Source organism: Lynx canadensis, chromosome D2 (genome assembly GCF_007474595.2).
Source record: "Lynx canadensis isolate LIC74 chromosome D2, mLynCan4.pri.v2, whole genome shotgun sequence".
Classification (NCBI taxonomy): Eukaryota; Metazoa; Chordata; class Mammalia; order Carnivora; family Felidae; genus Lynx; species Lynx canadensis.
The window spans coordinates 82,127,743-82,199,831 of NC_044313.2; positions in this window are offsets into that span (position 1 = coordinate 82,127,743).

Genomic DNA, 72,089 nt, shown 5'->3' on the forward strand with positions numbered 1-72,089 from the left:
CACCATACAACGTTGTTAACGTTATTACTGATTATATTCCCTATGCTGTATGTTACATCCCCGTGTCTTATTGATTTGATAGCCGGAAGATTATACCTCTTAATCCCTTTCACCTGCTTCCCCTGACCCCCCTACCCCCTTCCTGTCTGGTAACCCATCAGTTTGTTTTTTGTATTTATGAGTCTGATTTTGCTTTGTTCTGTGTGTTCATATGTTTTGTTTTTTAGATTCTACATGTAAATAATATGGTGTCTGTCTTTGATGTATTTTGTGTAACCTGATACCTCCTAGGTCCACCCATGTTGTCACAGATAATAAGATCTCATTTTCTTTATAGCTAAGCAATTCTATTATATATATTATATATGCCACGTCTTCTTTCTTCCTTCATCTAGTGATGGACAGTTAATTTCCTGCTGTATCTTAGCTATCGTAAAGCAGTGAACATAGGGGCATATACGTCTTTTCGAATTAGTGTCTTTGTTTTCTTCTCATAAATACCTAGAAGTAGAACTGTGGGACCGTATGGCAGTTCTGTTTTTAACTTTTGTGGACCCTTCATATTGTTTGCCATAGTGGCTGTACCAGTGTACATTCCCACTAACAGTGCGTGAGAGTTCCCTTTTCTCTGAGTTGTGGACATTTCTAGGGAGTAAATACTGTATTTTCTCTCCACTCTAATTTCTTAGAAGATGGCCATTATTATGAGATGCAAAATAGTATACATCTGGTCAATATAAAGCTCAGTGTTTCAAAATCCTATGGAATTTTACTTTGAAGAAAGAAATGTAAACATTTAAATAACTAACAATGGAGTTCCCCCTAAATGAGCAAGTATACTTAGTCACAGTATCACATTCAGCAAGACATATTTACCGTGTACCCACAGAGATTTATTTGGAAAGGTAAGGATACAAAGATTTCATTATGAACATGCCCAGAGGAAGAGTCTTTAGTTTGTACATTTGGTTTACTTTTTAATTTATGTTCTCATCCAAGGAAATTCTGTGCAGAGAAAATACCTGTAATCAAGTCCGAGCTCTGCCATGTACCAGCCATGCGAACTTGAGTAAATTACTTGTCTACTCAGAGCCTCAGTTTTCTCATCTATAATTTGGGAAACATAACATCTCTCTCAAAAAGTAGACGTGAGGATTAAATCCTGTAACTTACAAAGGGACCGCCTGCATTTCTTGAAACCCACTGCATGAATGGAGAATTTACACATGTGTGTATATTGGCGTGTAGGTCCCTTTCTCTGTGCCACCTCGGTAGGGGACTTTGTTCTGTCCCACTGAACATCCCTCCTTTCTCTGGCTCTAAGAAATTTCAAGGAAATCCTGTGCTCAGCCTTCCAATCATCTTTCTCCTGAGACTGAAGTTTGTTTCAGTTTTGTTTTAGAAAGAGCAGAGATCGCGAGGACGGATGGGGCACAATCCCGGATCTCATGTTTCCTGAACTATGAAAATATTCTAGGACTGTGCTTGCTGTTTTCTCAGGCATAGCGCCTTGCTTCATTTAAGGGGCAAAAAATTAGAATTAATCCCAGCTAAACAGGAACTGCTTAATAAGCTCCCATTAGGGGGTGCCATGTGGCTCACAGGACTATTATTAAGCATTTATATAGCACTTTGTATTGACAAAGTAGTTTATAATTACTTTTATAAGTAATTTGTAATTCACAGAGACTCTCTGAGCCAAATTGGTATTGTTAGGTGACACAGAGGTAGTTACCTAAGTCATAGAATTTGCCTAAGGCTTCAAAGAGGAACCTCAGAGCCCTCTCCCTTCCAGAAACAAATACGGGCTCACCCTCTTTCTCCTAAGGAAAAACAAAAAAAGAGGTAAAACGGAATAGCAGTGCCTTACTTATCAGTCACATTACAGGGTCACTTTAATTTGTGTGCATGTCTTTAGAGTGACTACCTACTGTTCGAACTCTGCTTTTTGGACTAGATGCTTAAAGCCTTTGGCTCCTTGGCCCGCATCAGAAACATCTTTCACAAGAACCTAAGTGAAATAAGGAAGTTTCTTTCCAAAAACAAACCTTTTCATCATGCATCCCAACCCTTACCACTCTGCAATTAGTAGTGCATTCCCTGTAGGCAGTAGTTTAAGGGGTGCGGTAAGAAGCGAGGTTCTTCCTGTGGAAGTCTGGAAGCCCTCACACTGGGCTACAAGTGGGACGCCCCTCCCCCACCCTCACAAATGAGTCTTTCTTCCCTGCGTCAAGAAGTCTAATGCATAAAAGGGCATTTTCTTTCTTTGCAAGTCAACTCAGTTGCCCGTGAAGAGGTTCCCTCCTGTGAACTAGCTCCATGCCCTTCCTCGTGCTTATCCACACTGGGTCCCAGCACCTGACTGCTGTGTGCCCGGAGCCGGTCAGAACCCAGCATGCAACCTGCTTTCAAATGGTTTAGCAAAAAATAAGTAAACACATTTCAGAAAATAACACATTTGCATAATCTGCATGGTGATGTTTTGTATGTGTTTGCATTCTATATTTACTGATATATTTGTGCAAACAGATGGTCTGGTTAAAAAAACTATATATTTAGATATTCATACGTTTGTTATATATAATATATACATATATCTAAGGTAATAACATGTGTATTATACGTAAATATATATATACTCTATAATATAGGTATTGCTTTACATATGACAAACATTTTAGTACATATATTTTATACTAATATTGATGTGGAAACTTCTATATAGATAACGTATAAATGTTATACCTATGATATCTATAACACGTGTTTACACATTATATATAAATATATAACAAGCATTTTTTCCTGACCATATATGGTTAGTAAATATGCTAGTTTTAGATTAAAAGGATAAATTTATTTCTGTTGTTGAAACCACTTGAGAGCAAATTTCAGACATCAGGACACTCGAGATACTTCACCTTTTCACATGGCACGTGTCCCTGAGGAACAAGGGCATTTGTCTATCGCTGTGTTACGATGATCATACCTGAAAAACTAACAATGATTCCTGATGTGATCTAACACCCAGCGTGTACTAAAATCTCCCAGTTGTGGCAAGAATCTCTCCGACAGCTGTTTTGACTCTGGAGTCAGATGGTTCAGCTCCTACATTTGATTTCAAGCTTATTTGACCACGAAACCTCTCGTCCTCCGACAAGCATTCCTTGCAGGGAGTGCTTGTTGGAACACACCCAGAGAGTCACGAATGCAGAGCACAGTAAACGTTCTTGAAGAACACAGATCCGGCACAGAACAGGCACAGAGCGTGGCTGGAATAACAAGTTAGGGAAGGAGCCGTGAGTGGGAGAGCTGAAGTCAGACCAGCCGAGGAGGCTTGAGCAAGGCATTCGTTGCTTATCGGGCAGATGCAGCGGCCGGAGCTAAAAATAAGTGCAACAAGACGAGATGGCGGCCCCAGGCACACGGTTTCTTTCTGTACAAGTTATTCTCTGGATTTGTGTGCGCGCTAACCACAGATACCTATCCGGACAATCCCGTCACCCAAAGAGATGTCCACAGGCGCGCACACACCCACGCACGCACTTTAAGTGGGGAGGGAGAGAGAGAAGGAAAGAAAGAAGGAAGGAAGGGTGGAGGGAAGATACTGCCATTAATGGATTGGTCATCTCAGGAGAAAATCTGCAAAATATGGAAAGGGAGAGAAGAAGAAAAAACAGTGGGTAGATGAATTGTTGACTTGTGATGAATATTCTATCTCGAGGATAACTTAAGGTGAAAGTTCATTCTTGGAGACTTTGGAACTCAGGGCAGGGAAAGCCAGGAAGAGGGAAGAGGAAGCGAATATGACAGCAATTCCAGGAGATAAGTGGCCTACGTAGGAATGAGAGCTTTGCCGTTGCGTGTTGTTCTTTACTCGAAATACTCTTGCTATTCAAGATCTGGGCCTTGCTTGGACATAATCTGTCACTCTTGCCAAATATGTGTGGTATTTTGGGGATGTGGACAAATCTCCACAGGAACTTGGCTGAGAGCTGCAGGTCTATTTTTACCTCCAAAGGCAAACAACAGGGCATTAACTTGTTCTGCCACTTAGCACTTAACATGTGAACCACAGCGCACCAGTCTGGTGTGGTCCTTTACGAACAGAAGTTAGACTGACGCCATCTGTTTCATAGGCTTTGGTTTCTAAGGTTTACAAAGAAGGAGATCATAGGTTGTAAGGCTGGATAAACCCTCAGGGATACAACTCCTTTGTTTAATAAATGAGGAAGACTTGATTCAGAGGAAAGAGCACAGGGTGGAAAGCCCGGGAATTAATTAGCTATGGAGTTGTGGGCAAATCACATCACCTAGTCTGCAGATTGATGCAGTTGACTGTGTTAAGTTCCAAGGGTCATCTTGAATTCCTCTTCCAAGATCCAACAATGTATGATTTTGTTTGTATGAAATGGGACAATTTAAGTAGTTTTTGCTATTATTCTTCATATGGAATTGCGGAGTTTGGAATTTTTTCTTTCTTTTTTCTCTGGTAAAAGGTGTCAGGCCACCTTGGAAGTGGCTATGCTAAATCAAGGGGAAAGGTCCGATGATCCGCCCTCTGTCATGTCTGATTTGATGAGCCATTGGTACAGGTAATATGGAAAACAGGATATTGCGTGTATAATTCAATACGGCTGCTCTCCATGCTCATTTTCTTCAGAAATTGAAGGATGCAGGATGGGGGGTGATGGTAGCAACAGATATATCACCTTCAAGCAAGGATTGATTCCTCACATGTTGATAGAGAGTAGGAATGGTCTAAAAGTACCTGCATGTATCGGAAATATTCCCTTGACAATTGTCTGGGCCACTGCTATCGAAATCACTGAGTTCATGAAAGCAAGGAGAGGAAAGAGAGAGAGGAAGGGAAGACACGTGTTCTTCTACTTACTACATAGAATTTGGGGAGGTGTGTGATAACCAGTCCATCCTTAGAGATGAAGTCGCAGTTCCCAGTGGGTAGAGGGAGTTGCTTATTTTTCCACGACTAGTTTAAAATGAGGGTTCAGGTCCCAAACGGGTCCTGCCTACCTGTGGATGATTCACTTTCCAGGAGCACCTGCTCAGCAGTTGGCACCAGTCATTTCCCAACTCTTGGCTTGCTCTGGTCAGTCGGGCCCGAGACCTGCCCTTAGGCACTTTTAGCTCTGAAACTCTGCGCACAGTTCCCAGTGTCTGGAACCTGTCCCACCTGACGAAACCTACTTCCTGTGAGGTTCTTCTCCTGACGACCCGGCCCTCAAGGGCTCTCTTCCTTTTCTACACTCCAGTGGTACTTTCCGGTGTGCCTGCGTTCGACACTAGTATTTAGTTGTTTAGGTTGTTCATCCCCCTCCTCTCCCTCCCTCCCTCCTCCCTCCCTCCCTCCCTTCCTTCCTTCCTTCCTTCCTTCCTTCCTTCCTTCCTTCCTCCTTCCTTTTTCTTTCTTTTTTCTTTCTCTCTCTCTGTCTCTTTCTTTCTTTCTTTCTTTTGTATCTTCTTCGTTTTCTTCTCAGTGGTAGGCTTCTTACCTGCCCGAGCACAACTGCCTCTTGAGAGGGGACGCATTCGTGTTTATAAGAGGTATCACATGTCATAGTTTCGTCACCAGACCTGCTGCAGACCCATCCCTCGCCATTCTCACCTGAGATTACAGGGACTTGTGCTCTGGTTTATACAGGTTTGGGGTGGGGTAGGTGGGTCTGCTGCTTCCATTGCGCCGTCCTCCTATACTCTCTGGAAAGTGACCCACATTTTCAAAGAGGAAGAAGGGCGCACCGTTTCTGCACTCCTGGCTAACGTTGACTTCACCGAGAACCTAGCTGAAAATTGGAAGGCCTTTTTCTTCCTTCTGTCTTTTGAAGACATACACACCAAATGGGTGAAGACACAGGTCATGCATATTCACCTATTCTAGTCAATGATTTAAATATAAACAGCGAACAAAGAAGTAAAAATGAGGGGAAGCATTGATTAGTCAACCTTGTACATCCTGTTCAGAGATCAAAGGGGCCAGTGAGGAGGGATCAAAGTGCTGGGAAATACAGAATGTAGCACCCTTGTGAAGCGACGTTTCTCACGATATGGTATGACTTAATCAGAACCACTCTGTTCAACAGCTGCAGAGAAGGGAAAAAAACAACCCTGAAAATTATGACTTAGGCTAAGCCTACGCTCCGTGTGCCTTTCATGACAGAGAGTCTGTGTGACTTGTGTCAGCTCTCAGTGCAGAGGTGTTTTTGGACAAGGCTAACTTGGGTTGCAGGTAGGTTCCTTTTAGAAATGGGCACAAAAGTACATTGTTGCAGCAGCCATACAACCACACCTAGCCTGACTCAGGTCTGCGGAACTCCAGCGTTAAGTGTGTGGGGCTTGTTCACATCACAGGAACGTGTTACTCAGCTGCTCATCTGTGAAAGGCACACACACACATACACACACTCAGAAAACCCCTCAGAGCAATAGATGTTCAACTCAGAAAGTTACATCTGGATAGCGCTTTACGGTTTGCAGAATATTTTCACACACACCCTTTCTCTTGTTCCTCACAACCTTAAGCGAAGCTAAGTGATTTGCCATCAGACCACAGAGCCGGTAATTAAGCAGAATCGGGACTTTCATCCTGGTCTGCTGAGTGCAGTGACGCTTCTACATATGTCGGGTCATAAAATACATTTCAGAGAGAGTTCGTTGGGTTTTGAACACAAACAGTAAGGAGCTCGGAAGAGAGCCATAAATGAATGAAGGAGGTAGAATGATTGGATCTGAGCAAGGTATGGTGACAGGACTGTATTGCAAACCACTTGGTATCTAAGGTCATAAGTTTTAGGCTCTTGGCTGACCGGTCACCACTTTCTATTAATGCACTCAGTTCTCCAGATGCGTAGAGTTGGTTAGGTTTAAGCTTCTGTTACGTGAGATTGCATTCCGGACATGCGTTCCTGAAGGGCACACAAGTCAGCAATTTCGTGTACAGATTGTCAATTAGAGTGAGCTCTTCCTGCAATTGGCTTATCTCATTCATTATTCTACCTTTGTTTTAGTTTTATTCTTAATTTCAGGTTTGGATAACATCTTGCCGTTACTCCCGAGGTCCATGGCTTCTGTGACTCTGTTATGAAAGCCGTGAGAATTTTCTTAAATTTATCTTTGTTTTTGCTTTTATTTTCTTTCTGAACTTACTATTATTTTTAAGATTCTGTTATTCTTCTCTTTCTTTCTCTTATGGATAATTTTATCTTTGTGTTATAAAGAGTCCACCTGACTCTTTATAGGTCAAGTAGAGACCTATGAAGAGAAAAAAATTCTACCTGAGTTGCCTTTCATTTTAGAATCTCAAGGCAGAGAATTCTGTTTATTTTTAACCAAAGGTTTTATTTACTTATTTTGAATCCAAAGGTACTGAACAGTCAACACTCCCCACTTCTGCCCTATTCCTGTGCTACTGTGGCCACTCAATCTCATTCAGCTTTAACACAAACTCTGACTTGTGCAGCAGTGTTTTGTATCCTTACTACTTCTTGTACTTTCCTCACGAATGAAGTGCAGACAAAAAGAACGTGTTTGAGACCCTGGTTTTAGCTGACTGCCTTGAGTTGGATTCCTCCGTGGCTGCTGGATCTTTCCGCCATGCCGGTTTTGGTGTTCTATAGAAATACAGATTCGTTTCCTTCATGTGGTCAGATTGTATCACTCCCGTTCCCATTTTTAGACGATGGCCTCCAATATGCTTCCACTTCCCTGATCTTAAATTTCTACGTGGTGTGTATTAATTTTCTTAGGGATCCAAGAGCCTGGAGACATTTCCTGAGGACGTGCTATTATGACTGTGGTGACAATGACCGTGGTGGGCTCGGGGTCCTGGTGTGCATCAGTATAAGCACTGGCCCCTCTGCAGTGGTTCCTACAGTGATGAAATTACCAGAGATACAGTGGATGAGATGGGAGGTTCTCTGCTCCAACATAAAGGTGAAGGGCATACGGATAGCACATGCCTCGCTCCCCCTTTGTTCCCTGCCCTGGAAGAATGCTCACCAGCTGCCTCGGCTGGAAACTATTAATCCAGGAAGTCTGACTGTCCCCAGAAATTCCCTGTGGACCCCTATGGCTTTTCTGTGGCTATGTTTCTCCCTTTCCTTTTTAAAATTCTTCATTTCAATTATCCTCTATTTTTGCACTTTATTTTCATTTGGATGACTTAGTATATCTCAAGATCATATCTCATATGGTCCCTGTTTTCTCTCTAATATCCAATGACATTGGCTTTCAATACTTTGTCACTTTTTTGTCAGAAATGTTCTCTCATTTATGTTTGAACTTTTGAAATGAGCATTTTTAAATTTTCATTCATCTTGGTGTATTTTTCTCTAGCTGGCTTTTTGTATTTGTTGAAAAAAATCCCTTTTGTCTTATTGATTTTTTTCTCTTTTCTCGTTTATCCATTTAGCAGATATGTATTAATCACCTACAATGTGTCAGATTATTTATCCCTATACATCTTATCAGGAATAAGAAGATATATTTTAGACATGTAGCACCAATCTATCCCTCCCCCCCCCCCAATCTATTCCTGTTCAATAATGCCCACATTTTTATCTTATAAATTTTAAGTTTTATCTTAAAGACTTAGGAGTCAGTATTTCTTACCTTGTAATCCTAAATTCACTTTATTTTTCCATGCTGTGTCCATTAATCTATGGAGATCTGAGTTCATAAGCATCTGTATTGTTTTTGGTCCCCTTCTAAATTCATTATTTCTTACGTGTATTACTGGGTACGTTTTTGTTTTGTTTTCTTTTGTTTTCACTTAAATCCAAGTCAGTTAACATACAGTGTAGTATTGGTTTCAGGAGTAGAATTTAGTGATTCATCTCTTACATACAACACCCAGTGCTCATCCCAACAAGTGTCCTCCTTAATGCCCATCACCCGTTTAGCCCACCCCCATCAACCCTCAGTTTGTTCTCTGTATTTAAGAGTCTCTTATGGTTTGCCTCCCACTGGATACTTTTAAATATTTCTTAGGTGTTCTTCCTGACCTCTTCTGGCGGTCGTGTTGATTCTCAGTGCAGTCCGGAGTGGACAGTGGTCGCTGCGAGCTGCTGTTTCGTGGGTATTTGCTTCAGGAAAGTAGCACGCTTCAGCAATGGTCCTTTAGTCCACAACACCATCAGTCACCCTCCATATACCTATTCTTCTCAGATAAATCACATTTCCCAGAATTTAGGAGTGGTTCCTCCTTATTAACCTGGCGTTTACTCATGCAACATACGGGACTTCAGTATGTAGATTCCGTAGGAGAGAGCCCTTCTCTTAAATACCAGATTTATTTCTTAGAGATGTGCTCTATTTTCCAGTGCGTCTTCAGTGGGGCCGCTTCCTTATTCTCTCTGCCTCTTCTCTGCACACTTAGAGGGGCTACAGGAAAACTGGCTTTTTATTTCTCTTTGTATTTTATACTGTGTCCTTTTACTGGGTGATCTTTGTAATAATGGGTCTGCATCTTGACTCGGTAATCAGAATCATGGTTTCCTGATTTCCTTTCTGAATTGTTACTACCTCCATTCTACTTAGGAACTCCTCCTTTCTGATAAGCCAGAATGTCAGGAGGCCTGTCTATTCAAGCAATGTGGTTACCTAGCTGGTACTTGCCACAGAAGGAAGACAAATGTAACACATTCCCTTAAACTCTTTGGAAATAGGCCCCTCGGTTTCTATATTTTTTTTCTTGGTTAGTGTTGAATCTCAAATGGAATTAGCAAGCTTTGTAACGCCCCTTGATAACTCTCCCTTAGATGACCCTCTAAGTGAACAATTCTCACCTATTTGGTTCAGGCTTTGATCTTCTGGAGTTATAAGAGTTTGCTTTATATATAAGCCACTCCCTTCTCCCACTGTCTTGAACTGTTTTCCTCCACAAGGCAATGCACAGTTGGTTGGCAACTGCCAGCAAATGACACCAATTGCCACCAAATTTCTAGCTCCTCAGAGCAGCTACCAGATTGCAAGAAAATTGTTCACATTTTCCAACCGTGTAGCTTCTGCTGCAAGCACGATCTTCACTGGTTCATGACCAGGCTCACTACTTTAAAATGGCAGCCTGTGGGGCACCTGGGTGGCCCAGTCAGTTAAGCGTCCCACTTCAGCTCAGGTCGTGAGCTCATGGTTCGTGTGTTCAAGCCCCGGGTCGGGCTCTGTGCTGACAGCTCAGAGCCTGGAGCCTGCTTCAGACTGTGTGTCTCCCTTGCTTTCTGCCCCTCCCCCACTGGTGCTCTGTCACCCCTCTCTCTCAAATATAAATAAAAAATTAAAAATAAATAAAAATAAAATGGCAGCCTGTAGAATGAAGGGAGTTGATCCTAGGCTCTGGATGATTTGAGATCAGGTGATGTCAGCAGTGGAGGTAGATCTCCATCTAGGGTTTCAGGAAAATAAGGAAAATGGCTGACACCTGACTACTTCATCATCAACCTTTTAAAGTTTTATCTGGGGAATTTATTTTCTTTTTTTTAAATAAAACATTGCCTTATGTTTAATTTTTTTTTTTTTATGATTTTCTTTATTTTTGAGACAGAGACAGAGCACGAGCAGGGGAGGGGCAGAGAGAGAGACACAGAATCCCAAGCAGGCTCCAGGCTCTGAGCTGTCAGCACAGAGCCCGACACGGGGCTCGAACTCACGGACTGTGAGATCATAACCTGAGCCGAAGTCGGACGCTTAACCGACTGAGCCACCCAGGCGCCCCAAAACATTGCCTTATGTTTAAATGGACACATGACTTGTTTTATAGAAACATTTTGCATTTAGTAAGAACCGAATAACACCTTGTTGAAGGTTTGCTTAGATGAACACTCAACATGCAATATTTTTGAGGGATTTTGTCAAAATAGAGTAAATTTAAACATAGTTTTAGAAATTCAAGTGCAGTAGAATCATCAAGAGACACTGCTAACTAATGTACATAGGTGTCTTTGTCCACTCAGTGATTATTATTGACAATACCTGAAATAATAAGATTTTAATTATGGTGCTAATTATGCTTTCTGGCTTACTGTCTTATTAGCATCAATCTGGATGTCAATATTAAAGACGTGTTTCATTTAAGTTCATAATGTCAGATTATTATGGGTTGTCCCAAAGTTAAAAACACTTCACCTGTGATAGTATTTCCTTAGTAATTATTTTAAGAAGATATTTGTTTTTACTTTTGGGGAGTGAGAGAGCAGTTATTCACATATCCTGATCCTGCTGGGTAGTTTGTGGAAAAGAGTTATGTGGACAGGTAAGTTTGGGGGTGTATGCGTCTTTATTTTGGAAATACATCTGGTTTAACTTAGCAGATCAGTCACAGAACTAAGTCTTAAAACATGTATCAGGTAGTTTCCCTGGATTATTCTCCCCGGTTTTTAAGATATTTGTCCTCCCCTGTCCTCCAGGAACTCCCATGTTTTAGGTATATTTTAAGGATAGAATCCAATCTCGTTCATCTTTTTCTTTTAATTAGTACCTGGTAGAAGGACCTAGTAAAAATTCCTGTGCATAAATCCTGTTTTGTAAATTAATATCTATTTAGCATCTTTATGAAAACATCTCTTCTTTGTTACAATCTAATTTGCTCTCAAGTATACATTTAATCCAATGAATACTGAATCATTTAGATGTCAGTTCACTAGAAATGATTCGAAGTATCTAGTGGTAAAATTAAGAACTAATATAATTAGAGAGGGTGGAAAATGCCGGATCAGGAATCAGGATCTGGGTCCCGGCTCCCTGGGTTACTCACTCGGGGTAAGTGGCTTAACTTTCCAAAACAACAATTTCTTCATTCTGCCTCTAAGAATATGTGCATCGGGTTTGAATTTTAATATACAATATGGGTGTAAGGAATGGCACCTTCTTTTGTTTCACTAAATAAAATTTAATTTGTTCCAAGACCCCTTCCCACAAGACAAGCAGGGAATTAAACCACCACCATTACAGGGGGATCCCCACCTCCCAGTCCTTCAAGCTGTACAAAAGCCTGGAGTTCTTATGCAATCCATAAGAGTAGCAGGGAGAAGGCTCCGTCTGTGCCCACAGTGGTCGGTGATGAAATGGTCATTGTCCAAGCTGGCTAATCCTTTGAAGGCTTCTTTGTGGTAGGAGTAGAGCATAGGAGTTTTTGCCCTGGCTGGACACCCTCCTACTTCAGGTCTGGCTTCCCTCAAGGCACAGCACCGCCTTATCCCCTGAGAATGTGCCATATCCGGGAGCTTGGCAATCAGAGAGTTGAATGGATACAGTTGCCCTGAGCTGTTCGTGTCACACAGACCACAGTGGGCTATACTGATGGAGGCTAGGCGTGGATGTCGGGAAGGATGTAGATGGTTCCCCGCTCCCTGCTTTCCACGCCCCACACAACCAGAGGGAGGGAGAGGAGATGTAAGCATTATTGGTTGGGCGCTGGGTAGCTTCCATGTGCCTCCCGATGCCCTATTCCATTCCCTGGTGGCCTGGAGCATAAGATCAGGGAGCAAAGTAGTTTTTATGGGAGGCTCGGTCTCTGTTGGCATTCTCTGCCTTCAATGTGACATTTAGTTGTTTTGCTGTACTTGAAAGTAGCCCTGACTGTCAGACTCGGGCCAAGTAAAACCGCAGGCAAACACACTCCCACCTGGTATTTGTAAAAGGGACTAGAGTCTTCTGAAGAGAAAGTTGGGCATGTGTTGAATATTCAGTATTGACACGTCAAGGTCCTGCAGCGTCGCGAGAAGTACTCGTGGTCTCTTCGTTCCTCTGACATGCCTTCAGGAAGTTCCCCGGGGACACACGGCCTTAGGTTTGGGACAGCCCTCGCCTCTCCTTGCAGAAGCCGGGGGAGGAGCCCTCCAATGGTTTACTGGAGATTTGCTCTTGGGCTTTTAGGTCTGAAAGTTAGGCTTGTTATATTCACCACTTCGTTAAAAATGATTGTAATTTCCTGTCAGTTTGCATTTACTTACTCTTTACCTAGTGTCAAATTATCTTCCGTGTCTTTAATGTTACTCATTTAAATACCCTTTAGAAGGCATGGTTGAGTGACAGGGACATATGATTTAATTTCATATCCCACTGTTAAAAAAAATCAACTATGTTACCATATACACACGTTTTATTCAAATGTCACCTTTTTACTGTGATAGTTTATGATACGAGACACTTTCCTTGAATGTGAAGGACCATCGTGGTAAGAATTTATATAATTGTATATAGGGGTATATATCTCACGTACATGCTGATATTTCATACTTTCACAGTTCTTTCCTTAAAAATAAAAAAAATATATATTTATAATTATATAAATATAAGTTATTATATGAATGTAAATTAAATTAAATTTTATTTTAGGGGTACCTGGGTGGGTCAGTCAAGCACCTGACTCTTGATTTAGACTCAGGTCACGTTCTCACGGTTCATGAGTTTGAGCCCTGGGTTGGCGTTGCCCTCTGCTCTGAGAGCACAGAGCCTGCTTGGGATTCTCTCTCTCTCGTCTCTGTCCCACCCCTGCTCACTCACTCACTCTCTCTCTCTCTCTCAAAATAAATAAACTTTAAATATACGTATGTATATTAAAGTTATATTTCATAATTTTACAGTTCTTAAAAATGTATTTCCGATTACGTAATTATAAGTTATGTAAACTTTTTCATCTGTAGAAAGAACTGTGTAGTCCGACAGCTCCCAGCATGATCCCCGCCTCTTGGTATTCATGGTCTAGGGTGATCCCCTCCAAATGAGTGTGGACTGGACCCACTGACTTGCCCCTGAATGAAAAGAATAAGGCAAAAGTGAGATGTTCCTTCTATACTTCAGTCATAAAAGACAGTGGCTTCTATTTTGCTGGTAGATTCTCTTCCTTGCTAGCTTGGATGAAGCAGGCTGGCACGTTCAAGAGGCCCATCTAAGGGCGACCTCCGTCCAACAGCCTACAAGGAACTGGATCCTGTCGACGACCGATAGATGAGCCTGCAAGCAGGTCCTTTCTCTGTTGACGCCTGAGTCGACTGTGAACTTACACCAAACACTTGACTGCAGCCTTGTGAAAGCTGCTGAGCTGGAGAACGAGTCCAGACTCCTAGAAACTGTGAGATACTAAGGCTGTGCTGTTTTATGCTGCTAAACTTTAGCATGATTTGTTACACACCGGTTGATAACTGATACAGACTGTATCTTCACCATCTGCTTACTCAGTTATAGTTTGCTGTGGACTTCCTGGAAGTGGTGGGACTAAGAGATACAATCCTCCCAAACCCAGAGTCTTAACCCACAGACAGGGGCGTATGTCACTTGGGGGTATACTCGTACTGTCTTCGCACTGATGTTCATACTGATAACACTGAATTATAGAAGTAAATACCGAAATCAGTGATGAGTGTAATTGAGAAGTAAGATCCATTTGAACTGCTTGAAATTCTGCTTAAAGGAGGAACGTTTTATTTTTTTAATTTTAATTATTGTTTATGTAGATGCCAACAGAAAAATACTGTATTAATGAAATTTCAAAAATTATCTTTGTCTTAAACTTTCTTAAATACATCTTTGTCTTTACTATCACCCTTATTAGAATTTTTTGTTTGTTTTTAAGTTGTTAGTTAAATTCCAGTACAGTTAACACAACAGAGTCATATTCTGGTGTATAATCTAGTGATTCAACACTTCCATACGTCACCTGGTGCTCATCTCGACAAGAACACTTCTTAATCCCCATCGCCTGTTTCCCCCACCCCCCCCTGGTGACCATCAGTGTGTTCTCTATAGTTAAGAATGTGTTTCTTAGTTTGCCTCTCTCTCTCTCTCTCTCTCTCTCTCCCCACCCACCTCCCCTCTCCCCCAACCCTTCTGCTCATTTGTTTTATTTCACAAATTCTACATATGAGTGAAATCACATGGACTTGTCTTTCTTTGACGGACTTATTTCCCTTAGCATAATACGCCTCTAGCTCCATCCACAGTTCCGTTTTGCAAATGGCGAGATTTCATTCTTTTTCGTGGCTGAGTAATATTCCATTGTATATATCCACCATATCTTCATCCATCAGTCGGTGGACACTTGGGCTGCTTCCATACACTGGCTATTGTATGTAATGCTGCGGTAAACATCAGGGTAAGTGTATACCTTCAAATCAGTAGTTTTCAATCCTTTGGGTAAATGCCTAGCAGTGTACTGGATCTAGGGTAGTTATATTTTTAACTTTTTGAGGAACCTCCGTACTGTTTCCAGAGTGGCTGACCAGTTGGCAAAAGGGGGAGCATTTTGTCAATTATATTCACATAAGTGGAATATTTATATCCTGCCAGGTCCGCTGATATATTTTGTTTTCATAATTAATCCTTAAATGAGAAATTCCTGAGAATATTCTTGCCAGTAGCAATATCGTGAGACGATACCAGAGGCAGTGAGAATGACATTCTTTTGTGACATGTCTAGTTATTTCTGGAAATCATTCAGTATTTGTGGCCTCATAAACCTGAAATTATGATACTTGGCAACTCCAGTATGATCTTAACCTATTAGCCCATGATATTTGGTTAAACTGAATTAAATAACTGCCAGGTATGGAGAATGTCTGACAAAACTGAACATGAATACGTAGGCACAAGAATATATAGGTCCGAAGAAAGAGTTACTTGCAGTGTCTCTTTACCTTTTAGAACAGATGTAAAGTTAACCTTGCATTTGGTGAAAAAAAAAAAAACCGCAGTAAGAGTAAAGTGTTACAGAGAAGGCAGGGTTATTTACAAGAGACAAAAACTAATTAGCAAGGAATAAAAATACATTAGGGTCATGGGGGATCAATTCAGAAGCAAATTTACCATTTGTGTGAATGTCTCTTTGGTGGCCAGCATTCCATAAATGCCGCACATAAACACATTCATTTTTAATGTTAAACAGTTCCAGAGTTATTTTAAAAAGATACTTTCTCAACACATGAAGAAGTTTAAAGTTACAGCGCTATGAAAATATCCCTTGGTAGATTCATGTGTTTATCATTTACTTTAAGGATGTTTGTGCCTACAGTTCTGTCTTTGTGAGCAGTATTTAGGTGGTCCAGACTGAGCATTCCATATCTATGGGAAATTCTCATGTGCTGAGGAAAATGCTCAAAAACGTTGACGTTAACCCAATCTTGGCATTTCTCCTTTCTGTGTAATTGAGCCGTTTTAGGGAATGAGTAGTCAGAATATCTTCTACTATAATAAATGACATATCGTACGATTATAGCTATAAATGGCAAGTAACATTAATAAAACTGCCTTCTTTTTCTCTGAAAAGATTTGAGTTTATAGCAGTTCAGATTTTCTGTTTTCACACCACCCTCCTTTTCCTATTATTCTCTTACCATGTATGTTAGAAGTAACTTCTGTAATTTTTTGTTTAATTTGAATAATTTCAATTTACCCGAAAGTTCTAAGAATTTTCAAAAAATTAAATTTTTTTTTAACGTTTGCTTTTCGAGAGAGAAAGAGAGACAGAGACAGCGCATGAGTGGGGGAGGGGCAGAGAGAGAGAGAGACACACAGAATCTGAAGCAGGCTCCAGGCTCCGAGCTGTCAGCACAGAGCCCGGTGCGGGGCTCCAACCCAGGAACTGTGAGATCATGACCTGAGCTGAAGTTGGACGCTTAACTGACTGAGCCACCTAAGCGCCCCCGAAGAATTGAAAAAGTTCTTTTAATTGAGTATTAACATACTCAATTAACATATGTTAATACGATTAACATACGGTGTTATATTAGTTTCTGTGGATGGGATAGTAATTCACAATTGTGTACATTTCTCAGAGCTCATCAAGTCACAAGAATTTTGAGAGCAAATTGTAGCTGTGATACCAAATCACATCTGAAAACTTCAGTGTTTTCGCTAAATCATTTCACTAAGTCAACGACACTCTTCAACATAGCACAGCGTCACTATCCAAATCGAGATCAACACTGATCCAGTACCATTGTCTAATCCACAGACCTCACTCGAATTTTTCCAACTATACCAACGATCTCTCCTTTCTGTTTTGGTGTATAATCTAGTTCAGGGACTCACTGTGCATTTAATTGTCATACCGCTTTAGTACCCTTCAGTCTGGAACGATTTCTCTCTTTCCCTGTTTTTCATGACCTGGCAGTTTTAAAGAGTGCAGGCCTTTCATTCTGGAGGAGCGTCTTCAGAGTGGCCCAGCCAATGTTTCTCTCATACCGGACTTGAGCTGTCCTGTTTTGGCAGTAAAACAGCATTAGTTACTTCTGCTCGTTAGTGGCTTGTATCAGGGGGCACACACTGGTAACCCTTCACTCCACTAGTCGTCATTAACCTTGATTCGCTGGTCAAGTTGGTGTTAGCCATGTTTCCCCACCCAAGGTCATCATTCAGTTCCTTTGTAACTAGTAAGTATTTTGTAAGGATATGCTCTGAAATGGTAACAATATCCATTGTCACCAACGTGCTGCATCAAAATCTGCCCGCCAGCCTTGGCATCCATGGATGAGACCTGCCTGAATTAGCCACAATTTAATAGGTTCCAAATGGGCACCTTTCTATTTCTACTGTTCCTTCCACATTAATTACTTGGCATTCTACTCTAAGGAAGAACTTTCTTTTCTTTCCCACTTTTTTTTTCCTCATTTGCTTATATTTGATGCTCAGATAATCTCAGATCCCTTTAGTGGAAATCTCTGCAAGCTGATTCTTGGGTTCTCTTGACCTATTCCCATCCTTCTTTGAGCATTAAAAAAAAAATCTGGGTGAAGATATCCCAGGATCATCCTTTATGTTCCCTACTCCAGCTTTGGGATCAGCCATTTCTCCAAGGTGTTTAGAAATAAAGGTCTGGGGGAAAAATGTGCTCACTGCTACTGAGATATTCTTGCTTTTAATATTCTCAGTGGAGAGAGTGAAGGTATGAATGTGTACACACACACACACACTCATATTTCTACTGTCGTATATATTGGAAAAAAACGCAAGCTCACATGGATACCTTCAGTTGCACTTGAGAACCTTGGGGTTCTTTCTAGTCTTATCCTCTTCCATATTTATAAACCCTGTGTCTAACAGTGAGAAAGGTGATTGCCCCACATAGCTGTTTATGTGCTCACTTGCTTTCACAGTAACCAGTCTCCCTAATCTGCCACTCACTGCTTCCTAGTCTGTCATCCCTGGGCTCTCGTGGTTTGTCCTCGATGACATCACCATGTCTGCGGCCACCACAGCTCTATAGCTTTCTAACTGATATGATTTAATGTGTATTATTTAAAAATAGAGTGTTGGGGCACCTGGGTGGCTCAGTTAAGTGTCCAACTCTTGATTTTGGCTCAAGTCATGATCTCACAGTTTGTGGGTTCAAGCCCCTCATCGGGTTCCATGCTGTCAGTGCAGATTCTCTCTCTCCCTCTCTGTGTCTCCGCACCTCCCGTGCTCTCTCGCATGTACTCTCTCAGAATAAATAAATACACTTAAAAAAAAAAAAAGAGAGTATTGGAAAATCACTGTAGATTTCCAAAGAATGATAAAACTGTCTTGGTTGGATGCCTGGCTAAATACCAAAGAAGCATTTGATGATATTGTATTCAACATCAACTTTCATAATCTCCCTAACAGATTTACTCTTATGAGCCAGAAAATATTCTACCTTGCTAATCAGATATTCTCTCATCCCCCCCCCATTTTTCTGTTTTGGGCTCTCAGGAGATAGATAGATAGATAGAATAGATAGATAGATAGATAGATAGATAGAGATAGAGATATAAATGGCTTAGAGTACTTCTATCAGTCCTTCGAAATTCTTAAGGCTCCAAGACACCTTTGACTTCCATTCTTTATGTCAAATGAATCCTAATTTCTACCATGTTTCCTCATGGGAAGTATTTATACCATTCATGTTGTTTGAAGGACTGTAAAACCCAAAAGAAAACCTAGAAATCAATTGGTCCAAACTATTAATGTATATAATACATAAATAATATATATAAACTACCAACTCCAGACACTTCATAGTTACTGGAAATATAGTGAGGAGGAAAAGATAAAATCATTCTGAAGCGTGAATGTTTGGCCCCATGTTTCATAACAGGGTATGTCCAGTGGCCCTGGATTTTCCAATTAACTCAATTCTCCCTCGGTCCACTGTACCATTTGCTTTTATGCTTTTCTTGGATTCTCTCTGGTTTCTTAACCAGAGGTCATAAGCGAGTAGCCTGTGGCCATGTCAGGGCAGTAGACTTGTTTTGTTTGGTCTACACATGCTCAGAATTGTGCTTTGAATCATTTGCCGAAATCCGTAGATTTTACATGAAACTCAGAATGCGAGCTCCCCAAAATTAGATCAAGCAACGCTGGTCCTCCTTCGGTGCATGACCACACCCAGCTGGAATCAATAACTGCTCACCACCTTCAGGTAGGTTGTAAAGTCTGCGTTTAATTGCAGGCCCCACCACCACCTACAGCTTTGTGGCCAGTCTGCTTTACTAACCTGGTGCCCCCTGCCCAGCCTTCTCTGGGGGGCATCCGTTTGCAACCTCTGCTTTATACTCTTAAATCATCGTGTTCCACACATTAGCTGCCGAACGGACTGCCAATACTTATGTGCTGTACAGCTTATGAGAAATCTGTGAACTAATGTGTAACAACTTTTTACGTGTGAATCTTCCATAATAATCTGTATAGTGATGGCAAAAATTGGATGGCAGTACTTGTAATAGTAAATTAAGTTATTAGTAGCAAGGCAGGTGTGATTCATAATAACTTTGGTCCCTGGGAATTCCATGTTTTGACAATGCATGCTTTTCTCCCGTGTTTTCATGGGATTTGATTTTGCCACTCAAACTGTGTAATATTCGTGCATTTTGATTCCATCCGTGTTCTCAGTCACATTTTCTGCCGGCCATTGGACTTCCTTTTGTATTAAATTTTGCACAGCGTGTGAGATTCTCTGCTCAAACAAACCTAGTCAGAGTGCTTCAGTATGCTCCAAAGTGGTCTTTGTCTTTAAGGAGCTTTGAGTCCACTAGTTAACATTCAGTCCATCATTGCATTTTTTTTTTTTTTTTTTTTTTTGGATAAGGGTCTCAAGGCTTCCTCTTGAAAGTTAGTTGTTTTCCAGACATCACAGGTAAATAGGTTTTAAGAGGGGCTCTCAGGTGATCTCTAGGATAACCTTAAATTAATGGTGCACAGCCCAGATATTTTGTTACCTGCATTTATGTATGAATGAGCATGATACTCTGGAAGTTCGCTTAAAATGAATCATGATATGAGCTGTTATTGAAGATTCTATCTGGAAGAACTGAGTATATAGCTCTCATCTACATTATCCATCCATTTTTTTCTAAGCAAAAGGGGTTTTGGTAGATAAACCTCCACTGGACGGAATTTATTTGCGTGTCTGCAGACAAGAATTAATTTTGTATTGCATCCAGTTTGCTACAATATGTAGAGTTGTAAAATAGCGCCCATGGATAATGCATAGCTTTCCAGGGAATCACAAAATTTTCATTACCGTACTTACATTAACAAAGTACTATCTGCATTTTTCCCAGTCTGTCCCTTTGCTTTCTTTCTAGGGATATTCAGAAAGTAACATTAACTTAATCAGTATCCTTTCCAAACTTTTACTAAAAATGCGACTTTTCGAATGATAAGAATACATGTGGAGATAGAGACATTTCAGTTTTGAAATGTGGTGTTTCACTTGGTTTTACTTCATGAGGTTTTATCTAAACTCAAAACAAAATTTTTTTAAAAAGTGTTTATGAGTGATTTCTTATTATTTGGGTATGGATAATGCCAATGAAGGAAAAAAGAGCAAGATACATTTGCTTATTAGAGATCTAATTAAAAAAGAATTAACCACCTCTTACAAAGTTGAAACAATATGGAAATCCCCTTCTGCCAAAATATACTTGGCTCTTGCTAGTGGGGAATGCCTAAATATTTGAGTTTAAATATTTAAATTCCCTTTGGGCTTTGTCTTATGATAAAATCATATTGTCTGTTCATTGTGTTTCTCTATCTGTTGGTTTCTTCTCCTTCCAAACCCAAAGGGCATGTCTGTAAGGGTCTTGCCTCGTCCCTGAATGAATAACACATTTGTAATAAAAGGTTCTTTGTTAGAGGGTGGAGTCATTTCACAATGAAGGCATTGACATTAAGATGGTAAAATTTGTGAGCTTTTACATGAATAGAGACTTGCGGTGATTTTTAAAATCTCTGTAAAAATCTCTATAAAGTCCATGTAATGCATTAGGGAATTTGACCAGACAGTCTTATTGAAATGTGATACCCGCTGAAATTACCTGGGAAACTTTCTAGTTTTGAGGCTTTCCCTCCCTTAAAGCATTCATTTTATTTACAGCCTCGTCCATGGGCCAACTGTATTTGAGCTCTGTTACTAGAATTCATACTCCAGGGCCTGTTTTTTGGGGTGCGAGCCCTCCGCTTTTCCGTTATCTCCAAGAGCGTACCCTCTCCTTCGTTATTCCACCCATTACACACGGTAAATTTGTCGCGTCTACGTTTTACCTCTTCAGAGTCAGATTCTTCCACTCTGGGCCTTCAGTAGCATCGACTAGGTAAATCTTCCTTGCTTTTGTTTCTTGCTAAGATCAGTATTGTATTCTCTAGCTTAACAGGCTGTTTGTTTTTGTGGCATTCTGTCTGTGCTGCTTATAATTCTGTCCTGCTTTATTTTACAAATCCCTAAAAAATAAGAGAAAGGACTCCCTATCTCTCTGCCCCTCCCCCGTTCATGCTCTGTCTCTCTCTGTCCCAAAAATAAATAAACGTTGAAAAAATAAATAAGCGTCCGACTTCAGCCAGGTCACGATCTCGCGGTCCGTGAGTTCGAGCCCCGCGTCAGGCTCTGGGCTGATGGCTCGGAGCCTGGAGCCTGTTTTCTGATTCTGTGTCTCCCTCTCTCTCTGCCCCTCCCCCGTTCATGCTCTGTCTCTCTCTGTCCCAAAAATAATAAACGTTGAAAAAAAAAAATTAAAAAAATAAAAATAAAAATAAGAGAACTAACTGGTAACCACATCATGTTAATACACTAAGACTAGAGGATTACTTTTCTTATTTCATAAGTGGATAAAATATATATATTATAGAAATAAATATACATGTATCTTAAAGTCTGTATATCCATCCATCCATCTAGTACATACATGTGAGTGTGTGTATACAAGTATTCATACATATAGTCATTTTACATGCCCTTTTGGAGATCGCATCTTTGGCTATTTTCTTTTTCTAAAAATTGCTTTTTCTTACTATTACAATCCTCGAATCGACATTCTTGCAGGTGTACATTTACTAACATCATTAAACTAGTTTTTTGTTACAAGATTATCTCATGGGCTCTGATTAAAGTCAATAATTTTATAGCTGCTGTGAATGATTAAAAATGATGCTGCTTTGTAGTTGTAATTTGTAAGCATCAATGACAGTCGTATTCCGTAGCTCCTTTCCCAGAAAGAATTGATGAAGCACCTCTTTCTTTTGTCCTTTGCATCATGCTAGCGTTGAGGTTTCAGACAGCTCTTTAAATTGTGATCTAAATAATCCATAGGCTCTGAAAAGACTTTTGTTGGCTTTCACCACTGCCCTGAGCCTTAGATGGCCCCCATGACCACTGTATAACTCAGCGATGAATCGTGGAGAAAAGACAAGAAATCACAAAGTGTGATTTTAAGAGGAATCACCTTAAATTTCAACCTTAAACCTGAGCAGCCAGTGGATGGTGTTGGCTGCTTTCTTGTTCCTCAAATGTGCGTGGAACACTTGTGCCTCAGGGCCTTTGCACTTTCTTCCCTTTCTCATATCTCATTTCCTCATGTTGTTCAGTCTTCAGCAAAATGTCAGAGTTTCCGTAGAGCCTTTCCTTGAACAATGGGTTTAAAATTACGTTCGCTCCTAATCACCTCTTATCACCATCCAACGTGTACTTTTTTTATTGGTTGGTCCTGTTTGTTTTCTGGCTCCCCTACTTGACTACAGGCTTCACAAGGCCAAGGACTGTTTGTATTTGGTTCATTTCTGGTTCTTCAGGGTCCAGAACAGAGCGTGGCATATAGTAAGCACTCAATAAATACTTGTTAAGTAATGAATCCGTCTTGAACTTTGTAGCTGTCAATCCGCACAAAAATCACACCCAACTAAAAAGGACTAGACCAGTTCTTATGCCCATTTGGGGAATCTTTCTTCCTTCCATAAGAGAAACAAACCCCAGTTCAACCTCAGGTTCTCAGTGGTGATCAAGAGAGTGAACTCTTCCCGGTGTTTCAAAAACCTGGTAGGAGATAGTTTGTAAACCATTGCAAAGATTAAATCTTCCCTCTCGCCCTACAGATCAGTATGAGTTTGAGGGGGAAGGTGTGGAATGGGATGTTGCAGGAAAGGTTTGTCAGACATAAATAGCTTTGGTTAATTAAAAATGGGAAAACAAATTGTATAACAGATGCGATTTATTTGACTTGAAATCACGTCTTTCAAACATTTGTCTGTGGCAAACACATTAAAAGCGTTTTTAGTGGTAAATATCTGAGAACTCTCATTTTATCTGTTCAATTCAAAATTTACATAGCAAGTATCTAACATGCCCCTCATGCAGTCTTAAAGTGCCATGGATCAATGATTCATTGATTGGTTCTAGATTTCAAGTGGTTTACGATCTATTTAGAACAATAGAAGATATATAATGATAACATATGATAAATACAAATACTACATCATAATTTCTTAAGTTTATTTATTTATCGTGAGAGAGAGTGAGTGGGGGAGGGACAGGGGAGAGGGAGAGAGAATCCCAAGCAAGCTCTGTACTGTCAGCACAAAGCCTGACATGGGGCTCGATCTCACAAGCCAGGAGATCATGACCTGAGCCGAAGTCAAGAGTCAGACGCTTAACTGATTGAACTACCCAGGTGCCCCGCTACCTCATAAATTTTACTTATTTTTTTATGTTGCATAAATATACATATATTTCATGTTGAGGTCATGTATAAATATGTAAATTGTATATGTAAGAAAATGCATCTCTGAACTATGATAGTAAATAAAACCATGCACAGCAAATAGGGATGGATGAACAAGCATTTGGTTAATTTAAGTTTCTACCAGAGCATTCATCAACCAAACCAGTTTTCAAAGACTTTGCATATAATTTATTCTCTCTTTTGATCGTTCAGAATAGCCTCAGAACATTTTGACGCGCAGATTTGTATTTGTGAAGATAAACATCTAGTACGGTGAGTAAAGACCATTCTAGCGATTCTCACCTTGTGGTGACTTCAGTTCTGATAAGTAGAAGAGCACTGTAGAAACACACTGCTAATCCTTCAGGTGAACCCCCTTTCTCCAAGTCAGCCAGGAATGTGTATCATCGTGAGCAGATCTCTCAAAATCAGGCTCCCTGCCAAATTCCTACTCAGATAATTACATTTTATCTGTCTAAATCCCCTATGTTACTGCATTGGGATAAAGGCTTAATTTCCCATCCATTAATTTTCTTTCATTTTGTCTAAGAGGTGTTTGCATTTTTGTCATTCAGAAAACAATTCCAAGGAGTCCTTCTGAACTTCCGGTGTGATCTTACAGACGGAAGCTTATGCAGATGGACATCTGTTCCCCTCAGGCCTTCCAGCATCCATAGCCCCCTTTCCTGGTGACGGCCCGAGAGCCCTAGAGAAACCTGCCATCCCCTCTCTCAGCCTGCGCTCGCAGGGGAGCCCGATCTGGGTGGTCATATGCACTGCTCGGCATTTTCCATCCCCCTGGCCTCAGTGATCGGCTCGGGGGACACAAGTGGCCTGATTCGGCTGGGTCTGACCTCAGCCATTCATTCAATCCACCTTGAGCAATGGTGTGACAGTCACACAGGCTCTGGGGATGCAGTGGTGAACACAGAGTTGTCGCCCTCGTGGATCTCACAGCCTAGTGGGAAACGTTTTCTTTGGTGCAAAAGGTATTTCTCTGGGGTGAGAGGCGTTCTTTCCTTCTGCCTGACTTGGGGTGTGGGAAGCCAAGTCTGGAGTGGCTGGGACCAAACAGAGGGCGGCACAAGGCAGAGGGGACAGAGAGACTTGAGTTCTGGACGCGTCACGTCCCCACGTCTGTTGTCATCTTTTGGGCCCTTGGAAGCCACAAGCCAGCTAACGCCTGGATTTTCAGTGAGAGGATCTACTCAGTCCTCCTTTGAGGTTAACTAGGTTGTGACAGAATTTCTGCCGCTTGTAGCTGAAAACGTGCTCCTTGGCCACCTTCGGTGATGTGATCAGGTACCCAGTTGTGGCAAGTGCAGCTCCCTGGGTCTCCGTGTGACAACAGTGAGGCAGACGCGAAAAGTCCATTCGTGGCTCCCAAACGGACTCTTGATGAGCGTGCCTGGCCTGAAAAAGAAAAGTTCCAGAGGACTTGTTTTAGGGTTGGCACCAGTTAATTTTGCTAGAATGAGTCAGGGACGCTCTGGGGTAGGTTACAACCCTTTAACGACAGTTTTTGTTTGCCCATTTTGTTTTAAATTTCAAGCTACTTTTATTTTGGAGTTTTTGTTACGAGGCAATAGATAATACATATCTAGATAGGAGTCATGTAAACTGCAATCTATATGTTCAACATTTTTTTTAACGTTTATTCAGTTTTGAGAGACAGAGAACTAGTGGGGGAGGGGCAGAGAGAGACGGAGACACAGAATCGGAAGCAGGCTCCAGGCTCCGAGCTGTCAGCACAGAGCCTGACGCGGGGCTCGAACTCACGAACCGTGAGAGCATGACCTGAGCCGAAGTGGGACAGTCAACCGACTGAGCCACCGAGGCGCCCCCCTCAACATTTTGAAACAGGTTGGCTCATGAAATCCAAATGAAACCTGAAGGTACGCTGCTACAGATGAAAAAGGCAAGTTGCAGTTGCAGAACAATACAAGTAGACAGAGGTGGGTTTCAGTATTTTTTAAATAATTCATGACCAGTTTGAGCGTGTGACCAAAGCTGCAGCTGTCCGGTATTTAAACACCAATGCTGTCACGTGTTTCTATAAATTTGTAAGAATTCCAAAGTCTTCTCAAAGCGGTCACGGCAGAGGGAAGAGAGAGACTGAGTTCTGGATGCCTCAGTAGCTGTAGGTGTTGTTCTTGTATCCTCTGTCTTTCCGTGTAGTTTTCTGTTCTGAACCGTGTCCACCATTCGCTCAACGTCCAGATACTTTGAAGAGACGGCACAGCTTTCCTGTACCTGCCGCCGTCTCTCACATCTTCACTCTCACTGCCCTTCACATCTGTGCGGTCCTGCGTCTCTTGCTCGCGTCCCCCGTCCCCCGTCTCTTGCTCGCGTCCATACTGCTTCTGTCTCGTGTCAAACAGTAGCTAATAAGCGAGCTGTAGGACCATCTCCTTCCATCGTCCCAGCAGCCCTAACAGGCACGTGGTGCTGTTGCCCCCGTTTGACATCTAAGGAAACTGACCCTCAGGCGTCAGGTTACCCGTCAAAGCTCGGTTCATTAGGAAGCAGAAAAACTGAGTCTGGAATCCAGATCAGTCTGTCAGTGTACTTAACGTTTCTGCCCACTCCCGGGGTTTATCCTTACGTGGTTTTTGGATTCCAGCTTGGGCACTCTTCCTCCATTCCGTCCGTGGGCTTCTCAGTTCCCCGCTGGTGTCTGCTTCCATCCCCACTCGGACTCTTGGCCGTCGTGTCACCCTGCTTCTGAACGTGCCCCCTGTGTCGTCGGCCTCCCCGGGAGAGGCTGCACACGCGCCACGGTCAGTTATGCGACTGATTGTTGACTTGTGCCGCTTGACCGTGGAAAACACTCCTGCCCATGGGAAACTCTGCTGTGGAGGTCAGAGAGCACTGCCTTCCTGGGAGCGTCCAGGAGAAGAACATGCTGATGAGGAATGAAATCAGCTTTCCTGTCGTAAGGCTTTCTGTTCTCTAATGTGGCCACAAATACAGCAAGATGGGCAGATTTTAAAGAGTGGCAGGGAGTGCTACCAGCTTTTGAAGCTCTTTTCCCCTGCTTACTGCGGGCTTACACATAAGTGGTTGCACTGGTTATCAGCAGACTGGCCGTCACTTGAAAAGAATTACTGCAAGGTCATAGAATTTTGAAGTTCAAAAATATGTTACGGATCAGCGATTCACTACTTAATGAGCACTCTCTTAACGACCGTGACTGACTCTTTTGCGTTAAACAGCCCACCATTTGAGTATTCAGAATATTCTATTACCATAAAGGAAAGAAGGACAACACTGTTACTAGGTCGTCAACTCTTCCTTCAATGCAGAACGATTCACAAAACTGTAGGATCTTAGGGGCAGTTTCTTCCCAGGGTCCCTGGGCTTGTAATCCATGTGCTCACACCATGGCCACGGTTAGGCCTAAAAGTAGGTATGAAGTGAGGTATCTCCTAAAGTCTTACGTCCTCTCAAACACCTCCCTCTCCAGTGGTTAGTTAGACCCGGTCTCTTTTCAGTCTCGCCCCAAATTAACTGCATTGTTCTTTTCTGTCCTAAATCCTGGCTTTAGTCCTTTCTCATTAATAAAGGATCAATACATTCCTCAAATAAAAGTAGATAAGTTGTGGAGAGAGTGGGGAACATGATGAATGGGGTGTTAGGGATTATGGAACACCTGTGCATCAAAGAAAGGTACCAAGTACCCAAAAAAGAAAAAGTCAAACACAACATTCTCCTACCTTTCAGTATGGCTTACTGTCCAGTCCTGGGCTTTTACTACACAGAAGAGGTGGTGGCCCATGCTGTCTCATTTGGCAAACCCTAATTTTTTTCTAGAGCTATGCTGTCCAATATGGTAGCCACTTGCCATATGCGGCTATTTATACGTAATCAAAATAAAACATTAATTCCCTCTGTTGCACTAGCCACGTTTCAAGTGCTCAGTAGCCACATATGATTGGTGGCTACCGTATTGGACAGCATGAGTCTGGGATATTACCAGCATCTCCGAAATTTCCATTCTACGATGCTGTTCCAGTGTTTCTTTAGACCAGTGCTTCCCAGCTTTTAACATGCATAAAAATCACTTGGGGATCTTGTGAGAAGGAAGATTCCAGTTCAGTAGGTCTGCGGCATGGTTTGAGGTTTTTTATTTCTGACGAGGTCCGCATGTTATAATGCTTTCGGTTCAGAGATCATAATTTGAGGAGCAGCTTTTTACATTACACTGTAAGGTCATCGTTCTTACACTCCTGCACATTAAAATCACCAGAAGCTTTGGGGCGCCTGGGTGGCGCAGTCGGTTAAGCGTCCGACTTCAGCCAGGTCACGATCTCGCGGTCCGGGAGTTCGAGCCCCGCGTCAGGCTCTGGGCTGATGGCTCGGAGCCTGGAGCCTGTTTCCGATTCTGTGTCTCCCTCTCTCTCTGCCCCTCCCCCGTTCATGCTCTGTCTCTCTCTGTCCCAAAATAAATAAACGTTGAAAAAAAAAAATAATAAAAAAAAAATCACCAGAAGCTTTAAAATCCTAATGGTCAGGGGCTCCTGGGTGGCTCAGTCAGTTATGTGTCTGACTTTGGCTCAGGTCATGATCTCGTGGTTCACAAGTTCAAGCCCTACGTCAGGCTGTGTGCTGACAGCTCGGAACCTGGAGCCTGGTTCAGATTCTGTGTCTGCCTCTCTCTCTGCCCCTCCCCCACAAGCACTGTGTCTCTCTCTCTCAAAAACAAATAAACATTTAAAAATTAAAAAAAAAACTAATGATCAGGCAGCATCTGAGATGAGTTAAATCAATCCCTGTGGATGGGAACCAGGCATCTGCACTTTTGATGAGAACTCCCCAGATGAATCTGATGTGCAGCCCAGATTGAGAAGCAGGGTACTCAGCCTGCATCAGAATTACTGGAAGGGCTTGTTGAAACAAAGTTCCTACTTCCCGTCCCAAGTCCCTTTCAGTAGGTCCAGGAGGGAGCCAGATAATTTGCATTTCTAATAAATGCCCAGGTGATACGGGTGCCGCTGGTCTGGGGCCACTCTGGAGCCACAGCCTTGGTAACCGCAGCGTGGGCATTTCCTGGGAAGTCCTCAGAGGCACCGGATCTGGAGTCCCACCCCAGACCTATTCACGTAGAATCTGCATTTCAGCCAAATTCTCCGGGTGATCTGAACGCACGTTACTATTTGGGAGGCGCCGCTGTGAGGCACTAGGGAATGTCTTTAATTGCTAACTCAACTGATCAAGGCGTTTTGTACTTGCGGTAGAAGTCCTTAGCGAAGAGGCTGGATATAACGTAGTTCACCTGGCACGAGGCTGCCTTGTGTGGTAGTTCCTAAAGTGCGCAGCGTCGCATGCCCGAGGTGCTTGGGAGAAACGTAAATCCTCAGGCCTCGTCACAGACGGTCTGGATCGGATCCACTGGGGCTGTGTGTCTTCCGAGCCCTCCAGATGTTTCTTACGTATGCTCGAGGATAAGGACCCCTGGTGTAGCCACAAGGGTGGGCTTTGGAGCCAGATGGCCCTGGTTCAGATCCCAGAAACACTGCTGAAAAGTGGTGCCCTCGGATATGTTAATTATCTCCGGTTTCTCTTATGAATGAGGATGAGGATAATGGGAGTACGTACCTTGCAAGGTTATTATATGCATTAAATGAGAAAATACATGAAAAGCTCCCTCTAGTGACTAGAAAACGTTAGCAATTGTGGTGGCACATGACTGGCAGTACATATGTTTACGAGAGCCCCCAGACTGCCTTCAGAGGGAGGTGTTTGCGATTTTGATGCTGGCTCATGCCTGGAATGGTCATCAGCAACTACGACCTTAGCTCAGGAGAACGAAGCCAACCTGACGGCTGTTGACATTTTCTGGGCTCTACTGCAAGGATGTGACATGGCAGCGAAGACAGAATCTTGTAGGACCCGGGACCTGCACACTGCCCTTCTCCACCTGCAGGACCGGCCCCCCACCTCAGGCTGGCCTAGCTCTGCGTCATGGGCGGAGCTGTGTTGGGCTCCCAGGACATGCCTGTTAGGTGCAGGGGTTGGGTTGTCCTTGCCTAACCTGAAGAACCAATGCTCTCTTTCCTCTAAGCCCACCCACCCAGGCAGTCTTGAAGTCGTGTACCATGAGCCGGCATTGGAGGACTGGTGTGTGTGTGTGTGTGTGTGTGTGTGTGTGTGTGTGTGTGTGTGATTCCTCCTCTTCCCACAACCGCCTTCTGTAAGGACAGGAAATACATTTGAGCTGAAAGAACGTCTCCCTTCCTCTACCTGTCTTCCTCTTCCAGCTGTTCACTAAAGATGTTCACTTTTTCCGGCTAGCTGCATAGCTGACTGAAAGCCTCCTGACAAAACTATTAAAATAATCCGCTCCTCTCTTTAGAGCATTTCTGTGGCCTGTTGCTCACTCCAGTTTTGGCTAAAAACCTTAAACTTGAGTGAACTAAGTACACTGTCTTCTATTGTTTCTAGCTACTCAGTTTGACAGAAATATGTCCTCCCCGCTGCCCCCCCCCTCAATAAAAGAACCATGGTAATATGCTTTTCTTTTCAGGCTATTAAGCAAGTAAATCAAATGACCTCTACTCTTCTGAGTCTTTGTCAGTTGCATAACCTTCCCCATCTTTGATGTTATGTTTCTTTCTGTAGGGGTTTGAGTGATATTGTCCATTCGAGCATTTGAGCAGTGTCTCAAGAGCTCAAGAATGCATCTCATAAACTAAGTTAAACACTCCCAAGAAAGACTCACCACCACATGATAGATTAGAATTATGGAACTAAAAAAAAAAAGAATTATGGAATTTAGTTGGAATGTCAGAGCTTGGGATCCCAGGAAACCTTGTAAAATTGTCTAGTTCGTTAGTTCTCAAACTTTGGTGTGAGTCACCTAGGAGGTTTGTAAAAACACATGTTGCTAGATCACACTTCGGAATTCTTGATTTGGTAGGTCTGAGCTGATGGTTGAGAATTTGCATTTCTACCAGATTCCCAGGGCTGCTGCTGGTGGTTCTGGGACCCCGCTTCAAGAACACTGACCTAGTTCAGTCTTCTTTCTTTAAGGAAAATACTTCTAGCCCCATTTTGCATATAAGACTGTGGAAGTAGAGAAAACGCTACATACGCAATTTAACCAGAATGTAGAAGAAAAGGGGAATTTTTAGGTCTTGATTATCTCTTTGGGTTAGCTAGACAAACATCTGTAATGTCAGGGTCCTAGATTAAGTGTCTGGGGAAAATGAACCACTGTGAAAATTTCGACTTAACCTCAGCTGTGACTTAACCACTGGGAGGCATGCATTTGTTACTGAATTTCCTGAAAAAAACTCATTTGATGGTTTTGCTTTAAGTTGTCTCCAAAATGCTTTCGTTGATACTATTTTTTGTTAGATGGCACTAAAATCCTGTTCACAGGACCTGTATAAGGAAACCAACGATCAGAGATGTTAAGTGATACTCTTCTAAACCACACAGTATGTAACGTCCTGAGGCAGAAAGAATACACAGGCTTCTTGACTGCGTTAAACAGCACTATTCAAGATATATCTTGTAAACCAAATATGTCATTTTAAATTTCTAGGAGTGACTTTAAAAAGTAAAAAGAAACAAGTGAAACGAATTTAGCAGTATATCTTATTTTAACCTGACATATGCAAAATATGATACCTCAAGTACGTAGCTCTATATGTGATTAGTAGGTCCTGTATCATACAGAATAGCTTGAGCAGGCTTGTTGGGAGACTCAGGTCAGGGAGGTTATTGCTCAAGGTCAAGATTGTAAGGGTCAGTGGCAGGTCTCGTTTCTTTAAAAATGTCCATGACTATTATGGTCTGTGGAGTATGTTTCTAACTCCCTTGTCAGATGGCCCGTGGTCTAGAGCTGGACTCTCCCGTACGTGCGACAGCTTGAAATCAAGTTAACTAAAATTAAATAAAATTAAAAATGCGTGTCTTCGGGGCGCCTGGGTGGCTCATTCAGTTAGTGTTCAACTTCAGCTCAGGTCACGATCTCACAGTTCGTGGGTTCAAGCCCCGCGTCGGGCTCTGTGCTGACAGCTCGGAGCCTGGAGCCTGCTTCGGATTCTGTGTCTCCCTCTCTGTCTGCCCCTCCCTTGCTCATGCTCTGTATGTCTCTCTCTGTCTTGCAAAAATAAATAAAATGTTAATTTTTTTTTTTAAGGAAGTGTTTCTTCAATCACACTAGCCACTTTGCATGAGCTGCATAGCTCCGCATAGCTAGGGCCTACACACTGGACAGCCCAACTGTGGACTTCGTCTCACTGTTCTCTTTGAACATTCAAACAATTTGGAGATACATGGTTTTTCTTCCACTGACAGTCTCCATTTACAGCCCCGGTTCAGTCTTCCCTCTACTTTCTATAGAGAAGCCCTGTCAACAATTTGATATATATTCTTCCAGTTTTTGTCTGTGTACTTTGTACATATGAATGTTCATACATACTACTCTCTGGCTGTTTATATGGATGGCATCATTCATTTGTATTTAGAAATTTGCTCTTATTCACGTGGTATTTCCTGAGAGATTTCATCTTTATACATATATGCCTCTACCTGTTATTTCAATTGTGTCACGGTACTCTGTTATGCTTACAGTATACCTATTTTTAAGACCTCTCCCTTTGTGCGTATCGTCTGTTGTGGGTATTCTGCTGTTGCAAACAAGGAAACAACGAATCACATTTTGCATATCTTTTTTGTGCATTTGTATAAATTTTCTTTTGAACAATTTTCTACAGGTACATTCATTTCATCCAAGTATATCCGTGTTTTAAATTCTTGTAGGTATGTCCAGTCTGCCTTTCCAACCCCCCCCCCCCCCCCACCATTTGAAATGCCACCTTTATCTCAAACTACATTTCCAATATAAAGGATGAGTTTCTTATGTGTTTTTCAATGGTCAATTTTTCTGGGCCTGCGTAAATATTTTCTTGGTTACCAAGCGTCGTGGTATGTTTTAATACCTGCAAGAGAAGTCTGATTATATTTTTCATTCGTTCATCCAATGGCTTTGTTACTCCTGAACGTTCTCTCTTTCATATGAACTTCAGGGTCAGTAACTTCGTCAGCCGAGACTCCAAGGCCAAGTCCGCCTGAAGTACGATAATATATTTAGAAGCATTTGGATATACTTCTTTTGAATTTGTCATAACTCAAAAGTACAATCTGCATTGGGCAGTACATGTATTTACTAGATATAACAGACCTGTTTCACCTAGAAATGACAAGTTATTACCCAGTAATACACTTGCATATTTTAGGCAGTTGTAAAGTCTTTATTGAATGTGTAAGATCAGACCTTACTATTAGCTCTTAAATCATGTACGGACAAATGGCCTCCTGGCAATTAGCAGTAGCATTAGAATTTTGATTTATTATGTTTCTGTGCTGATTCACCTGCAAAATCATTTAACTCCAAAGTTCTTTAACACAACTAAATCTATGTTTTAGGAGTTCCTTTCTGAAATAAGGGAAAGTGCATATTTTAATCATCTTTTTATGTCGTGGTTGCCTTCCACTCAGAATTCACGTAAAAATGACAATTCTATTTAAAAACCTCTAGGAATGTAAGTGCCACGAAATGTTTATGAAAATCAGCTTGTGTTACATATCTATTCATTTCAAATTAAGGGAGAAAGGGGATGAAAAAAAGCTTTCAAACCTTCTAGCTGTTTCCCTAATAACACCTTTTAAGTTTGAAACATTTTGAGGAAAACTTTGCAGTTCTAAGAAAAAGCTGTGAAATGCAAGCCTTCCAAATGAAAATCCGAAGAGAAAGAAAAGCTTCTTTCTTTTTTAATAAATCATATTCGAGGGAGGTACTTTTTTTTCCCCCCTAAATTCCCTTCTGTTTACTGTGTGCCTAGAGAAAATTTGGCAGGTAGAGAAGTGTTGGTAAGCACACGTCAGGGCTATTTGAAACTAAAACCAAAATGGGGAAAAAGTCCTAGGCATTGATGCAGACTGCCAAAGTAGACATGTCTCCCCATGTGCAGTTTTACAGATTTAAAGATATTTCTTGAAGTTCTATAAAAAGCAAATAAATGAGAAAATTACATGAGGGTGAATAAATGTCTAAGCTGATGTAGCAATATGTATTTCATTTAATCCTCTGTATTTTTAGGGTATTTTTGTGACGTTGTGCTGAAGAACATTTTTGCAATTCAGTCATCTGTGTGATGAATTCAAAATTACAAATTCTTGCAATTGGAACGTGCTGTGTAAATTTGTTTCAGTTTCACACCACGGAGATACAGGATGTGACACTTCTAGACAAGTCAAAATAGCAACAGAAACCCAGAGAATGTGAAAGTCTGCTGAGGAGTTTCATATTCTAGAACAATCAGATGTGTTTGATTTCGTTTGTTTCCATTCCCTACCAAAAAACAAGCACTTGTAGAATAGTTTGAGAACTGGAATAATTTCGTTTGTGCTAAATGTATGTTCCATAAGAATCCTGTTGTTTAGGAAAACAGCAGGTCCCAGTGGTAATGCAGAGAGTATTTCCAAAGGCCTTGCCGTGAACCATGAAGCCCCCGTCAGTCACGGCTTCCTGCTGTGTGACCTTCGTGGTGGTCATAGACGTGGATCTCCACAAGTGGAAATGGTGGAGCCTTCACGCAGGTGACTTGTTCAACCGTCACTTGACAAGTGGAAATCACACGTGAAAGGACGGCACTTCCTGCGTGATCCGAGTCTGGTTCTCCCCCAAGCCACGGAGTTAGCTCAGAGAAACCTGTGGATCCTTCAGAAGCAGGAAGGGAGTAGAAAAAACTGATTTAAAATCTGGTGAATTCAATCACATTTCCAAGGAAATACAATCAAGTTGAAGGTTGTGCTGCGGAAGGGGAGGGGGAGGGGGTGGTTGGCCACTGTCTTGCTCTGTCTTGTTAATGTACTCCAAGTACATGTCTTAACTTCACTGGCAATATGTCTGGACCAGAGTTTCTGAACGTTGGCACTACTGATGTGTGGAGCTGGTCATTCTTCCTGTGCGGAGCTATCTGTATGTTGTAGGGCGTTTAGCACATCCCTGGCCTCTACCCACTAGATGCTAAGATAGCACCGCCCACCCCACACACGTTCGCACACCGTTGTGCCAACCCAACATGTCTCCAGTCCTTGCCACATGTCCCCTGGGATGCAAAATGTCCTAGCCTGTGTCTTTGCTTGTTTTCCAAGTGAAAGATACTTTGCTGATGAGTTTTGTTGAATTGTTGGTTAAATTAAATGAGTTAAGTTGTTTTGGTTGAGGGAAGTCATAAAACTCTTTTCCCTTATGAAATCAGAAGGATATAATGCCATCAACACACCATCAAGTAGGGTAAATAGATATTTTTGTGGAGAGAGAAAGTGTTTGACAGGTTCAGCTGGGGTAAAATGATTGAATCGGTAAGTGCCTTGAGCCAGCGAATAAATGTTACCATGATTTGAAGGTGTATAGGCAAAGAATGGTGTCGGTATTCCTTCAGAAATACTAGAATTCTATAGAATTGTTGCTTCTTTTGGACGGCCTTACATAGGGGAAAATGGGAGGGGGAGAGAAAGCTGTCTGCATTAATAGCTGATAAATAGAGCTGACGTTTGTGGTGTGCACGTCGCGTGCCAGACGCAGTACTCTGCGCTTAGCATATGTGACTCTACCCATTACGAAGGTACTACTACTATTCTCATTATACAAAAGCAGAAAGTGATGTTTTTTTTTTTGTTTTTTGTTTTTTTTTTTTTTTTTAACGTTTATTTATTTTTGGGACAGAGAGAGACAGAGCATGAACGGGGGAGGGGCAGAGAGAGAGGGAGACACAGAATCGGAAACAGGCTCCAGGCTCTGAGCCATCAGCCCAGAGCCCGACGCGGGGCTCGAACTCACGGACCGCGAGATCGTGACCTGGCTGAAGTCGGACGCTTAACCGACTGCGCCACCCAGGCGCCCCTAGAAAGTGATGTTTAATGAGAGTAAACGGTGCCCCCAGTTCCACATTCGGAAGGAACTGTGACTGGGTTGGAACCAGACTCACTCAGCTCCTAGACTGTGGCAACATGATGGACTATTTTGGCTTACTTTAAGTTACTGCATTGTTCATTGAAAATGTTTATCTCCCAGACCTTTTAAAGATACTCATTGACCCCTCAATTTCATCAGTGTATATTCAAGTAAATAGAAACTTATTTTATTACTAATGAATCCAAACATCTTTTTTTTTTTAACGTTTATTCATTTTTGAGAGAGAGAGAGAGACAGACAGACAGACAGACAGAACATGAGTTGGGGAGGGGCGTAGAGAGAGGGAGACACAGAATCTGAAGCAGGCTCCAGGCTCTGAGCTGTCAGCACAGAGCCCAGTGCGGGCTCACGAAGCGTGAGATCATGACATGATGACCTGAGCTGAAGTTGGATGCTTAACTGACTTAGCTACCCAGGTGCCCCCAAACATCTTTCGATCAGTTACTATGACATCTGAGTGTCCATGTAAGGGGGAAAATAACATAATGCCTTCCAAAGCAAAATACAGATATTTCCTTTAATGACCACTGAGATCTTTTTGTGTTATAATTGCCATTGCTGTGTAAAAGTAAATCTTCGGGGACCAACAGCTACAGAAGCCCCCGGGGCGTTTTGTGTCGTAACATAAAGCAAGTGCATCTCATTTTGTCAATTAGATGCATGCCTAGGGGTTTCCGGCCCGTCACATTTACGGAGGTTGTAAGCGGTGGTGACTAAGACCATAGGTGTCCGTGTTGGAAATCCTTAAGTTCAAATTCCCTTTTCACTGCATACTCTCTGTAACGTTAAGCTTCAGCTTTTTTCTTTTTAATCTATCAAAGGAACAAAAATAGTACCCCTAAGTTTGTGTGCATATTAGATGGTCATATAGGTAGAACGTCCATAAAGCAAGAGCGCCTTCCCCTTTGCAGTAAATTCTAACTAAATGGGAGTGTATCTCTATCCCTGTTATGTGTGTGCTTAGGTCCAGTGACTCTTTGTGAGGAGAGCATGAAGTCCAGTCGTATTTCTAGAGGTAGGTTATGCTCCTGGTGCTGGTTGCCTTACGCGGAGTCCCTTGAGAACTCTTTCTCTTATGGCCATAACCCAATCATTGGCAACGCCAGGAAAGCTGTGGCCGTGTGTGTGACCCTGGAGGCTCATGGAACTTCTAAAGACGGTGCCGGTGACAGTTATAAGGGGACAAGTGGTTAGTGGGGGTGAGTGGCCCTGTAGCAGGGAAGGAAGAGACTGGCTTCATATCCTCAATCATAGACACCTCTTCCCTTGCAGTCAACACCCCTGTTGGGCAGGGTCTCTAGGGACCCCCCCACCTCCCTCCAGCCACTCTCTGCATGGCTTCCTGCTGTGAAGACATTACTATTGCCTGTCCAGCGCCCATCTTCCCCCCTTTGGATGACACAACCCTGATTTCTTCGGGAAGCCACCTCTGTATCCTCAGCCATTTGTTTTGGTTTCCCAAACCCAAGGGCTGGGCCCTGATCAGCCTAAAGCAATTAAAATACCAGAACTACTGGTCCAAATTATTGGTTTGGGATTGGGCACTGAAGGCGGTCCAGGGGATGGAAGGAGATCCTGCTGGAGGGGTCCGTGAAACAGAATCTCCTTCTTTTCTAGATTGTGGGGTAAGCACGTGTGAGCTGTGGAACATTTATAGCCACGTTGCTACTGTAAGGCAGGATCGTGGGGATTCGGGGTAGCCACTGGGGGAAAACACTTCAGTTGTTGGAAGAAGCCTGGCTTACAGCTAGATCTGCATTTGAACTCTGTGGTTGAGGAAGTCAGTAAATACTCCTTTCCCTCTCTCCTCCTCTTCCTCCTCCTTCCTCTTTGTGTGAGTCGGTTTTCATTTATAACTAAAGATCTCCTGATTCACCGACATTTTATTTTCATAACATTTTCATATTTTCTTATAGAACGTATACTATGCTGTGCATTATGGGTATTTATGGACACATGCCTGTGTCTTGCACGATGCTCAGGGTAGGGTCTGGTGGGAAGGATACTCTAGGTGACTTTCTTCTTTCTCTCCTCTTGGGACATGGTGATATTTTTGCATGCAGTCAGTCCTCAAGAGGGACAATTGTTGAATGAATGATAATAGCTGTAATAATTACGTGTTTCTCAGGCTTGGCAAGGTGATATTATTTGCAATTTACTTTCTAAATCCCAACAACTAATGAGTTAGTTATTATTTAAGTGATTTCTATTTAAAAAAAAAAAAAGGCAGGTAAAGCAAAGGTAAATGGTTCTGAACCATTGCTCTGATCCGGGGTAACAATTGTGTGGACTCAGGCTGGAGACTGGAAACCAGCCCATCCATTACTTAGAGTCCTTTTTTTCTTCTAAGAAAGTAGTGTGTGATGAAGGTAATAAGTGTCTGTGGATAGTGGCCTCATTTTTAGATACACTGGTAACAGGTGCCCTCATCTGGTGAATTCACTGGAAAGGCAAGAATGACAGTCCACGAGCCTGGGTGGCTCAGTCGGTTGAGCGTCCGACTTTGGCTCAAGTCATGATCTCGCAATTTGTGAGTTTGAGCCCCGCGTCGGGCTCCGTGCTGACAGCTCAGGGCCCGGAGCCTGCTTCGGATTCTGTGTCTCCTTCTCTCTCTGCCCCTCCCCACTTGTGCTCTGTCTCTATCAAAAATAAATAAAATAAAATAAATTAAAAAAAAAAAAAAGAATGACAGTCTAGCAGCCACGGATCCACAGGTGGATGTCTCCAAGGGTGTGGGGTAGTGAATTCTGAGCCAGCCTGCAGAAGGTATTGGTCCTCCATGGTTTGCTTGTTTTTAATTTTTATTTATTTTTTAATTTTAATTCTTTAAAAAAAATTTACATCCAAGTTAGCATATGGTGCAACAGGGATTTCAGGAGTAGAGGCCTTAGTGCCCCTTACCCATTTATCCCATCCCCCTCCCACAACCCCTCCCGTAACCCTCAGTTTGTTCTCCGTGTTTATGAGTCTCTTCTGTTTTTTCCCCCTCCCTGTTTTTATATTATTTTTGTTTCCCTTCCCTAATGTTCATCTGTTTTGTCTCTTAAAGTCCTCATATGAGTGAAGTCATATGATTTTTGTCTTTCTCTGACTAATTTCACTTAGCATAATACCCTCCAGTTCCATCCATGTAGTGCAGATGGCAAGATTTCATTCTTTTTTGATTGCTGAGTAATACTCCATTGTATATACATACCACATCTTCTTTATCCATTCATCCATCAATGGACATTTGGGCCCTTTCCATACTTTGGCTATTGTCAGTAGTGCTGCTATAAACATGGGGGTGCATGTGTCCCTTCGAAACAGCACACCTGTATCCTGTGGATAAATGCCTAGTCGTGCAATTGCTGGGTCGTAGGGTCGTTCTATTTTTTAGTTTTTTGAGGAACCTCCATACTGGTTTCCAGAGTGGCTGCACCAGCTTGCATTCCCATCCATGGTTTTTATTTATTTCAGTTTCTTTTTTCAGGAAGGTGATTTGTTACCTGCGTGAGAATCCCAAGGCCAAGAACCGTAAACCATTTTTAGAATGATTTAGTTGGATCAGGTTAGGGCTGGAGCTGGTTCGCTCTCATACGTGTTGCAGTTGTGGGTTTGGGCCAAGTAGCACCGTCCTCACGCGGTGACGGAAGTGGAGGACAACGTGTGGAGGGAGGCCCAGCGCAAGGACCTCTTCTCACGTGCGCTGAGCGCAGTGAGGCCGGATGACCAGAGCGACAGCTGGACAGAGCAGCGGCGGCCGTGGTTCCCCCTTTAAAGCGAAGGCCCTGGTCCCGGCCCCGTGAGGGCAGCTGGTGTGACTGCCCTGAGCCCGAGGGCGCAGAGACCAGCTGCTGCTTTGCACAGCCCAAGCTACGGTTTTCACTGTGTCACAGCCCGGCGTCCCTTGATCCCGGGAGCCCCTGGTCCTTCACTCGTTATTTTCTATTGTGGCCGGTATCTGATATTGACTTAAACCCCATCAGATTTGTGGGTTTGATTGCTGAGTGTGTTCCAACGAGAGGACCTGATCCTCCAAGAAGAGGCATGCGGCCTTCGGTAAAAGATCGCGGCCGTGGTCCTGGGGCCGCCGGTGAGTTGTCTGGAAGCAGACCGCGGTGTCCCCTCGAGCCGCTGGCCTTCGCGCTCAGCTCTGCGAGCGTGCACACGCTATGCCCTTTCTCCATGTCCCGATTCCTTCCCTGAAAATGAGACAAAAACAGCACCTCCTTCACTAGGTCAGACAGATTAAGCGATGGGCCGGGACACGCGTAGCCTGGCACTGTCCTGGCACGCGGGAGGAGCAGAGAACATGCTCACACTGTGCGCTCGCCGCACCGAATCCGTAAAGACAAGGAGGACAGAAAGCAGGATACGTCAGAGCTCAGGTTTATGGGTGGAAGTTCCTTTGAGGTGAAATTGAATTTCTGCCTCACGTATCGACCACCTAGGACTCTCACTGCTGCTGTCAAGATAAAAACCACCAACAAGCCCCCCTCGTGAAGTGTTGGGCCGGTGGGTGAACACAGGTCCGCCGTGAAATAGTAAGAACAGAAGTTGCCGGGACACCCACATCCTCACTTGAGCCCTTTGCAGGCAGTGGAGCTCTTTGTGTGCTGATACTCGATCCAGGGGACCCTCACAGGGGGCTGTTTTATTCTCGCCGAACCTTTCTCTGTTGCTTTTCGTATAAACAAGGGAAACTTTTTTTTTTTTTAATTAAAAAAATCTGAGGTCAGTTAGGAATGTCCTTGTGACTGTTGTGTGGTGTAAAATAGACCCTCTGGGGAAATGAATCATGCTAGTATCTGCTTCGCTGCTCATGCTGGGAACGATCCAGTAACATCCCGACTTTCAAGTGCTCCCCCACACCCTCCTCGCGCTCCTTCCCTCTCCTCCCCACCAGGCTGCCAGAGCCTGTAGTCGCTTGCTCCCCCACTGTCGGTCCTCCCTGCCAAGAGACCAGTTCCAGGAGGACAGGGATGGTCTCCCTTCCCTCCGCATTGTACCCTCAGAGACCGGTATGGTTCCTGACTCGTAGTACTCTACCGAGGAGATATTTGGTAAATTAGTAAACGGATATCCAAATGCTAGCTAGAAAAATAAAGCCTGTTGAATACCAGCATCAGCTGACTTGGAAGTGTGGCTCAGCCATTGCCAGAGAGTGACGCAAACACGCTCCCTGAGGAACCTATTGGTGAACCTTTGTGGCTTGTTTAAATGTGTGTTGATCAATGAATGACAGTTAATAAGCGGTATTTTGTGGTAGCAAATTACATCTATTTTAAGTTAGAATTTATATAGGGGCGCCTCGGTGGCTCAGTCAGGTAAGCGTCCGACTTCGGCTCAGGTCACGATCTCGCCGTCCGTGGGTTCGAGCCCCACGTCGGGCTCTGTGCTGACAGCTCGGAGCTTGGAGCCTGCTTTGGATTTTGTGTCTCCCTCTCTCTCTGCCCCTCCTTTGCTCACACTCTCTCTCTCTCTCTCAAAAATAAACATTAAAAAAATTTAAATGAGAGTTTATACAGATGTAATGGATAACTTCAATTTGCTTCTTATTATGCATGTAATAATACCCACTGATTGTGAAATGCTGATAAATGCAAATACTTTCCTCCCAAAGGGGAAGAAATACTTTCCGTTTATTTTCAACCAGAGATAACTCAGACTAACCACTGATTAACAATTGAGAAAATACCCTATTTTAAATGTATATAAATTTGCTAAATTTATTTTATTGAAATTAACATTACTTTTTCTACTCTTTATTTTTTTAATTTTTTCCCTTTAAATTTTTTTTTATGTTTATTTAGAGAGTCAGAGAGAGAGAGAGAGAGCGAGTGTACAAGCAGGGGAGGGGCAGAAAGAGAGATTCCTAAGCAGGGTCCACACTGTCAGTGTGGAGCTCGATGTGGGACTCGAACCCACAAACTGTGAGACCATGACCGGAGGTGAAGTCAAGAGTCAGACGCTTAACCAACTGAGCCACCCAGGTGCCCCTCCTTTTTTTAATTTTTAATTTAGATTTTATTAAAAGAAATTTTTTTTAACGTTTATTTATTTTTGAGACAGAGAGAGACAGAGCATGAATGGGAAAGGGTCAGAGAGAGGGAGACACAGAATCTGAAATAGGCTCCAGGCTCTGAGCTGTCAGCACAGAGCCCGACACGGGGCCCAAACCCATGGACCGCGAGATCATGACATGAGCTGAGGTTGGATGCTTAACCAACTGAGCCATCCAGGCGCCCCTACTATCTTCTCTTTATTATAAAAACAAATACTGCATTGAACATCACACCATATGAAATATTAAGAAAATGAAAGTTTCATGTAATCTCATACCCCAGAGCCATTCTACTCAAGATGTGAATGTGGTGTCTAGCCTGCAGTGTTCTGCCTCAGACTGTTACTGGTCTGCTAGGAAGGAAGCAAGGAAAATACACAGTTAAAAAACTTGAACAGGAATTTCAATATTAATTATATGATATAAAACTTCTGTTTCCCAAAGGATTAGAAAAAAATAACAGTAGCAAGTTTTCAAAATCTGGTTCTTAACTACTATAGACTGAGAAGCAGTGGATTAGAGAGAGTTTGCCTTATGTTAGCTCATCGTTTTCAGTACCCATGCTGCTCTGTGTCTCTTTGTACGTATAGCTACCTGTCGACGTATGCAGACATGCCCACCTGTACATGTATTTATTCACCAGGTCTGTGTGTAGAGATAAACGCCCATACAAAGACGTACAGACATATATAACAAAACTGAAATTTTAACAAATACGAAATTCCAGGAATAGAATACAAATAAGTTTTCCTGTTTAATCTTTAAAATGGCAACAGGAATTTGCTACCAGGATTGTCCCTGCTTCCCAAAGAGATGTCTGTTCTGTACGCTCGGTAGTAAATTTTCAGCAGAAGTAAGCTGCTCAACAAAATGTCTTGCTTTAATGTTTATTGGAGAGGGAGAGAGAGAGAATGCAGGGGCAGAGAGAGAGGGAAAGAGAGAATCCCAAGCAGGCTTTGCACTGTCAGCACAGAGCCCAACACGGGGCTCGATCTCAAAAACCATGAGATCATGACCTGAGCTGAAATCAAGAGTCGGAAGCTTAACAAACTGAGACACTCAGGTGCCCTAGGGAAATTTCAAACTGATGTATGCATCTGGAACTTTTGAAAAGACAACAAAAGAACCCCACAATGTTTTGAAATAACTCAGAATTAGAGCCAAGCATCCAGAGAGTGAACTGAACCAACAAAATCTGGCCACTGTATTTGGCAGGTGAGATCTATGGTAAGTAATGACGTTATGTTGTCATTGTAGGACATGCTTACGTGTCGACGTTGTTCGGTCCGTGACTAGATCCCAAGTCTCTGGGGTCCTCTATTCTACCGGCTGATGGTGGAGCATCTCTTAACTGCGTGTGTTGCCGCCTCGCCCCTCCTTCTGCGACAGTAGGCGTTGGTTGGCAGATGGACGTCAGGGATGGAGTCAAGGGTAAGTCGTCCTTAGAAGCCATCACGAGCCATCCTCTGCGCCGACTGGTCTGCTTGGGCAGGTGCACGCAGCAAAAAGTCCCAGGAAATTCTCAGGAAACCTGAGCAAAGTCACATGGCCAAGTAAGATAACGCAAGCATGGGAGAACATCTTGCCAGTACTTTATTTGGCACTTCCTTTAGCTCTGTGTAAACACATTTTAATTTCTGCATTTGAGCAAAGATCTGGGTCACTCTGGGCTTATTTTGTAGAGGAAGAAAGCTTTACCTCATAAAAAGCCCACTTGCAAGCTTCTCTCTCTCCTTTTTTTTCCTAGGTGTAGGTTCATGACAGTTTATCCTTTTTTCTCTCTTTCCCCTTTCCTCTGAAAGAAAACCTAACGTCTACTTTATATATAATTGATGACAATTCTGGTACAGGAGTTTGACATATGTTCCTACTGAAAGGGTCATGGCTTTACTTTATTTTCGATCTGCAATAAGCACTCAAATTATTAGTCAAGGAGTTGTTTTTGTTTTTGTTTTTCTCTATGAGGCAGTGAGTCCTAAGGATGAGACCAAGCCAGTTTGTTTCCGTTCTGAGGGGCTTCTAGCATCATCCTGTCTGAAATACTTAACATTATGTCTGACTGTAGTAGGGTCAGCTATCTGATATACATAATTAATCTCAGAGTTCAAAAGAAGTGAGAATTTCGGTGAGAAGTTTTCACATCTGGCGTTCTCCTTGCTGATTTTTGCAATCCAAATCCTGATAGTTGATTGCCAAACCTCTATCATCATAAACTGGGCCCAGCACAAGGAAAATAAAGGTTTTATTAGGGGGCGGGTGGATCACTTTGTCACAGGATAGATAGTACTGATTATATTTCCTTAAAAAAAGCAACATATAGCTATTCATATAAAAAGTCAGAAGGATATATAAGTGACAAAAGGGAATTATTTATGAAAGAGAAGATTATGGTTTTTATTTTCTTTTTTTTGATTTGGTTCTTATAATTTTTTTCTGCAATACCTGTTATTGTTTAATTAAAAGTAAGTTTTTAAAAGTAGAGTGTTATACATGATTTCAGTTAAAGGTAGACATTTTAATGAGAAGATTATTTTCACTTAAGGAGAAAATTATTGTGCTTGATTATTGTTAAGCATGTATTAATTACAATAAGGAAGGAATGAAATGCACTTGACCTTCGTGTCCAACAAACGTGAGTTTCAAAGCCTGGAGGTATGTCACTGATGGCGACTGCCAGAGAAAATACAGCGCATCAAGTGAAATTTGAACTTCCGATCCCAGTGGATTTTTTTTTTAATATAAATATGTTCCAGATATCTTATGGAACACATAAAAAAAATCATTGGTTATCCATCTGAAATTCAGAGTTAATTTGAATTTTTTTATGTTTATTTACAGAAACTAGAAACCCCAATAACTGGGTAGGTTAATCTCTGTCTGGGTCTTAGTGTCCTCATATGTCACATGAATGGAGTCACCTACATCATTGGCTCTGCTCTGAGGATTACAGGGGAAAAAAACATCAGGGAGAGATTTTCTGTGACGTTAATGAAGCTTAGGCTCCGCCTTACTGGAGCTGACTGTGTGCACGATCCTGTGCCTGATTTTATATTCATAATTTTCTTAAAGCCCACCCCCTCCCCGCCCCAATTATATAAGCCGTGGGGCGCTGTGCGTTTTCATCTTCCCTTGGCGAAATATTCATGTCTACGCAGCAGCTTGCACAGAGTGGGCATTCAGTGAGAGGCAGTCTCTGTTCCTCATGACAGGCAGGCTATGAAGCGGAGTCCTCTGTTGTGAATAGGACAGGTGACTGCCAACGACTGAGCTCAGATTGCCCTTCTGTGCCTCTGAGTTGCAAAGGGCCATCCTCTGGAAGTCAAGGACAAACCTCCTCGTCTCCCCACATCCCTGACCCCTTCTCATATCGCTCCGAATGAGGAAGCGTGGAAGTTTCCAGAAATCCAGGAACTCGGGGCTCCTATTGGCCGGCAGCTCTGGAGGGCTTGTGGACAGTAAGCGGTGAGCCGACCGGTTGGTGCAGGTGGGATTCCTCTGAAGGGCGTGCAGCCCGGGTGGGCCGGGGCCCCTGGCGGAAAACGCTACTCCCTGCCGCGCACGGACCGCCGGTCTCCATCCAGCTCACCGGACCCGAGCGCACGCACTCGGAGCTGGCACCTCAGGGTCTCGAATCACCGCAAGCGCACGTCAAATACCATAAAGACATCCCCCCCCCCCCCCCCCGCCTTCAACACTGTCATTCGTCTCACCTGTTCAGAAGTCCCCATCCCCACTCCAAGACCACCAAGCACTCGGTGTCCGCGTGGCTCGTCCCGTGCCCTCCGTGGCCCGAGCGTGCTTTTGAGCTGTGCTTGCCCGGATTATAAGGATGATCTGTTTGCGACTTGCTACCCACACGTGGCATGTCTGGGAAGACCCCAGGACCAGCGTCGTGGGCACCAGCCTCACCTCACCTGACTGTTCCTTCCCCGGCTTATCTGTCTCTCCCCTTGCTTGAGTTTCCACAGATTGGTCTGTTTTTCTTCCGTCGATATGTATATAGTTCTGGAAATCACCTCAAGTTCTGTCTTCAAAGGAGAAGTGTTACATAAATGCATCACTAAACAAACATTTATTTAGTGGCACTGAGGGAACATTCTGGTTAAACCTTTGGTCAGGACTTCTGTGAATCAAGACCGTTAAAGGCCTGACTTTCTTAATGTTTTTTATTCCCTCCTGTTCTGCGGGGTCGCAGATGGTCAGTGACATATTTGCACGAACTCTCATATGAGAAGACTCTGGTTTGCAGCTGTGTAGGAGGTCAACAAGAAGGTAAAATTTGGCTGGATTCAGTTTGGCACTCGTGAACAAGATGGAATTTGAGTGTTATTTGAAAGGGTGAATTTTGGTTTATGAGGTATGAAGTAGGTAAAGAAAATGTTTTCTTTTCGGCTCTCGGCACCCGCAGGCGCAGGCCAGCCCCGAAGTGGGGTGTGCAGGGACACAGCGGACGGCTCCCCGCGCGTGCCCACGGGGGGAGAATTATATGGATTCTGGGAGCCTCGTGACCCTCCTCGGTTGGCAGCCGGCTAAGTCAACAGAGACTCCGGGGAGAGCCTGCTCCTGGTTTGGGCAAGAACTTAGACCAAGAAATGAATCACAGTAAGGAGAGACCGGAGAGGGACTTCTTTGCCTCGCCCTCCCCCAAAAGAAGGAGTTTTCAGTACCCTGCTGGAAAAACATGGGATCCTCTGGGCCCATATGCGCCTTTTCTCCTCCCTTCCTCAGTTACTCTGGAGATCTCTCACAGAAGAACACTCAAAAGCACAATTGCTGCAAATTTTATTTAATAATGACCCCTCAAGGGGTGCCTGGGTGGCTCAGTCACTTGAGCGTCTGACTCCTGATTTCGGCTCAGGTCGTGGTCCCAGGGTGTGGGATCGAGCCCCGCCATGGGCTCTGCACCACGCATGGAGCCCGCATGAGATCTTCTCCCTCTACTGCTTGCCTGCTCTCTCTCCAAAAAAAAAAAAAAAAAAGGTCTCTCAATACTTAACCAAAATTGACCAAAACCAAAATTTCCTACTATTTTTACCGTAAAATGAATTTTAAGCCTTATAAAGTTTTAAAAAGTGCATTTTGGAATTATTTTTTCAACACAGTTAAGGAACAACGCAAATTATGACACTGTTCATATTATGTTGACAATTATGTAAAGTTGCAGTAGAGGGACAGAGTGGATCATCATTAGCTTTGAGGCAGTTAGCTGAAAAGAAGTCTTGCCAGAAAAAAGAAAAGAAATGGGCATCTTTGAACCTGAGCATGTAACCACTCAGTATTGCATCATTTTTCTCATGAAAAGGATTATTTTTAATGGATTAGTTTTTGAAACTACATTGAGAGGAAAGGAAATTCACAAGAAAACATTCTTAAAAGTAAGCCAGGAGACTATTGATCTGTGAAGGATATTTGCTCAAGAGGGTGACAAAAATCAACATGAGTTTTGTAGCCGGGACCTGTTTCCAGCTTTCCATGGCAGGTGCCTCGAGGGTCCCAGCAGAGGCCGAGCCGCAGACCCAGGCTGACGGCCCTGCATTCAGGTGCTGGTGTAGGTGACCCATTCGTGCGGGAGCGGCCCAGCCCGTTCAGTCGTGAACTGCCATCCCAGGTTGTACCTTCCTCCTTTTCCACTGTCACTTGCAAGTAGGCGTGGACATTGCCGTATGCCTCGCCAGAATTTATGTGCTAACTGTTTTGTGTTGCAGGGACCGAACAGAGACGTAATAGGAAAGTGCAGGATCTTACTGTACTTTCCTAGCAGTCTTGAGAAGCATAGGACAGTGGAGATTCTGTTGTTGCTAAGTCGAGGCTGAAGGTTAAGGTCCCGGAAGTGCCATCAGACTGCCTGAAGTCTGAATAGCAGGGTGATGTTGCAGATTAACATCTGTGACTCACCACAGTCTCTGCCCCGGGACGCTCATCGGTGCTTTCAGTGCATGTCTCCGCGGACCCCCTTCTCCAGTTTCCAAGCCAGAACTTGAGAATTTCTGGCGCATATCACAATCTCGGTTTCGGGGCAAGTGAGAATGAGCGCCCATGTGAAAGAAAAATCTCCCTTCTGGTGCCAAAACTGTGTTCCTTAATATATGGGTCCATACAGCATGCTTCCTTTTTTTTTTTTTTTTTCTTTTTTTTTTTTCTTTTTTTTTTTTTTTTACGTAGGCTTCACGTCTAGCACTGAGCCCAACACAGGGTTTGAACTCACGACCCACCCTGAGATTAAGACCCGGCACTTAACCAACTGGGCCACCAGTTGTTTTGATTGTTCAGACTCATTAGTGTAATTCCGCTGCTAACAGGAGGTCTCGAGGCTCTGGTGACATCACATAGCCACATCTCCCAAGACAGAGTAGATTTATCGGCAGAGAGCTGTCTACGAATCTGTTTCGCTGCGGTAGATCCTCACAACCTCTCTGTAACATCGAATGATGGCCTGAAGCGACAGGTTACATCAGATGGCGGCACTGTGAGTCTCTGATCGTTTCCATGACTTGCGTGGGTCACGCGCCCTGCTGGGCGCTCCGCCTTCAAACACCGCGCACCTTCATCTGTACCAGGAAACCTCGTCTTCCTTCAAAGACAGGAGAGTCCAAGTGGTTAATAGCTAGTTGCTTCGGTTTTGCCAATTCTGCATTTTGGCCACAAGTTAATGTTTCTCGAGTAACGAAACCGAAGTTTGAGCGCTGTTAAAAGTGTTCGTGCTGATACATATCCTCGGAGAGGTCACTTAGCCATCTGATTACCCTGAGCTACTTTAACTTTTCTACCTTTTCCTTATGTTGTGCTTCGACATCAGGAGCTCACAGGGATATCAAGAGGGCAAATCTGATCAAATATTGAAGCATGTTTCCAGGGCTACTGAAGAAGTCTCCTTGTTTTATGACAATTGTCCGAGTTCTCCTGGAGTCTCAGTGGTGGTCCCATGGCCAGTGTTTGTGAGTCGGAGTCAGCTGCGTTCCTGAAATACGGCGATTCGAGCATCCTGGGAGGTCTGGGGGGAGGGGTTCTTATTCTAACTTTGGCTGTTCCCGAGGACGCCAGATTGTTTTCCTAAGGATAGTGGCTTTAGGAAAATGAGACAAAGCATATTAAAAATTTCCCTTAGTGCACGGTCATTTTCACAAACCCCTTGGCATTAGGAGTGTATTTAATGCTCCTTTGAAAATCTTGGATGTTATGAATAACTGAAGGAAAATACGTATCTGAAAAAAAGATGCCCAAGTTTATGATTCTAGGGAAAACAGTCTGTCTTTTTTTGTTTTTGTTTTTGTTTTTATGTCTTTATTTTAGAGAGAGAGCGAGCAGGAGTGGGGCAATGGGGCCGAGGGAGAGGTAGAGACAGAATCCCAAGTAGGCTCCACGCTGGGCACGGAGCCTATCACGGGGCTCAATCCCATGACCCGGGGATCATGACCTGAGCCGAAGCTCAACCAACTGAGCCCCCCCACCCAGGCGCCCGAGAATCGTCCATTTTTATTTCTTTAAACCGTTCTTCCGTAGGACTCAAGACTTTGAGTAAGGTTGGTCATCGTACCCTTAGAATTTGAAAGCATATTTTCTTCATTTACATAAAAGATAAACCGTGCCACCAAGAATCTTGTCTTTTTTTATAAATAAGCTAGTCTTTTGCTAAACCATACAGTTTGTCCATTTGATTTCTTGTTTTGGGGTTGTATGGCTTATATGAAAGACGTGATTCCTGAGCAGTATAAAGTCGGTGATGTTCTGTACGTAATTTCTATTCTCTCATCTCTCAGTGTCTCCAAAAAACATCTTTTTGGACACAGGCTAATAGAATATGTGTCAAGGCAAGGAAATTTACTTAATGAACAAATGGAATGATGCATTTTTAAAAAATTTTTATTTAGAGAGACTTAATGGTGCACGTGTCTATTTAAGACATACCAAGAATGAAATTAGATTTGTAGTCTAAATTTTCAATCCTTCAGGAAATACTAATTTTCCCACTTGGGAAGATGCATTTTGCTCGAAGCTGTAGGTACTACGGTGTCATTTAAATTTAAAATCATTTTTACCTTTGTAATTTAAACTTTAATATGATCTCAAAAGACTGGTTGTTAAGGGTGAACATAGCTCCATCCACTGGTTTTTGAAATGAGGGTTGTAACGGGGAAAGGATAGCTGTGAATAACATAAAAAAATTAAACTGCAGAATCCCCTTGCTCTCCTGTGGCACAATGAAGTAAAAGTCTCTTATTCTCAACCACCCCCTTGTGAAAAAAAGTGTATAATTCTACCATTTGTTCTCAAAAGAAAGGTTTGTGCTGGAGAGAGACAGCTTGAACAGTCTCATTTGCTTGCTCAGCTTCTCAAGCAGGTAATTGCGGAGAGAAAAGACCATTCTTTGATCTCAGCGAGGTGCTAATTTGTAAGATTTTGGAGCTGTTTGGGCCTTAGGAAGCAGAGATCAGTGCGTAAACAATGGCATTTATCTGGCAGCCTATTACTGACACATTACTATCTCAGTGCTTCTTCATTTACACTGGTGTTTGAAGACAGGGCCATGTGTCAATAAAGGAATTAGAGCAGACACCTCTGTCCATCAGCTTTATCTCAGTTTGCCGACGGGAACAGTAGGTGACGGTAAGCAGCAGAAAACACTTCAAAGTTTCCTCGACTTGGGTTTGCAGCTAAGACCAGCAACATTTACTGCCTTAGCAGCAGCAAACAATGGGCGTAAGACAGCAGAGGAACATGAAAGTGTGGGCCAGGCCATCAAACGCAGAGCCTGCCCACGCCCCACGCCTAGTCCTTCCCTCAACTTCATTAGGGAGATTTTCTAGAAGAGATTTCTCCGATAAGTGGACCTCCCAAAAGGAAACCCTCTTGAGAAGGACGCTGGGAAAAGAGTGGATGAGAACGTTCTACTTGACCATTCACCAGCTACTCTTCACTCAAGAGTTCAACATTAGCTCGCTCAGTCAGTAAACAACCAAAGCGCCTTCCCTGTGCTGGGACTCGTGTGAAGACAGTGCCATTGCTATTACAGATGCCCGGAACTTTGAAAAATAGCACAGGGCCCTCGTACAGCACGGTTCTCAGGTGGATGGAAGGCCATATTGGAGGGCATGCGCAAGTGCGGTCTTCCACATGGTGAACCGTGCCTTGGATGGGTGGAGAAACGTTTCTATTTTTAGCACCATTGCAATTGAAAATAACTTGAAAAACTCCTTCATCATACTATCGCATGAAAGTGTATCCCAGCTTTCTTCCTCTGTACTTCTAGGTTGGGATTGCTTATCAGAGTATTGTATCCCAATTTTGTTAATCTACTGAAATATAGATGAATTAGTTTATTTAGCAACCTTTTATTGAACACCTGCATCAGTCCACGTTCTAGTCTGGGATAAAACACAACAAGACAGGGGTGCCTGCGTGGCTTATTGGTTGAGCATCCGACTCTTGATTTTGGCTCAGGTCATGATCATGGGGTCGTAGGATGGAGTCCCATGTCGGGGTCCACACTTAGCACAGAGCCTGTTTAAGATTCTCTCTCTCTGTCCCTCCCTCCCTCCCTCTCTCTCCCTCTCTCTCCCTCTCTCTCCCTCTCTCTCTCTCTCTCTCTCTCCCTCCCTCCCTCCCTCTCTCTCCCTCTCTTTCTCCCTCTCTCTATCCCTCTCTCTATCCCTCTCTCTCTCCCCACCCCGACTCGTGCATGCTTGCTCTCTCTCTCTCTCTCTCTCTCGAAAATTAAAAAAATTAAAAAGAAACCACAAGGCAGACTAGATCTTTGCTATCATGTGAGGAAATCAATAAAAAGCTGGTAATTTTGGAGTGTCAAAAAATCCTATACAGTGAGGGGAATAAAGTAGTGAGATACAGAGTAAATGGGGGGATCTGGAGAGAATATTGGGAATGTTGGGATCTTAGAGTGCATGGTCATGAAAACAGACTGTATTGATAAAAAGTAATAAAGAGGAGAAAGCATTCTGTGCAGGGAACCCAGTGTCGAGATGCTGCGGCCACAGACAGCAGAGCAGCTGGGGCTGAGGGAGAGTGCTAGAGGGTGAGACGCGCGAGCAGAACCAGGCAGGTGGACGGGGGCTCCGTCCTGCTGAAGGAGGGATGGTCCCAGATGAAGTCAGAGTTGATGGCGATCATGCCGTGTGGGTGCGTTCCTGTCTTGGGAAGACCTTCCAAGTCTACTCGACCCCCATGCAGCATTTGGCCCAGTTAATTGGTCCTTCCTCGTGGAAGCCTGTCTCCCCTCAGCTTCTCTGACAGGACACCCTCCTGCTTTACCTCCACCTCTGCTGACCGCTCCTCCCCAACCAGCTGGTCCTGTTCTGTGCAAGAATGGCCAACAAACATGTATCTCTGGCCTCTTCCTCTCTGCCCACCCAGCTGCCTGCTTGACATTGCTGATGGGATGTCTTCTGTGCATCTCAGAGGCATCCCGAGCCAAACCAAGCTCCTGATAAGTACCCCAAATCCCTCTTCCCTGCAGACCTCCCATCCTGGGTGATGGTAGCTCTGATCTTCAGTTGATCAGACTGAAAACTAGGCAGTCACTCTGGGTTCTTCGCTGTCCCGCCTCACAGAAGCTGAGCATCTTTTGGCTCAATCCTAACATCGCCCCACAAATACTGCGGTAGAGTTCTCGCTGGTCCCGCGGGGGCCCTTGCTCCCCTGCAGAAGGTCCCCATCACCCACGGCAGCCCCTGTCCTCTCCAGCCTAAGAGCACTGGTCTTTCCTGCCACGCACCTCGTCCAGGGTCTGCAAGGGTGCCATAACCCTGCCTGTCATCTCTCTGACCCCTCTGATTTCTCTCTCCCTCCCTCACGGTTTCCTCTCTGCTCCTTGGCACCTGGTCTTTCCTCTCCCTGCAAGGCTGTTCCCAGCAGACTCCACCTGCTTGCCTCCTCCTCTCTTTCAGGTCCTTACTCAAAGGGCACCTTCACAGTGGGGACCTATCCCTGACCATCCCATTTAAAGTTGCAACTCTTTCTTCCAAACTCCTTTACACCTCTGTGATTTATTTTTTTTCCAGAGCATTTCTCGTTTATCATAACATGCTACATAATTTCCTTTTCTTCCCCCTGCTTTGCTTATTATCGATTTCCCCTCTTTAGAATGTGGCTTACGTTTGGCAGGGCTTTTTGTCCATCTAGGTTGCTGCCAAGTTCCCAGCAATGTGAACAGTACCAGAAACATGATGAGCAGATCATAAGAGGTGCCAAATTAATAGGTGGGAAGCTATGGAAAAGCTTAAGCAAGGAATGACAGAACCTAGTTTGTGTTTCAGATGATCATTTTGCCTCTGGAGAGAGTGGGTTGGAGGGGTGAAGCTAGGGTTGAAACACCAGCTAGGAAGCAAGAGTAGTTCAGGTAAGACACGGGCGTGGCTTGGACCAAGGTGACAGTGATGGAGGTGGAAGGAGGTGGCTGTGTTTGGGTGGGCTCCTTTGTAACACTTATAATCACTTGTATAACGAGAACGCTTTTGATTACTTCTGTGTCTAATACAGCTCTAAAGATTCTCAACCTCCTTGAATGCTCTCTTATTTGCTGTACGAGAGGTATTCAAACTGATGCTGACGGCTTGATGGTGTGGAGGAGGCTTACGAGAATGATCTAGGATAGCTCCTAGATTTCTGGCTTGAATGCATGGGTGAGTGAAGGTGTCATTTACCGAGAAGATGACGATCAGGATGGGTGACAATTTTAGGAATTGTTTCATTGGAGGTACCTCTTAGACATCAAAGGGTAAATGATGAGGACAAAGCTGAGATTGATATAAAAATATATCCAAGAGCGGAGAGAAAAAGTTGGAAGTTATCATGTGTAGATGGTTTTTAAAACCATTCGGCTAGATAAGCTGATGCTTAAATTGAGCAGAGGAATTGACTTCCAGCAAAAGAGATTAGAAGGTACATTCCAGAAGCATGACACTTACGGTGGGTAAAAAAGACTTTTGGGATTCCTAGATCCTAGAACATTGCTGCAGCCAGTGCAGAAAAGCTGCCCTCTTGCTGGTTTTAGTATTGCCCATGAGCTAAAAATGGTTTTCACAAAAGATATCTGCAGTTGAATTGATAAGGAACACTGACTTTGAACTCCAGGAAAGCAAAATGTTTTCCCAAAAAGGGGATTCCCTTCTTCTCATTAGTAAGCCTGTGTTACCAATTTATATATATTTATAGATATGCAATTATTTTATTATATTTTGCATTTGGTCACTTAAAAAACATTTGTGGAAATTTGTTTCCTCTTGATTTTACCTTTTGTTCCACAAAGGGTAAGAGCCTAAAATATTTACTCTTTGGCCCTTCTTGAAAAAAATGTGCCCTATTTTCGATGAATTCTTTCATAGTGAGGAAAGATAAGCTGGGACCTGGATATTTTAGGTTATTCTTCAGGGTTACCCTGAGGAAGAGCAGGACTCCCACCCACGCCTGAACTTCCGGTTGCATTTCTGTCCCAAAGTACCGTGCTACTCCTCTGTGTAGGCTAGCAGATGTTTACATCACAGGGTAGGAAGGAAACTCGATCATGTCACGGACATGTTTTGTCACTTAAAAAATGAAATCAATGCAACCAATTACCAATAGCTGAATACATCCAACTAGAAGGACTTTACTGTGTTAATTCAAAGGAAATCATTGTACCTGTTGAAATGAAACCTATGTGAGAGAAAGCTATTTAGGTGATGGACTTTTCCATTCTTTAAGATAGTGTGAAGGGTTATGGCAATTACCCAAATAATTTGTGTCAAATAATGGTATGAAATGCCAAATGTTTCTGTAAGCATTTTTCTTGCTTGGTTCCCTGAACAGAGATGTAAGAACACGTGCTTAGATGAGGTTCTTCCCCTCATCCTCATTTTGGGCTTGGGTTGGTACCACTGTTTTCTGTTAGTCTGTATTCTTCAAACATCTTTCACTTCTCACACACTGAAATCTTAGAAATTTAGCAGAACTGCATTTCTCATACATTTACCATTGCTTTTTAAAAAACGTGGTAAGACACACATAATACGACGTTTGCCGTCTTAACCATTTCTAAATGCACAGTTCAGTGGTGTTATGTATGTTCACATGGTTGTGCAGCTAATCTCCAGAATTTTTCATCTTGTAAAACTCAAGCTCTACACCCCTTAACAACTCCCTGTTTTCCTGTCCCCGCGGCCCCTCGCGGCAACATTCTGCTTTCTATTTCTATGAATGTGACTACTCTCATTACTCACAGAAAGGCAATCCGTATTTGTCTTTTTGTGACTGGTTTACGTCATGTGCACCATGTCGTCAAGGCTTACCTGTGGTGCAGCCCGCGTCAAAACCCCCTTCCTTACCAGTGTATGTATAATCCACAGTTTGTTTATCTGTTCATCTGTTGATGGATGGCTGGATTACTTCCACTCCTTTGGTATTGTGAATAATCCTGTTAGGAACATGGGTGTTCAACCATTGCTTTTATAACCCAAGTAGCATGTCCAAACTCCAACTGCTTTTCTTCTCAGGCAGGGACTATTTTTTACGAGATGGGTGACACATGACAGGGATCTTGGAGAAGATATCTCTTCCTGAGCAAGTGTAGGAAACCCTCCCGGAAAATGTCTTCTCCCCCTTTGTTGATTCAGATTGGGTGTCCATCCGTAGACCAAGCATCCTGACCGCACGATATTATTGGAAAAAAGATGGGGGAAGAGAAAGGGTCTGGGGTCAGGAGACCAGTGTTGAAGCTAATTGGGCAGATTTACATCCAGGCTCCCAGGAGAGGACCCCTGAGGAGCCTCTGATAAATATTCCCTGTGTAGGGTGGTTAGCCAGAGGAAGGCACCGTCCTGAGCCCATGGCAGGGTGTCAAAAGTTGGACTCAAGTACACAGAGAAGAACAAAACTTTAAACCTTTATTTATTTTTGTTAATGTTTATTTTTGAGAGAGAAGGAAAGACAGAGCATGAGAAGGGGAAGGGCAGAGAGTGTGAGACACAGAATCCCAACCAGGCTCCAGGATCTGAGCTGTCAGCACAGAGCCCGACCCGGGGTTTGAACCCACAAACTGTGAGATCATGACCTGAGCTAAAGTCGGACGCTTAACTGATCTGAGCCACCCAGGCGCCCCGGGACACTCTTCTTTTTCACATGGGACCACAAAAATTATCAATGGGAAGAAACTTCGGTATTTTAGCAAAAATTGAAGTGTTTATAACTTAACATGCATGTATGTGGAACCCATATATTTGACAAAATGTGTCCACTGTGGATGTCCTTTCCTAAGAAACTTGAGATGCTAAACATAGGTACTCCCTAAAAAATACACATATTCCAGGTTGATGAGTAATTCAGTATTTATAAAGCTGGTGTTTAGACATGAGTGCCATTTGGAGAAATCGTAGGTTTCATTCTGTCTGTGCCTGGATTAATGTTACACATCAGAGTCTAAGAATCCCCTAAATAAATACCATATGTCTCTGAATGTTGACTTTTTGATTCTGTAGCCAGTCCTTTTAATACATTTCAATGCACAACCTAGAGTCAGCATCCTCCTCCCTTAAAGGCACATAGTCAAGTGGTGGACAGAGAGGTGCCCCAAAGTGTTGAGTGTCATCGGTTGGCACATATACACTCTAATATTTCCTCCGTTCATTAATTCCTCATCTCTCCTGCTCAAGAATGCAGATCACTCAAAAAGCATTTTCATTTTTTTGAGACAGAGAAAGAAAGAGAAGAGATTGCAAGTGGGGGAGAGAGAGAGAGAGAATGAGAACGAGAGAGAGTATCTTAAGGAGACTCCACACTCAGTGCAGAGAGCAACACAGGGCTGGATCGATCCCACAACCTTGAGATCACGACCTGAGCCGAAATCAAGAGTTGGGCACTTAACTGATGGAGCCCCCCCCCCCCGTCACCCCAGAGTATGATTAAAATAATTGTAAATACAAGGGTACCTGGGTGGCTCAGTCGGTTGAGTGGCCGACTCTTGATCTCAGCTCAGATCATGATCTCACAGTTTGTGAGTTTGAGCCCCACATCAAGCTCTTCACTGATGGCATAGAACCTGCTTGGGATTCTGTCTCTGCTTCTCTCTGCCGCTCCTCCTGCTTGTGTGCGCTTGCTCTCTCTCTCCCCCTCTCTCCCTCCCTCTCTCCCTCTCTCTCTCTCCCCCCAAAATAAATAAATTTAAAAAAATAAAAAGAAGATTAAATACAGCCATGAGATGAGGTTCCCTGGACCCACTGCCCATGTCTCCCCCGCTGTGTTTCTTGCCACCAAAGCTCTAACGTGAGGAGACACAGAATGAGCACGAATAACCACTCCCATTCTCATCAAGAGCGGAGGTATTCTTTTTCTTTTAAATTTTTAAATGTTTTTATTTATTTTTGAGACAGAGACAGAGCATGAGCAGGGGAGGGGCAGAGAGAGAGGGAGACACAGAATCCGAAGCAGGCTCCAGGCTCTGAGCTGTCAGCACAGAGCCCGACGTGGGGCTCAAACTCATGGACCGTGAGATCATGACCTGAGCCGAAGTCGGACGCTTAACCGACTGAGTCCCCCAGGCGCCCCAAGAGCAGAGGTATTCTTGTAGGGGACACTGTGTTACACACTTCAGGTCCCATTAGTCTTTCCATCCACATCGTGAAGCAAGGTGGGGAAGGTGCTGAGATCATCAGTAAATGATGGTCTTTCACAGCATTCTGCAAAGATGCTGGAAAGTGCACGGGGGGACTTATCCCCCACCCCCCCATCACAGCGTTTACTCCACACAGATGTGTCCACCGTATGCATGTGTTCCCTGCTGTGCTGAGACATTGACAGAGTCCCTTCCTGAGGCCCCGCCGCACTAGGGAGGGGAAGTTGTGCGCAATACAGGCCTCCCCTCACCCTGAGCACTTACGTGTATTCACCCATCTGCTTCCCAGAAACCTTGTGGGGTTGCTACTTCCTGTCCTCCCTTCCCCATAATACCGGAACACCAAAGATTAGTCCCTGCTCTACGTCACATAAATAGCCCAGAGTCAAGTCTCAGGAAGTTTGACCCTGAGAACATAGTGATTCTTCTATACAGACACACACACTCCCTCACACATGCATTGGGGTACAAGGTGATGGGCGTCAGGACACGAGCAGATGTAGTGCAGTGCGGGTTCAAGAAAGGCTTCGGGACAGCCAGCGTCCACGCAGAGCTCCGAGAATCGGATAGGGTTTGGATGTGAGAGGAGGAACGCAGGGCACCCGAGGAAGACCGGTGATCGGGGTCTGCGCTGATCTGTTCTGCATGTGCGATTGTTGGTGGCCCAGGGCAAATCAACACAAGATGACATTATCATCACTTTATGTGGCAGCCAATAAGCAGCCCGTGAAAAGTTCTAAGCAGAAAAAGGACGTGCTCCTAACAGTTCCGTAGGACGTTGAGCAGTAGGTGTTCTCAGAGGGATGGGTGGGCACTGAGCGAAGGAGGGATAAGTTTGTGTGCTATTGCTACAGTCTGTGCGGCATCCCGGGGTCTCTCTGAAGGGCAATAAAGGCTCAGGTGGCACATCGTCAGGGGAGACAGAAAAGACGTGGGTTTGAGAAAAGGTGGACGTGGAATCAACAGGGGTAGATTTCCGAGGAAGGAGACAGCGGTTCTGAAACGGGCCCGGGAAGGCACGTGGAGTGTTCGTGAGGTAGGACAGAGAGAGGAAACGTTCCGAGTGGGGACTTGATGTCTGCTTCTGCCACGTCAATCTTGACCCGCCCGAAAGATAACCGGATAGATGGTGTGTGACCATGAAATTCTTGAGGATTTTCACATGAAGGGAAGACACGGGAATGATGGGAGATGATACACGCCTGTCTCCTCCCTCACTGGGAATGGCTTCCAAGGCTGAATCGATGTTTTTATCCTACATTTTCTTTCTTTCTTTTTTGTTTATTAAAATCAGAAAAGTCTTTCAGAATGACTCCTGATTCAGGAACTTGAAGGCATTAAAAAATGTTGCGTTTTCTCTCCTGTTAACACCATTCTACTGTTCGAAGTTAAAATAAGTCATGTAATTGTGGATAATATTCATCCTACACAGATTGCCGTTATGAAAGCATCTTTGTATGCACAAAAATGCTCGTAATTGGGAAAACACACGGTAGCCAACCTGGTCAGAGTCCAGAATGTGTATGCATATAAAAACTATTTTATGCATTTTACTTTTTTTTTATAGCATCTATTACTTGTGGTTAGTGATCTTCCATTGCCTTTAATTTGTGGACACTTTCTAACCACCCCCTTGTGGGTCCTCAGGGAGCAAACTCCTTCACAGAAACATTTATTTGCTACCACAAAGGCCGTGAGGATGGAGAGACAATTCAGTATTTATTCTGTGTTTAACAGCATCCTTTGAGAGTTGGAGCAAGGCTTTCAAAGTGTAAAACCGAAGGAAAAAGAATCCCGCGATCCAGCCACCCCCTGGGGTTCTGTGGAGAAGGGCACACGTAGAGCTGTTTCTAGTCCGTGTAGTCTGGGAGGTACTTCGCAGTATATTTGGCCAAATAACGGCACGGGAAAAGTGTGACACAAGGAAAATGGAGCCAAGCTCCAAAGTGCACTCTAAAGACCATTGCGGCCTTTGCTTCTGTGATCTAGAGTTGTTCCCTCGTCTTTCGGTGGCTCCTCCGTGCAAAGCCACGGACGAGCTGGCAAAGCTGGCTCTTCGATGTGTTCAGTGCAGAACACAGGCAGCCCCTCCACTTTTCTCATTCTGGTCCTCGCGTTTGTAAATTGAAGAAAATGACACCTGACTGACTCACGTACGTCGGAGGGTGCGGCGAGGGTCGGAACCAAAAAATGATTTATGCGCGAGTGTTTATAAACTGATACGTATTACGCGTTGTTATCTTCAGAGACGGGATCCCCCTTCCTTTTCTACTTGGATAGGATGTTGTAGAGAGAAATGACGTAATCAAGCAGTGAGGGCTTGGAAAGAAATATATGTAAATAAAGGGTATTATTATCTTATAATTAATTATATGAACTTAAAATTTTTTTATGTTTATTTTTGACAGTGCAAGCAAGGGAGAGGCAGAGAGAGACAGAGAGAGAAACCCAGAATCTGAAGCAGGGTCCAGGCTCTGAGCTGTCAGCACAGAGCCTGATATGGGGCTCAAACCCACGAGCTGTGAGATCATGACCAGAGCTGAAGTCGGGTGCTTAACTGACTGAGCCACCTAAGTGCCCCTAATTATATGAAGTTTTAATGATAACCTAGAAAACACATGTGTTTGGGCTCTGAATCTGGGGGGGGGGGGGATACAAAAATAAGAGTACTGGATTGATTTTCTTTTGACTCAAATAGTTGGCTAAAATTAAAAAAAAATACCTTAGCAAGTTGAGGGTCAACCTGAATTATTGCCGGGATGTATGTACAAAAAGGGGTGTTTATTCGTATATTCTTTGGGTATCTTTTTGACTTAAAAAATCTGAAGACATCTGAAGAAAATCTTCAAATGGAAAGCCAGAAATTAGACCTTCCTTCCTGAACTTGTTAAAGACAAGCTTCTGCTAACTGTAGTGCTTTGATGAATATGAAGAATATTCAAATATTTAATAATGAAGGCAGAGTTTGTTCTTATGATCTGCGCTTTAAAATTCTGCCCTACTTCCTGAAGAAACAGGTTCAGTGCCAAGTAAGAGATTCAGACAGAGCAAAGCAATTTTAAATCCGAGGAGGGGGGAAATAATTACGTTTTTCATATTTTTAGTTATTCTCATATTAAAAGAAATTAGCTGGATTGGATGCTGTCAAATTTGGCAACTCCTCGAATTTTCAGACCAAGGCAAAGCTCCGTGTTTCAGGCAGAAATATTGTCTGTTTTTCCTTTACCTTCTCAGTTGAGTTAACTCAAAAAAAAAAAAAATGGCATCATGTAGGTGTTCAAAGGCTCCTGGGATTCCTAAGGGATATAAAATGGGCTCAAAACACAGATAATGCACTGTCTCTAACATATAGGGGCAACGCAAACCATTCTGTTGACCCACTCTTTATCAGACTATCAGAAGAGACAGAGGAAGTTAATTGCACACATATTTTTGAGTTATAAAAGAGTGTCACTAAAACATTTTGGCCAAAGAAAGCACTGTTACCCTCTCTAATTTTCTAAAATATTAAGCGTGTAATAATAAAACATTGGCTGTTGGATTGTGATGAGATATCGCTAAGTCTTCCCCAATACCATAAATTAATAATAATTATTAATTATTATTATACCCCTCCCCCCCCCAAATCAAGGCAGAGGCTAGTTTCCCGGAAACTCACGAAAGAATTCAGGTAAAACGCGATCAAATTCCAACCTTGAATCTAAGGCCTAGCCATGGCTGTAAGACAAAAGACTGAAAAGAAGGCCAGAGAGCCTGGGGGGAACTCTGTTGCCTCTAGGAAGAAGGGCCCAGTTGCCCCCCAGAGGTCCCTGCATGTAGGCTTGAGGTCAAAGTAGTAGAATGATTCCACGAGGCCAAGAGCAACAAGGAACGTGAAGTGTCTTAGAGGCAGCCTCAGCTCCGAGTGAAGGAGAAGGAGCAGAAAACCCAGTACCACTGAGACCTGGTGGACTCGAATAGGTCTTTGTATTCAGGACAGGGTAGGGCACCCCCCACCCCCGTCTCAGAATCCTTCCGTGCTGAGCTGGCCTTCCAGCTCTGAGTGCACCTGCCGAGTGGAGTAGGGATCGAGGGAGATCGCCTGGAAGGGTAGAGGCTTGCAGTGCTGTGGAAACTAGAGTTTGTGGAGCTGGTCCTCACTCCAGATGTACACAGAAAATTGGATTTCTCAGAGTGACTAGAGAATGTGTAAGCCCTATGCCTTTCTGGAACCACTCCTCAGGCCTCCTTCGTAAGTCTGTGTTCTCCTTGGATCGGGTTCTCTGCCAGATCGCCCTCCCTTTTCTGCCATCGGAAGTCTGTGTAGCTCAAGCGAGGGCACCTCCAGTACCGACCCCTTTCCCCCGCGTGCTGGCTTCCGTTCTAGCTTCCCTTTGGCCCCACCCACTCAGGAACAACTTGCACTCTTGTTTAATAGTCCAGCGCTTTTTCCAAGGCACCGTATTACCTTTATCGCATGGAGGAATCCGATCCGTGGATGGAGACTGTCATCACTTGTCAGCATATTTAAATACTTTGCGCTCCCTGCCCTCCGCCCTTTCTCTACGTTGGTTAGCTGGGTCCGTGCCCAACCGTGTCAAGTGGCCCTCCACACTCCAGCGTGTCTCGAAGGGACATGTTTCCTTGCCTCTTCCTCCTTGCTCGACCCACAAACCCGAGCCAGTTACCGCCCACCCAGCCCGGCAACACGCCAGCACTTCAGCTTGCCTTCTGCGGAAATGAGCCTTCCTTGTTCAGCTTCTGTGTGAGAAGACCTTAGGTCTCTTTGTTGATCACCACAGTGTTGATTTTTGTTCACTGTTCATCGCAGCTCTCTGGCTTGGAAGAATCCTCTCAGAAAAGGTCTGATGGCAAAAATAAAGCCTCAGTCCCATAGGATGAGAGCTACGGTGTTCCCTTGAGCCCCCGGATCGTGCCCGTTAACCAAAAGTGTCCTCTCCGGCGTTTAAGTGGTCAGTTTAAACCACACCCTGTGAAAGGGAGCGCGCTGTGAAGCTTGACTCAACTTCGAGAGCGGCGTCTATAATTAGAACGCTGTACTGACACAGCTTGCTGGCATCTTGTCATGTGTGCATACTGAATACATTCCCGTAAAACCGTTCCAGTTAATCCTCCTTTGGGGTCCGTCGTGGGGGGTCCACAAGTCACTGCTCCTTGCGTTTCTTCCTAGCACGGGGCCTCTGTGAGCACAAGCGTGTGACTGTGCTCTTAGGAGATACTGAGCAGTCTGCCCAAGCTTTTCCCCCTGTGTGTGCGGAGGAGATACCCAAAAAAGCAAGAAGGAAATCTAGGCGTTATTTTAAGTATTAGAGCTGAGCTCCAGACACAGCTCTTCCTCGGTGCGGTAGGATTTACAGCCAAGGATGCTGGAGCATTTAAAAAGGCAGCTCGGGGTGGCGGGTGGGGCGCGGGGGGAAGCACGTCCTCAATTTTAAAGTTTTCCACTCGTTCCTTCACATTTGCCCCAGCCCTTGGCGACCCTGGCCACTGCTTCAGCACAGGGGTTGAAAAACTGCCTGGAAGCAGTACACGGTTCAGGCTTTGCAGGCCTCACGGCCTCTCCTCCTGCTGCTCGACTGTGCGTTTGCAGCCTGAAACCAGCCAGGGGCCACATGTAAGCGGACGGGTGTGGCCGGGTTCCAATAAAACTTTATTCGTGGGCATTGAAGTTGGAATTTCGTATCATGTTCGTGGGTCACAAAATATTTTGGTCTTTTTTTTTTTTTCCTCAACTGTTTAAAAATAGAGGAAAACCCTCCTGAGCTTGCGGGGTGCACAGAACTGGGTGGCGGCCAGGCTGGGCTCACAGGTCCTAATGTACGCACCTGTTTTATCACCATGCAGATAGAGTCGCTTCCTGAGCTCGGGGCCGGAAAACGACTGTTTGTTGTAGAACTTCAACTTGACTACGCCTCCTTCTGGCTGCAGCCAAACTGTCACGTAGGAGCAGGAGTTTCCATTCAGTCCCTCCAGTGTTTCCGCTTGTGAAGCCGCCAGCTTCTATGCACAGCAGGGAAAGTATGAAGCTCCTTACAGGCCACACATGTGTCTCTGGGGTGTCCCAGACGCCAGATCCGATCGCCGCCACACGCTGCAGTGTCACACGTGCCGGCCAGTTCGCTGTGGCCATGTAAAGAAAGCCTCCTGCGCCTGTCGCTGTGGCTGAGTTCAGTAGCAGAAACAGGCAGGACTTTGCTCCCGGGAAACGAGCCCAGAGGGCACTTTGGCCACCGGCTCTTGCTCAGGGTGCCAAGCCACAGCCGCGGGAGGGGTCCCGGCTGTCAGCCCCGGAGACAGCCCAGCTGGAGAAGGAGGTCAGGACACGAGGCGGCTTCGGAGCCGCCCTGGCCTCCGAGAAGCAAACGTGAGCGGTCGGCCGTTCTTCCCACTTGCAGCGTCACCCGAGATGCCGTGGTTCCGCAGCTTCCCCCGAGCCCACTTTCCTTCCTCGGGGGGCCGTTGCACCGTTCGCCCTCCTAGCATCCTCCAGTTCCCCCAGGGAAATGCGGGGCGCCAGGCCACAGCGCTCTCCCCCTCGTGGTCCTGGAGAAGGGAGCGCTCGTCCTGTGAGACGAGAAGGGTCTTGAATCTGACATGCTGCGAGCATCGGCAGCCTTCCACATCACTTCACCCCAGAAACCTTCTCCTCCTGCTTCCCTCTCCCTGCACCCGCGGGCGCTGTAGCTCTTCAGCCTTTGCGTTCAAAGACTATGGGGCGAGAACAGTGATCTATAATCCTTGTATCACATAGTTCCCCGCACACGGCGAGTCCGCCGTTAACACACGTTGTCGATTAAACGTGGAGGGAAGCATCTTAGAAGCTGCCTCTGCCGGGCGGCCATGGCTTTCACTCACGTCCCCTTTTGTCTTGTACCTTTCCCGATGCAGTGCCGTTCATTGCCGGAAGGCTGGGCCCTGGCTACGCCCATCAACCCACGGATCTCCAGGCACCCATTTAATGGATGTGGCTGCATTGTGCCTTTTTCATTCACCCACTGTCTCTATCTACAATGCATTAGACACACGCACCTACAGACACATAGGGACACGCATGCTCTATTCATGTAAATCGCCAATTCCCGTTATAGAACCATAACAAGTAAAATTGTCCATAATTGCACCACAAGAAATGATCACTGCTAACATTCTGACACCAAATTCTTTATCCTAAGGCAGCCATTATTTTTATTTTTTTTCCCTCAAGGTATTTATTACTGTGCTTTTTGGGAAGAGATTAATAGATTCACATTCAGATAGGAAGTCAGCTACTCCAGAATTCATACTGGTGATACATGAAATGATTTTAGGTGGAACACGGATGGATTTGTCTTCTTGTCAGTGCTTTTATTTTACTTATAGCAAGGAATACTGGCTTTCCATCTATATTAGTGCTATAAAATTTCCTTACTAAAGATATTAACTTGGGGCATCTGGGTGGCTCAGTCGGTTGAGCATGTGACTCTTGATTTCTGCTCAGGTCATGATCTCGTGGTTCATGGGTTTGAGCCCCACATCAGACTCTGTGCTGACAGTGCAGAGCCTGCTTGGGATTCTCTGTCTCCCTCTCTCTCTCTCTCTCTTTCTTAAATAAACATCGAGAAAAAAGATACTAACTTAAGTAAAAGAAGGGTGTTGACGTCCGTGGACTTTTGGGTCTGTAACTGACTTTTGGGTCTGTAACTGACTTTGACGAGCGTCAAAGCTGAGAGGGCGCAGACCCACCTAGTAAAGCGCTCATGAAATTCCTCAGTAAGATGTTGGAGAACAGGGGCACACTGTGCCTTCTGTGGGATCATGTTTCCTCTCTGCCACGAAACAGCAGGACGTGAGCCAGACGTCACAACAGTAATCAGCGTAGCGTAAAGGTAGTAAGTGGGCCAGGTCTCTGAGGCTGGTCTCGTGGGCCGACGAAACAGCTTACGTGCGGTTCCTGAGCGATTCCGTCTGCCATTCGGGGGAACGCCGTTCTGGCGGGGGGTGGTAGTGGTCCAGACGCTGCGCTTCCCTAAGACCTGCGGTGTCCGTGATGGTGTGGCTCACCCACGCCGGGGAGGCGGGGAGGCCCGGGACTGGGTCGGGTTGAGGGGACAAATGACAGAGACGGCCATCACGTGAGGAACAGCCTCCAGCCCCTACGGGGTGCTTGGCCTTTGTGAGGAAGTGGCGGAAAGGTAGAGAAATGAAACTCGTTAGCTGGCTTTAAAAGCGATTTCCCGGAAAATGCTGCGGCCTCGGCAGAAAACAGTATGGTGTTTTTCTCCAAAAACCAAAACCAAACAAGTCCAGTCCGACGGAGCAGCGGCACGTCTGGGTGGACCCCCCGGCTGCCGGGGAGAGCGGCTTGAACACGCGGCGGGACGTCCGCGTGCAGGGCAGGGGACGCAGGGCCGCTAACAGTAGCCGCGACCCAGGCGCCACCTAGCCCCGAAGGATTCTGGCCCTCGCCTGCTGACATAACCCGCGAGGGTATGTTGGCTCACCGCTCAACGTGGTGGCGAGGCACACGCACTCTGAAGCCAGTCTGCCCGTGTCCCAGTGTTTCCACTGTGAGGCCTTGGGCCAAGTGACGCGACCTCTTATCGGTCAGCTGGGATGATGATAATGGTGTTTATTTCATAAGCTTGCTGCGGAATGAATGAGTTAGTGTTTGCAAAACACACAGAGGGGATTTGGTGTCTAGTCTGGACTGGATGAATATTCACTGACTTAGGGTACAATGGCATCCCCTGTAGGGCCAGTCAGTGATACAGGAAGCTGCCTCTGTCAGTCTCTTGATGTCATCATGAACTTGTAAGGGCTGTAATGTTTTTACTGTGACTATTATTAAAGCTTCTGTCTTCTCTCCCTTGACCTCTGAATCTGAATTAAGGCAGGAAGAAATCTTTCCATTAAAAAGTAATGGTTATTTTATTTTTTAATCAATTAAAAAACGTTTTTAACATTTTTTCATTTTTGAGAGGCAGAGACAGAGTGTGGGTGGGGGAGGGGCGGAGGGAGAGGGAGACACAGAATCCGAAGGAGCCTCCACGCCCTGAGCTGTCGGCATAGAGCCCGACGCGGGGCTCGAACTCACAGACTGTGAGATCATGACCTGAGCTGAAGTCGGACGCTTAACCGACTGAGCCGCCCAGTCACCCCAATAGTGGCTATTTTAAATGATAAAAGTGGTATATGTTTAATGTAGAAAATATGAGACATAAAATTATTTTAAGATTCATCGTTGTATCTACCCCCTTAGAGAAAGCCACTACTAACATTATACTCTTTCTTAGTTACTATCAAATATCTTAATGCTTACAGTTTCTCTGTCGCTTTTTTTCTCTTTTCCTGGGCAAGATCCCAGCTGGGAAGACCTATGCATTGAAAAAATTAAATAACCTTCAGGCTTTTATGCTTGATTTTGTATAAGAAAACTGAACTTTCTAAATGTTTAGATTTCATTGCCACGTGAAAGAATTATAATTTGGCTATGTTTACAAGGTCATTTGAAAAGAACATTCAAATAGGCATATTTCCTAATATGCCACAGTATTAAAAATGGCTTTCAGGGGCGCCTGGGTGGCGCAGTCGGTTAAGCGTCCGACTTCAGCCAGGTCACGATCTCGCGGTCCGGGAGTTCGAGCCCCGCGTCGGGCTCTGGGCTGATGGCTCGGAGCCTGGAGCCTGTTTCCGATTCCGTGTCTCCCTCTCTCTCTGCCCCTCCCCCGTTCATGCTCTGTCTCTCTCTGTCCCAAAAATAAATAAAAAAACGTTGAAGAAAAAAAAAATTGAAAAAAAAAATGGCTTTCATTCGATGTATTACGGTAAATTAGATTCACTACTGCTGTGTAAAGGAGGGCAAGGTGGATAACAAATTATAAATTCCAAAAGTGTTTCAATGAATGACGCTCACAACTGTAGACAGCACGGGAGTTTTGCTAACAGAGAGTTAGGGTATTTCTGTACATGAAAGCAGTCGGTCACAGTCAGTTTTTAGTTCTGAGGAAGTAATGTGCTCATGTGAGGAGAGGGTTTGGGTAGCGACTGTGCGTGCGACACCCGCAGGGCCCAGGGCTCAGCCTCAGCCCCGTGGGCGAGAAGGCCTTCCGGAAAGCAGAAAGGCTGGAAGGTGCCAGGTGACTTCTTCTCCCGTTCACATGTTGTCTCTTCTTGGAAACCTTGGTAATTCACGCCTGCTGCCTTTGGTTGCCCCTCAGCCCTTCAACCCTCTTTCCGTCCGTCGTCTCTTCCCTCATCCCGTCCCCCATTTGCCGGAAGCCATGAAAGGAGTTTCATGCATTGTGGTTCTCCTCAGTAGAGAGAAGTAGCAAGCACGTTTATGAAAGAGCCATTAATCTCTGGTGTTCTTTCTATCGGAAATTCAAAGCATTCCCGACAGTGGGAAATGAGGATGTGATTCCAAGTAAGCGGTGAGTCACGTGGCCTTCCCTGTCTTCTGCAGAATGGCCTGACTGATGGTGGGTAAGTGACACGTCTCGTTGGCCTGTCCAGCGGTAGTGTTCCTTTACTGAGCTGCAGCGGTGGGGAAGGGAGAGGCAGGCAGGCCACCCGTGGACCTCACGGGATGCACTTACCCCGAACACCTCCCTTCTCCGGCCAGCAGTATTCCAAGGGCTGTGAAATGAGGGCTCTGCTGACATAAATGCTACACGTTTCACGGAGGCAGTGGGTTGACCCGACATGGGTCTCCGAGAACCTTCCCAGCAGCGAACAAACAAAGAGACCTGCTTTGCCCGTCCCCAACCATCCATCTCCTGGAAACCCTCGCTCCGTTCAGCTGGAGCACTCGGGTCAAACAAACACAAGTAAGAAAACATTCAAAGAAATGGGAGGAGGCAGGGCAGTTGGAAGGACTGGAAAGGAGCTCGGTATTTGCTTTATTTCCTCTGAGCTCCTTACTTGCTCCGAGCAGGTTAGCCAGGAAGGGAAGGTAAACACTGTCTGGTTAATCATTCCCGTAAGAGCCCCACGGAACGTCTTTTCTGATTTGCCATCGTGTGGTTGGAGAAAGCACAGCGTCCTCATTGCGTGTGTTTTCCCCCCGATGAGGTTGGAAGTCCTGGGCGAACTCGGCGTGTGGGTGAACAGTGACCACTTGTGTTTTCACATCTTTCTCAGCTTAAGGATGTGAAATGTGTGCGAGACACATTTGGGAAAAGAGAATATCTCCTGGGCCTCGTCTCTTAATGAAATTTTGGATCAGATGGAAATGTTTCCTGACTCGGTATTTGCCGCCTCACCCTGATTTTCTTATTTCCAGCTCGGGCAGTTAAAAAGCAGGAAGGAAGGTGTCTGTATTTTTTGGTACCACGGTGCCCTCGATTGACCTTCGTGATTCATTCACCAGCTTTGGTTCCTACCAGACAAATAAAATCTCTCCAAGAGCTGGTTGAATGCAGGAGTCGGACTGGCAGATGCTCCTCCTGTGGCTGAGCCGTGGGGCGTCCTTTGTTTATGTGCCTAGATGCAGACCTTCTGATTGAATTATTCTTAAAACATGTATGCGGCCGTGGAGGTGGGTGAGGAGGGGAGGGACAGGGGAAAAAGAAGGGAGGTCGAGGAAGAAGATACTGGTAGGGTTTTCATTTAAAATTAATAAACGAAAATTTAAAATAACTGTCCCAGGGGAGTAAACAGTAAACCATAAGTCACGAGTCTAAAATAAATTTTATGCAGTGTGGAGGGTCCTCAGAAAATTAAAAATAGATCTACCCTATGACGCAGCCATAGCACTGCTAGGAATTGACCCAAGGGATACAGGAGTGCTGATGCATAGGGGCACTTGTACCCCAATGTCTATAGCAGCACTTTCAACAATAGCCAAATGATGGAAAGAGCCTAAATGTCCATCAACTGACGAATGGATAAAGAAATTGTGGTTTATATATACAATGGAATACTACTTGGCAGTGAGAAAGAATGAAATCTGGCCTTTTGTAGCAACATGGATGGAACTGGAGAGTGTTATGCTGAGTGAAATAAGTCAGAGAAGGACAGATATCATATGTTTTCACTCATATGTGGATCTTGAGAAACTTAACAGAAGTCCATGGGGGAGGGGAAGGGGAAAAAAATAGTTACAAACAGAGAGGGAGGGAGGCAAACCATAAGAGACTCTTCAATACAGAGAACAAACTGAGGGTTGATGGGGGGTGGGAGGGAGGGGAGGGTGGGTGATGGGCATTGAGGAGGGCACCTGTTGGGATGAGCACTGGGTGTTTTATGTAAGCCGGTTTGACAATAAATTATGTCAAAAAATAATAAATAAGGAAATAAAGTGAGTTTTATGTTATATCACAAAGAGGGAATTACCGTGCACATTGTCCGTGAGGCATTATAAAAGGCACGCTGAAAGCTGTCTGTCCGAGACATCTGGACCCCCCTGCTCGGGTCCCCACGTTGACCATACGCATGGGTAGAACGGATGGTAAAGCTCAAAGGTAATAAAGCGAAATTATCTCTATGTGGAAGTGTCCTATCCATATGAAGCCTATTTCTGTGTGAGCACAATTGAAAATAAGTGAAATTTTAAAATACGAGCCTCGGCCTAAGAATTCTATTGTCTGAGTTACTGCTGGTGAGTGACTAATGGATGTACTGTCTCCATAATAGGACAAAGTCACCAGTGATTGTAGTCGACTCTAAGGAAATGTTTACGTGTCAGTACGATTTTGTCGTGAGTGCCTGTTTTACCAATTAGAGGGCTGGTATTAAAACCCCGTTCCTTTGGAAAGTATTGAACTTAGGGATATCAGACGAAAATATACAGAAGTTGGAAAGAAACATGGCATTTTCTTGTTGATTTTTCCCCCCAGTTCATTGTACCTCTCAAGTGCGCAACATGGTTAACGGGGCAGCCCTGTGGCAAATATTACACAGGAGGAACGAGAGTTCCCCAAAGAGTGGGGAGGGTTAGGGGAAGTGAGAATCAACCGTTTTGCTGTTATTTCAGGCATAAAGTAAAGTTTTACAGAAAGGTTTGTTTATGTTAATAGGAAGTGTCATGGTGCCATGTTTCTGCCTAATGGCTTACTGGTAGGGTTTTCATTTAAACTCAGATCCCAAAAAGCTAACAAAGAAGCAAAACTCATTTAAAAACACACGGAATGCTTATGTTAGGGAGCAGTTATAGCATAAAGGAAATGTAAGTTATTCTTGGAAGGCCAGTTACCAGCAGGTGCACCTGGGAAACATTGTTGCCAAAGCTTTGGCGCTTAAGAAGAACCTGAAGCTGTTGTAAATGTTTCCGCAACATCCTGTAAACGGTCTTGTGAACATCTGCAAATAATAGTAGGGGTCCTGATGCAGTGAGGTGAAATGCACCAGCCAACCTGTGAGGGCAGTCACGCGGACACAGGAAAAGCGAGAAGGGAGCTGCAGAAAAACAACTTTTCTTAAATATTTTTTTTAATGTTTATTTATTTTTGAGAGAAAGAGAGAAAGGGTGGGTGAAAAAGGAGCACAGAACATCCGAAGCAGGCTCCACATTGACAGCAGGTAGCCCGACGCGGGGTTCGAACTCCCGAACTGTGAAATCGTGACCTGAGCCGAAGTCGGACACTCAACTGACTGAGCCACCCAGGTGCCCCAGACACCTGCCTTTTCATCACATCTGAGTAGTCTGTAAATTTTCTTGCAAAGATAAAGTTCAAAACTCATATCAACACCTAATACATATTATAATTTGCTATACACAGACATTAGGTAATTGCACGATAATTAGGTGAATAGCACACCCTTGATGCTCATGTGGAATCTGTGCCCAAACCTTCAAGAATATCCACATTTTTAAGTAGAAAAATATCTGTAGAAGCTCCTGGCTTCTACAGAAGCCAAAATTATGTGACATTGTATCCTATGCAAATTATAGTTTCCATTTTCAGTGTACTTGTAGCGTTCATTTTGTCACACCGTGGGATTTTTGTGAATGGACCAATAGGTAATAAACCACAAAACCAATTTGAAGAGTAGGTGTTGGGACCCTTGACTGAGTCTCGCATTCGTTCTTTGCAGGGTGTGCTGTTCAGATCATACCCCAGCAAAATCAGATGGCCACGTCATGAAAACTCACGCTGCTAGTCGTAAATGATTTCAGGGTTCAATTCCAAAATGCCAGAGACTCCCGGTGCTTTGGAGATGCCAGTGTGAGGTCAGTCCTCAGAAAATCATTGTTGTCTTTATAATGTTCTACTTTGAAGAATGTGGATTTTAAAAAGAAAAACAAAAAAGAATGAATGTAGATGTTATTGCCTCTAGATGGCAATTTGGCAATAATCTCCAAACTCTAAGATTTTTCATATCATTGAACCTGAGAATTTATCCTCATGGATATAGTCAATATTTAACTCTAAGTATGCTTATAATATTGTTAAAAGTCATACAGAAAAATCAGAGGGCAACAAATACCTGTCTCACATGGTCATGGGATCATGCTAACGTTTGTTAATGGAATAGATACAATCTTCCATATGTGAATTTTTAAATAAAACTTAACAGACT